This window comes from Pleurodeles waltl, chromosome 1_2 (assembly GCF_031143425.1).
Source record: "Pleurodeles waltl isolate 20211129_DDA chromosome 1_2, aPleWal1.hap1.20221129, whole genome shotgun sequence".
NCBI lineage: Eukaryota > Metazoa > Chordata > Amphibia > Caudata > Salamandridae > Pleurodeles > Pleurodeles waltl.
The window spans coordinates 1,325,632,344-1,325,704,432 of NC_090437.1; the positions used below are offsets into that span (position 1 = coordinate 1,325,632,344).

General features: G+C 47.7%; 1 protein-coding gene across 1 annotated transcript; it reads right to left on the minus strand.

The window, feature by feature from the left end:
• Positions 1–7,200: 7,200 nt before the first annotated feature.
• On the minus strand, positions 7,201–31,147 carry LOC138296281 (uncharacterized). Its single transcript, XM_069235275.1, has 4 exons — positions 31,077–31,147; positions 26,686–26,771; positions 21,019–21,507; positions 7,201–8,108 (listed from the first exon to the last, which is right to left on the minus strand). Exons 2-4 carry the CDS (start codon positions 26,729–26,731, stop codon positions 7,543–7,545), a joined length of 1,101 nt encoding a protein of 366 aa, XP_069091376.1. The 5' UTR covers positions 26,732–26,771; positions 31,077–31,147; the 3' UTR covers positions 7,201–7,542.
• Positions 31,148–72,089: the final 40,942 nt, after the last annotated feature.

The window sequence follows — 72,089 nt, forward strand, 5'->3', positions numbered from 1 at the left end:
GTCTCTGTTGTCCTGGGAGCCGTTGAAGTGGCTAACAGGAGCAGCTCTAGAAACTCTGAAAAATTGAGACTTAGAAAATGTTTGAACTTCTAAGAAATTCAGAGCTTTGGCGGTACATCACAACATGTCAAACCTGCTGAAATTAATCAGGACAAGAGGCCTGGAAAAAGAGCAAAACATTTGGAATTTGGTACGCTAAGCTGATTTTCCTTTAGGAAACTCAGAATAGTAGGTACTTATTTCAGCAATTTATGTTAAAAAAATTGTGGACACAAACCTTTGATACATACCTTAGGGAATCGCAAACTGAAAGGTGTGTACAAAACACGTCCCTTCCAATTTGCAATTTGGCAACTTGTTACCGGATCACAATGTGAGTTTTGGACATACACAACAGCTCTTTTGCAGTCACAAATGCTCCAATTTTGTGAATCAAATGAAAGCCTTTGTAATCATAAAATAGCTTTGTAAATAGGGCCCTTAGGGGCTCATTACGAGTTTGGTGGTCCCAACACCCCCAACACCCCTGCCCTATTACAAGATTTCTGCTGACCTGTCTCACCGGCAGAAACCTTGAAATAGATCGTCGGGGGGAACAGTGCTACGAGATAACACTCGGCTCCCTTAGAGGAGCACAGATGGAACCATCCAGCACACTTGGAATGAGCACTGTCTGAAAAGCAGACAGTGCGCATTCCAATGGTGCTGGGCAATGTCCCTTCCTGCACAAAAAAAACCTGCACTAGTACAGGGAAAAAAATGGAATGCACTACATTCTTTTAAGCACAGTGCATTCCCACACTTTCCCTGTCATGCAGTGTAGAAAGGTGACTTGCGCTGCATGACTTGGCCATATATATGGCCCTAAGTCTATTACTGAGTTCTCTGATGTCTGACCCGACATGTTCTTAGTCGAGCATTTGGCTACCTGATATCAGACAGAACATGCACTTAGGGACAAATTTATGAGGTGGTTTGCACCACGCATTGTGGTATTTGCGCAATGCAAACCACAAATTTGATTTGCGAAGCAATACAAGGCCACTTTGCACTGCCCTGAGTGGTTTCATTAATTAGGAGCAAAGCAACGCAGCACACATTGTTACATTGCCTTACACTGCCCTAGGAAGCCACCACCTGGACTTTGACACATTCACAGATTTACCAGAACTTGGGAATCGGCTAAAATGCTACGCATTCCCAGGAAGGCATAACGTTTAGAAATATATTAATTTCTACTTGTTACTTCCTCTCTCTATGCATTCTACAGCACAGATAGATCAAGGAGTATACCTTAAGAGATTGTTTTTGTGCAGGAAGGTGCCCTTTCCTGCACAAAAAACAACCCTGCATCCAACAGAGGTACCCAGACACCATAGTGCAAGCGAGCCTGCATTGGCGCCAGGCAGCCACAAGAAGGCCAGCCCAGGGAAAAGGCAGGAATACCTCACATTGTTTTCAATATGGTGCCCTCCTGCCCTTTCCCTCCTCCACAGCACATATGGCCCTCAGTCCAGCACTTAGAGGTCAAGATTAAAAATATGTGTGATACAATGCGTGGCTTCTGTTTCTGTGTCAGCTCTGTAGTGGATGCGCTCAGGGTTTTCTGCTGTAGAAGCCTACTTAGGCTTTCTCACCAGTAGAGACACCATTTGATCGACCTTCCTTTCAGAAGGGACTTTTAAAAAGGGATTTGTGGCCTTTGTTAAAGGGACATCAGGAGGTGGAGCATTTACAATGGCCACTGCTGGTACTTCCAACTAGACAAAATTATATTATTTAAGTGAATGAACTCTTCTTTTGATGCAAGTACAATATGCTTAGATCAGGATTAGTGTTCCAGGAGGCCATACACATCCCTATTCTGAACTGATAATTAAAAAGTCTCAAAGAATCACCTGGGAAGGGATTAAGGTTCGAAATATCTTGATGAAATGAAGAATATGATATTCCTAAAGCAAAAGTATTCTGAAAAGCGGAAAAAGTCTGTCTCCATCCTGTCAGCCCAGTTACAGCTGCCTTAGAAGAAATGGGAAGTCTTCACTATAGTAATCAGGGTCAGACCCTGGAATTTCTGATGTGTCTTCGCAGCCTGATCAAGACACAAATCAGTAGAAGAAGCCATACCATAGTCACCAGTCCTATACAAAAGATAAGCCAGAGGTTTGGGGAGAACCAGGCTGATGGAGAGGCCTGAGTCAAGACGTTAATACTCACCACAGGATCTGCTGAGCTTTAAACCCTTTATTGCAGGCTCGTGCCTTTGCTTCCCTGAAGCATCGCAATAGCGCCAAAGATGCTGATAGCGACTCAGTCTGCTGATCCAAGGTGAGGTCTCTCCACACCACTCTGAGTAATGCAGCCCCCATGAAATGCAGACCCTGCCTGCCCTAGTCAATGACTGAACTGACAAAAGGGACTGTGGAACCAGAGGGAGCCTAAAAGGGAGGAGTGAAGTCCACACTAAGAGAAAGATGAGAATTGCCAGAACTTCTCATCCACAATCAAGGTGGTCGCTGTCCAAAGACTTCCCAAGACTCTGCTGTCTCCCTCAGAACCACTGAAGAAATATGCAATGTCCAGCTTAATGTTCTGATCCTCAAATATGTACAGTGTAAGATTGTGTATGATTTAAGTAAAGTACTTTTTTTACCGATCAAGCAGAAGTTGGACATTGGCTTACTGACCTCTATTAGTCAGTTTGTTGAGTTCTGAGTCTTTACCCATTCACCATCTCCCAGGGTAATACTTAGACTGCTCGTCTTAGCTGCCCTCAGAGTGAAGAGTTACAGGGGAAACTTGATACTCTATTTTTGGGCCTAAAGTAAGGTTAAACAACAGGTCATTAATAGTAAAAGGTTAGTTGTGTCTTATGTGGCAGGGCCTGCCCATACAATTTGTTACATAAATGCTAGACCTGATTGTCTGACAAGTGACCCCAGGGGGGACCCAGACTCTGGCCAAAAGAAGCATAATGCAGATAACCGTGATTTGTTTACAGCAGAAAACAGGTTTTTTGCATTTTTAAAAAGGTAACAGAACTTAACTGCAATTTTAAATAAGTTTAGACATGTTTAAACATTGTCAACTTAAAAGAATAATTGTGAAAAATTCTCAGGGGTGGCCCAAAGATTTTTTGTTCCCACTAGGGAGATGCAGCATTAAAAAGTTTGAAAACCACTGCACTGGAGTATGTGTGCATCAGGTATGGGGTCTGGACAGTGAACTAACTGAGTGACGTCAACTTCCATGTTTTTATTTTAAATTCCATTACAGCTTGAGCTCTCTCCAAAATGGTAGAGAAGCTACTCATCCTCTGATTTCCATGTTGTAATCACAGCTACAGAAACAGGTACATTGCCTGCTCTCTATGGACTTTTGCAAAAAGTAATTGCTTGTGTCCTGAAATGGGAACATGAGAGAGGTGCAGGGATGCCACTCCCATCTCGTCCACATTCCTTGCTAACTAAGGTATGAGGAGAGGCTAGAATTGGGGGGGCTAAACACATTGACCAAATGCCGAGGGGGCTTGCGGACTCATTCAATTCCTACTGCAGATACAGCAGCAAAGTAAGGTATGCATGGATACTGGCATGAGTTGGTGTAACAGAGCTTAGTTAGATATTATAACCAGACAACTATAGGCTTGATATCCCTGGCGGAACACTGCATCACCAGAGCATTTACGATCCGGCAGCACATTGTGCCAGATCATATTTACAAGTCCATGCACAGCCACCTTGAGTGGCTTTTCATGGCCTTGTAAATATGGTCCCCTTTGACTCATAACTCAAAGGGGCGTTCCATGGGTGTTGCTAGGGATGTTTCCACGCAACACCCATGGAACCCGAAAGAATCTGACCCATTCCCACATTTACAAGTCTGGGAATGCGTGAGATTCCTACGCCACCTCAGGGGTGGTGTAAGGATGAAACAACGGGGAGAAAATTATTTATTTATCCCCATTTTAGAAAGAGGGAACCACCTCTTGTGATCATCCATGGTTCAAGGGTGCCTGGGTTGGCGCTGGGCAGAAATTTATGCCTGCCTAATTAACAATCATTAAGCAGGTTGCAATTTGTGACCATTTCACCTACAATCACAGTGATGGTTGCCCTCAAGGAACAGAAGACCACCATCCCTGTGATTTCATTTTTTTAAATGTAAAAATTTTTTTTTAAAGCAGCCTGATTTCCTTGGAGCTTCATTTAGAAAAAAAAAAAGTTTGTAATTTTGAAAAAACTTCTCTGAGAGTTGGCATTGGCTACACCCAAAGTCGCAACCCTGATTCCCAAAGAGAATCCCTTTCCTTTGTGAAACAGTTACTACCTCAACTTGGGAGTCTGTCACTGATGAATGGTTTGCAACTGGAATTATGGCCACATCCTATTAATAGATACTTTACCATGGCGCAGTTTGGAAGGAATGGCCAAAACATGCACTATTCAATTTGAAATTCAAGAGGCGGTGGGAAATCTCATTTTGTGATTCAGAAAAACATTTCTAAATCGCAAACTGGGGATAATAGCTTGGGAAATGTATTTTGCAGCTACAAACCCCATGATTTTGCACATTGCATGTTTTGCAACTGGAAAATCCACTAGTATTCCTGACTCTATATGGCAATGAAGTCTTATGGAAATTAGGCAGGGTTTAAACAAAGAGTAGGGATGTTTTATGAAATATTTTTAGGGCATTTTTAGAGTTTGCTCTAATTTATGACCGGAGATTTCAATATTAATTAACATCATTCTGATATATATGATCTTTGCATGAGTTATGCATACTTATAGCCTGATTTAGAGCTTAGAGGACAAGGTACTCTATTGTAAATGTGAAGAAGTAACCTGCATGACAAAGCCTTAGTCCACCCACCTCATTTAGAGATGGATGGACTATAAGTAGTCCATCATGGAAGCCAACTGGACTAGCGTTCATCTTTAAATTTGGTGGGTGCACCATCTGGGAGGCAGATGTAATGCCCTCCACCCTTCCACCATACCTATACGCCCTAAATAACCAATCATTGTAAAATAACAACTATTGTGTGTGTTATCTGTTTGCGGGAAACAGGGTGGTACTCCACAAAAGATATACCCTGTAGATGAGTCTGCATCTGACAGGCTTTCTCTGACTCCTACCATTCCCTATGTAATAGAGCATTACTCATTTGAAAGGTGTTTGATAGACACCTTCCATTTATACTTTTCTCCAAAAAGGGTACAGCAAGCATTATTTTCTTTTGGGGCGAAGGGGATCTACAGAGAGTGCCCCCCCCCCCCCCCCACACACACACACAATGGGGAATTGGCACAATCTGAGCCGAGTAACAACTGACTTCCCTTGGACTCCTGAAAAAGGTGACAACAGTTGCCCATTCTGTAGGTGGCTGAAACTCAGCCACAAATCCCATACCACGGTAACCGCAACTAACCCCATTCCACTTGTGCGGGGTGGAACTTGGGAATGAAGAAATGTTGTGTTTGTGCATTTATTCTTCTGCTTGTGCTGGGTATTGCAGGGTAAGTGTTCACACCTACTGTGTGGATAGCCATTGACCTGGTATGGGAGTGCAGGGAGGGTGGGTGACCACTTACTGCGATGCAGTCCTAAAAAAAACAAGGAGTATTGACAGAAACTGGTATGCTGCTACCTACCCATTCACATCAACCACTGGGGCATCTTCAGTCAATATCTGATTTTCAATATTTTGGAAAGTTGACATCAAGAGTCCAAGCACATGGAGAATGCTCAATTAGGCACAACATTTATAACATAACAATGGCAGCTGAATGTGTGGCTGTTCTCCAAGGTCTGTGCCATGCCTTCTCTCCTAAAGAGATCAGTAATTTTAATGCCCCATTGAAGAGCCAATTATTTGCCCATTTAGGCAACAATTTGACCAATAGGGTTTCAAATATGTTAATGCAGCTCCAAAAATGCAGATATGTACATTTACAATGGCCACTACTAGATCAATAACTTGTTTTCCAATGCTATAACAAACCAACATTCAGACAAAACGGTTGGTTACAAATACTCCGTAATTCGATCTGAAAATATCCCACAACAGGCAAAAATAAGTCTTAATTGCATTCATGAAGCCTCTCACTAGCTAACACAGTTTGCTACAACTGGACGTAGTTTTCAAACTTAAACAGTGTTCTGCTTCTGCTTTTAGAAACGTCTTTACTTCCCCCAAAATCTGCCCTAAGCAACACGACGTAACATATGGCGCTGCATTGTCTCCACTGATTTCAGAAACTGTTTACCCCAAAATGCCCTGTTCGGTTCTTTTTGCGGACTTTTGAACTGCGACGTCTACTCCTACACTGGAGTATGTTCCTAAAATGCTGTAAGTTACTGCATTTTTCATTGTGTGTAAATGTGTACGGAACATTTTATTATACTATATTTGCAGAACATAATGCACTTAAAGCAATCAGATGAATCCCTATAAGCACCCCCTACATATAGAGCGCGAAGGCAGGAATTACTGCCTGGATGACGTACAGATGATCCCATTGTGAGCCTCCAGGCAGTGTGGGACAGGGAGCTGGGCAGTAGGTGTAATGACTGCCACTTGGTCCACAAGTAGTACAGTCCCAGTAAAGTGGTGCAAAACATTGAGGTTGTATTACCATTCTGCACACATATAGACTCCGTGCATCGAAGCACACCTATATATGCTTCCCTTGACAATATGGCAATAGTCGATACTGTTGAGTCGATAAATGCACAGGTCTATATTATTGATATACAACCATCCTGGTCAGCCAAGGGCACCTTTGCAATTAATGAGTTTCCCTGCAAGGGGTGTAAGCCCCACTGTGCCACAGCCAAAAGGATTAGAAATCTGACAAGGGAGAAACAGAACTACATAGTAGGATGCACATGGTTCTTATGCATTGTCATTATTTTAAAGATAGGTGGCGCTGCTAGAACGTTGCTGCTAGTCCATTATTAGGTTATAAGTAATTGATTTTTCTGATGACCATGAACTAATTAGGTCCCTTTCTGAATGATGAGACCAGTTTGAACGATTAAGGGTTAAAATAACAGTTATGGTGATTATAATTTTTGCATGTAAAATTGAAATACCAGTGTGGAATGTTTCCTCTTTTAATGTTTATATGGTTGAAAGGATAACTGTAACATGCTTATTTTCAGTTTATGTAAATATTGTTTATATGTTCTTGAATTATTTAGTTTAGGATGGTTTCATGTTTTGTTTCCTTTTGAAACCCTTATTTCTATTATCTGGTAATTGCTTAGAATTTAGAATGTGCTGGACACATGTTTTGCTTGGATTCCTGGGCTGCCAGTTGATATATACGGTGCTGCTGAAATACATTATTTGTATTCCCTTCTCTTGACTGGAAGCGTTTATTTTCAACAATAACTCATATTAAATTATTAAAATGGTAGGTAGGTAGATAGACAGACAGACAGAGAGATAGATAGATAGAGATAGATAGATAGATAGATAGATAGATAGATAGATAGATAGATAGATAGATAATCAAAGAAAAGAGGAACATGTTATATGACTGATAAAGGCTGATAAATGGTTCCTGACTTCCTAACTAAGGCCTCCCTAGCTGCTGAAGTTTCTTTCATCTTTTGGTTGGCCTGCTCGAGCTTGTCTATGATAGTATACAATCTAAGAGCGATTAAGAGTTGGTAAGTGCTATCGTTTCGAACTAGAGGACGTACAGCCTTCACCAGGTCATCCAAAACTGGGACTAAGGCATGAAGAAGCTGACTGACATTTTTCAAGTGGGCCTTCTGTTTGCCCCCAGAGATCTGGCCAACCATTGTGCGAAGGAAACTATTGCACTGACTCATCGGGAGGAGAAAGTTGGTGAACTGTTTCTGCACCAAGATATCCCGCTTGTTGTAAGGATGGAGAGCCATGATTTTCCCTTTGATATCAGCAATGGAGCGTAGAGTGTCATCGACTGACTGACTGCATGACTGCCTTTGTGCCACGTACATGTTCATGGTGTTCAGCTGAGCGTTCAGACTTCGTCGTGCTTCATTCACTCGGTTCTTACCGGAGCTAATGGCTCCATTGTCACTGATCATGAAACTAATCCTGAACAGATCTAAGAGGAGAGACAAAAAGAAGTTACAGTATTGGTAGAATCTTTTTATATGATTGATCTACTTAAAAAACACATGCATCCTTCTGTAGCTTTGAGGTTTCCTTCCCATTGAAGGTGCCTGGAGTGAAAGTGTCCTGCCTTTAAAGAGGCCATTCAGTCAATGATGTCACAACTTCTCTTCAAACCTCAGCTGATGCCACCAACAAACCAGCATGTTAAGATTCCTGCTGTTGGTGATTGCTAGGGATGCAGGACTGGACAAAGAGTGTTTGTATTACATTGGATGGCTATTTTAAAAGGCTTGTCCCAGGGGAAGGGGGATATTGCAGATAAAGGAGTTACATGATGACCTGAGTCATACTCATCAAGGATATGTCAGATAAAAAGAATGAACAACCACTTGCACTGATTCAATACCATACAACACTGATCCATGTCTATGTTTGTGATGGAATCTTGAATGACCATCAAAGCAGAGTTCTGGTCTCAGGGTGAACAATCCCTTCTGTCCCTCAATCAAGGCCACAGAACAAAGGCTCATTTCCCCTGCTTTCCTTGCCCACTCCTCATACATAGATCCATGCTTCTCCTACCCCAGCTTACCATCCTGCATCTTAACATCTTTCACCCACTCACCCAAGAAGCACCTATCCCATATGTCACTAGGATTGCCCTTCCTAAAACTCAAACACACATACCTGCTCATTTACACTCAATGATGCGAGCAACACAGCTTCAAAGACCACAAAGATGGATCAGCACAAGCATGCCATTACTATTTAAAGGTGCCTGTTTCAGACACAGATATACAGATGTCAAAAATTGTCAGGCACAGACACGTTTTGGCCACAAAGCTGTTTGCATTGTTTATGTGTGAATCCCAGGACAATTTTGGTTAATCATTTCAATAAATGTTGCTGAATTCTCATGCTATCCCCTATAATATGTGATGTACCTTTGAATAAAATATAATTATATTAACTTGAATAAACACAAAGGCCCTCGTTTAGAGTTTGTTGGACAGGAAAGCCCGTCCACCAAATTCCCAACAGGGTGGCTGCCGCCAAAGTGCCGACCACCCCGCTGGACCTATTAGGAGTTTCCCGCTAGGCCCGCGGGCAGAATCCTCAGTTTCCGCACACCAGCCTAGTGGGAAACAGGCTACAGCATTGTCTTTGGCTCTTAATCGAGCTGGTGGCAATGCTGTAGCCAGCAGGGTGCGAGTGTGCTGGGCAGGGCAACCCCTTCACTGCCCATGCCCCCCTGTGGCCCCTGCACCTGTTCTCCGCCAGCCTTTTCATGGCAGTGAAACCACCATGAAAATGCTGACAGAAAACGAGGTCGTAATCCGCAGCGCTGCCCTGGCAGATCATGATCATGGATCCCGGTGGTGCTGGCAGAACCCTGGTGGTCTGACTGTCAGGGTCTTTATGTGGCAGTCAGACCACCACAGCAGCCCCAGCCTCGTAATGAGCCCCAAAGTGTTATGAAATACAAAGAACCTTAATAAAAATTGCATGCCATAACCTGCCATCCTATTGTTTATCTTAACATTTTCAGAAGTGATGCACCTTCTCTATGATTCCATTTGAATTTCTAACTACGTTTTGTTATAGTGAGGTGAGCTGCCTTCAGAAGCCCTGTGGAATGCAAACCAAAATACATATAAGGTACTTTGCATTTCTGATTCAACATGGTAACACAAACTCTTGCACTGCAGCTTTCTCTTTTAGCGAATCCGATAACATATATTATTAGGCTTGGATTGCCTACTGGTTATCTTCATTACTCTGACACCCCTTCCTCATCCCAATACTTAGATCTATCAGGTGATTTTACTTCCTATAGACAGGCTTGTAACTCTAGCTAAAAGGAAAACTAATGTATACCCTTCACCTCTTGTGTTGTACCACTTAGGCCCCAACCTCATACTTAGAGTCTTACCGAGGAGTACCCCAGTCCCACATCCAGGTTTTATCAAGCACTAGCTATCACAGACATGATAATGGGCTGAAATCTGGGTTGTCAGTACCAGGAGGAGGAAGGCAATGAAGATTATGAGTAAGTAATCTGTCCATTATCTCATCAACCCTTCCCTCATCCCAATCCTTACTTCTAAGAGGATATACCAAACCAGATGATTCGCAACGTGACACTCCAGCAAAAGAATTACACACTAAAGTAGTGCCACACATATATGTTTTTATTTACCTAAAGCACTATAAAAGAGGAGTCATCATGTTGTACTGCCACAAGGAATTCGGTCTCAAAATCCAAAGATAACAAATCATCCACATTCAGGCAGTAATCGGAAAGAAGGGTTTAGGGACCTGCCCTCGTGGCTCATTCATAAATCTCCAGAATGGAACCCCTGGTCACCTCTGATCAAGAGGAACCCATAACACAAGTCCTTGTACAAACCGTGGTGAAGAAGAGTCCTTTTGGTTATGGGCTAGAGAGACCATAATCTTTATCTGCGTCCGATATCCTCACCCAGAGAAAATGAGAAAAGAAAGACGGAAGAGTATTTCCCTGCCCTAAATGAAAGGAAGACTGAACCTTATCTTAAAATGAGAAGGGGAATGGCAAAGAGAAGAATTCACTCGTAACCTACCTCTATATATTTTATATCGGCCCTTTCTTGGAACAGCGGAACATATAATTTAGAAATTAGAGGAAATGGTGTAAAGCAGAAGTGGAGCCCAAAGAAAGATTACAGAATCCAGAACCCAAAATCCTTATGGAAAATGAATAGAAATATATTTTTCATTCTAGAGAAAGGTCTACCTTCAGAATCTGACCATTTTGCAAAGATTGAGAAATATGACAGAAGCTAGAGTGAAGCTGTGAGATCTAGGAGGCACAATGCTCAAATGATCTGTAAACACATTGTGCATCCCTTGAACATGGGAGGCTTTTAGCTCAGGTCCTGATCTCAATGGCTAATGAATCTACAGCTGAAAAGCATGTACCGGGTTGTCTGTTTAAATCCAAATCTGTCATTGTGTTGTTGTTCCATATCAAATCTACATATTTCCAGACCTTCCAGAAACCACTGCTCATCTAGACTCCTACTTGCACAAATTCCACACATATGGAAAACCAGAGCCTCCTCCCCATTTCTTAAATTCCGCAGGAAGCTAAAGACCTAGCTTTTTGAGTAGTCCCACTAGGCCATAGGTGGGCCAGACTCACACCTGCTCTGCATCAGGATACCCCTCCCGGTGTAGAGTGTACTCCACAAATTTACATAACATAATATTTCTGTGGGAAAGGAGCATACCAAGTGAGAGCTCAAAGAACTTAAGGCAACTTTCTCCAGTTTGATGTTAGAAGGGAATTACTGCCCCTGAGTATGCAGGTTCACAATAATAGATAACTTCCAAATGTATTTTGGGATTTGGATCAGGCTGGTTATGTTTTCGGCCAAAGGAAGCCAATGACAGACTAATTGCCACAAGGGGGCCAACCCATGGATCCAGAAAGACTGAGGAAGCTGCAGAAAAAATATAGAACTACAAGATGATTGCACCCTGATCCCTGGTGTTGTTTCAAAATGTCCCCTTGGATCTCACTCACCATGCTGTCTTAAACATGAAATCAATTTGCTGACCTCAGCAAATTTCCAGTTCAGCAGTACAGAAAGGCGATGTCATATTCTGGTTGAACTCAGAAAAAAAGAGGAACGAAGCTTCAATCTAAGGTTGGAACTTGCTCCTGCGCGTTCTAAGCCTTTTGCTAGAGTTAGGTTGGACATTTTGAGATTGATCAGGAACCCATTTTGCTATAGGAGATGGCAAAACTTTGCTGGATCCTTCAAGGTATCTACTGTATAAGGACAAACACCAGCCAATCATCCACATAGAGACCGGCAAAGATTGTGACACTCTGGAGCACAACAATCAATTGAGTCAACAACTTTGTGAATATTTCAATAGTAGCACATTGAAACCTTTGTTGATCTGGAGGGACAGGAACATCCAGGCAAGCATTAGGGGTGGGTGTAACTGATGTTATTCTTTCTAGCGTAATTCCTTGCAAAATTGCTCATAGATATCCATTATTACGTTAGAAGAGTAATCCAACATTTAACACTATTTTTTGTACCCTTGTATCAAAACTGGGCCAGAGGATACATTTTGCACAAAGAAAATGTGACTAAATGGTATGGGACATGAACAGCAGTAGCCAGCAGCTGCTCGTTTTCTCTTAGTTTGTTGTTTCTGTGTCCTGTGGTAGGATTTTTGCCCCAGATTACTCTTCAGTTTCTCAAGCTGATAAAATTGTGTAATTGTGCTCATTTTACATCACAATTGTAATGCGTAATCAGGACAACTACTCCTATTAATCCAGTGTAAGTATAATTTTGCCCAAGTCTATTAAGCATTCTGACGGTGTATGGCAGCCAACCATTCCTGAAGAGATACCATTAGGATGAATGTTTGAAGTGGGTTATTTTATGATTTGACTCAGTTTTGAGATTTGTGAGTAATTTGCAATCCTTTCAGAACAAGGACACAGAACAATATATTCTCCTAGTAGCTCCTGCTGTGGGTACTGTGATCCCAGCTTCTTTTTGGACTAAATCTAGCATTCCATGAATCAAGAATGTTTTTAAACTGGATCTTTGGAGCAGAAAGTGGAAACAACCCCCTAATCTTGATGGCTGTCTGGAAAATACAGTTGACATTCAGGGTGAGTCACATCCAGGATCGAATCATCAGTTAATAATTTGGCAACACCTAAAAGAAGAAGGAAATACAATCTCACGCTTGATGATTTGGCAGCTAATCATCACAGTCAGGACCACCTGCTTGCTGGAATAAGTGGTGACACATGGTTATCTTGGCCCCAAAAGGAAGAGGACTGGATCAATGGAACACTGGGCTTGATGCATGAGAGAGAAACAATGAAATTACCCAATAACGTTATGTGTCACAATGACTGAATTTTTCCAAGCTAAAATTGTCACATTTGTGGATAACTTTACCATTTCATACTCCATCTTGCTCTGTCAATTGGCGGAGTTTTATATTGAAGGCAGGGTTTTGAAAATGGTTTGGTTCCCAAACAGTGAGGTTCAGTGAATATCACTCACCTTCTAAACCCATTACTTTGGGTGCTACCACACGGCTTGATGTTGGATTGCTGGTCTATTTCACCTGTATGTGGCCCCTCTGGCCTCCATGATCATTTCTTTTGTCATCTCTTTCTACACCTATGCAAAAGATATCCAGTGAAAGGTCAGAGTGTGTGGGGATTAAGTTAAGGCAGCAACTAATTTTAGAACTGCTTGCAAGAGGTGTCCTACTGAATGGGAGATAATTCACTGGCAGTAATGGGCAAAAGATTGAGGTGTGGTCCTTCTCTTTGATACAGCCTGGTCCTCAGACTGGGTGCTGGAGAGCATGGGAACGCCTCATATACCTGTTCTTCACGCACAAACTCTTGGTATTAACATTGATAAGCAGCTAAACTTTGCATAGCATGTGAAGGGAAGCTCATGATCATAAAGAAGGCTCAGATGAGCAGAAGATGGGATGAAAGGGGCCCCAGCTAGATCATTTCAGATGGCATAAAGATGGGTTCTGAGTAACAAAGGGCTGTGATCGCCAGCTGTGATAGCATTGGAAACCAAGGCCATCAGTGGTTGCTTCAGCAACAGACTAGTGGTCTGTAAAAACTCTTAAGGGCTAGATGAAGGGCAGTAGAGACACATATATAGCAGAAGTGTTAGGAAGGACTGCAAAGAGGTTGTGAGTGCCAAGACTGGTAGAATGCTCTATGTGACTCCCAGACTTTTGAGTTAACAATCCATATGCATGAATGTGTGTTGGGTATCTAAGAAGTGTATAGTAGTAAGATTCTATGTGTGTGAAAGTCTAAGTGCATGGACAACTGGAATGCATTTTGCATGATGTGATAGAGAGTATATACAGTTTACATAGGCAATGGAAGTCTTGACTGCATCCCTGTGGCTGGAGGGTAGAGACTCAAACATTGAGATGAGGAAGGATGGATTAAAGGCTACCCACAAACGTTCTATGAGCATCTTATTAGCAAAGGGCTGCTGATTGGTTGTTCTTGAGTGATTATATGGGGTGGATGATAGGAATAAGGGTAGTTTAGACATTTCTCTTGCTAAAGGTGAGAACGTTTCTAAGAAGGGCAGCCCTTTTGTCTGTGCCTGAGGAGTGCTCAAGAAGGCTGAAGACATTCAGGTGCTGAGATCTCACACTTCATTGTGTCTGGTTTTGAAAACTCCTGCTAGGAGTCAGCACTATCGCGACTTCTGTGAGAACCATCACCTAGTCTACAGGCTGTGTCTGAGCCACAGCCAGAAAATTATATATAGTCTAAAAAAAAAAGGTTATAGGGAAGTTATAGTTAGCAAATAGAATTACAAAAATGAAATTTACTTAAAAAGCAAAAGTTACAGGGACATTATAGTTAAATTCACATTTTAATTGCACAAAACCATAGAAATTCAGCAGTTATAGTTAGCTCAAGTAACTAGAACTTGTGCCCTAAGGTAACTATAACTCGCAACCCCACCATGCACAGTTCTCTCCTCAATAATTTTACCGCAAATATTACATTGACATGATCAATGATGTTATCAAAGATGTCATTAGTGTTCTAATATGTGGAGTAATCAGCAGTTCATGGCAGGGGTGCGAATTATAGTTACTTTAGGGCATGAGTAATAATTACTTGAGCTAACCATAACTATAACTGATGAATTTCTATGATTTTGCTAAATTAAAATGTGAACATAACTATAACATCCCTGTAACCTTTGGTTTGCTAAATTAATTTCTGTGTTTTTTAAAATTCTATTTCCGAACAATAACGTCCCAGTAACATTTGTTTTTTTCAGTGCATTTCTAGTTTTTTTTAACTGTAAGTAATTTTAATTACTTCACATTAATCCAACCACCACCAAATAATGCCTTTTGCCATGCACAGTGTCAGTTGGACGCAGTGCCTGTGGCCAACCCCCCGCAAGTGACAAATACTACTCCATGCATTGCGCGGTGGGGGTTGGCCTCAGGGCCTGTCTTGGGGCTGGATAGGGGGCAGGATAGAACTATCCTGATTCCCTAACCTTGGTGCTGGGGTCTCCATTGGACCCAGCCAAGGCAAAGAAAGATTCTTTTAAACTTTTGCAGCAAATTCGGTTGTTTTCAACAAAGGCCTAACTCGATTGGGGTCTTTGAGCCCCGTGGAACACCACCTCCACTGTACTTTTATTTAAAAAAAGGAGAAGGCCTGTGCGGACCCCCCTCCTGGGCTTATCTATGCCACGGAGACCACCACCTCCCTGGGGCCAAATGTATTATCTAAAAAGTGGAAGTGGCTGCGTAGCCCCCTCTCACTGGGCCAATTTCAGCCCTGGGGACCCCACACCCCCAAGGCCTGGCCACTAGCATCTGGGTCAGTGAGCATGGTTGGGGACTATGGGGGAGCAATCTTTTTCTCTGCTTCCCTGCCCGCATGACCATAGGCAGGGAAAAAGATTAAAACTATGGTTCCAGCAAGCAGGGGCAGCTTGGCAGCTCCCACTTGCTGGAAGCGGAGTTATGTCTGCTCTTGCTTGGTGAGCTGTCAACTCCCACCAAGTGAAAGCAAACAGCTATCTCGCAGGAGATAGCATAAGCCGCCCTGGGGTGGCAGTCCCCAGGGTCACTAATGGCTCCAGGAGAGGGGCTGCACACCTTCCTCTTTTAAATAGCACAGGTCGACCCCAGGAGGTGGTGGTCCCGGGGCTGTATATGGCTCAGGGGGGGTCACATTGCCCCCTCCTATTTTCGAATATTTATTTGGCCCTTGGAAGGTGGTGGTCACTGGGGCCTGGGTGTCTGTGGGACCACCATTAGCATTTATTTAGCTCTGGGGACGTGGTGGTCCCCAGGGCATGTAAAAGCCCCATCCTTTATTACACAAAGCCCCGAAGCGGTACTGATCTACGGGGCTCTTGTAGTCTAATAGAGGGGGGTCTGCGCAGCCCCCTCCCATTTCTTTTTATAAAACCTCAAAGAAGTGGGGGTCCCACTGGCTGAAAAGAACCCTAGGAGGAGGGTCCCATGCACCCCCATCCTTTTTTTCAATATATGGCTATGCCCCAAGGACTTGGCCCACCGGGGGCTTTTTCATGAAAACAAGTGTGGAAGCCTGTTCCTGTTTTTTTTAAAACTTTTTGCCACAAATTTGTAAAATTGCTGCAAATTCACAGCAAAAATAATAAGAAATGTTTTTTTGCCTTGGCAGGGTCCTTGGGGGACCCCAGGAACAAAGCTATGGGGACAGGGTATTTATACCCTCCCCCCCGTTTTACTTTTTATCTTTATGTTTGCAACTCTGAGTCCGAGTCCCAAAATGGCTGCCAACACTTCTTGGTTGAAGTGTTGGAGCCAATCAGATCCCCGCACAAGATCAGGAGAATTTGCAAATTATTTGCATAATTAGATATACAAATTTGGATTTTCTTTAAAATTGCGAAAACCACTAAACCGATTTATTTAAAAAAGTGTACCTTCTGAACGAAAAGCTACCTTTCTGCCAAATTTGGTGTAATTGGATCCAGCAGTTGATGCTGTATGCATGTCTAAAATCAATATGAGAAATAACAAGGGAAAAACACTTTTTTTTAACCCCCTTTATCTCAACCCTATGCTTGATCGATCACCCTGAAACTTTCCATGCACAGCAAGACCAAACTTGAAACTTTTTGGGGAGAATTTCATGAACATTCGTCAAACGGCGTCCAAGATATAGTCAAGTCAAATAAAACACTTTTCCAATGAAAATCACTGGATTTGCAGCTGATGCTGAAAGTCAAACCTGGTTTCCCGGCTGCAAAGTCTGCCGTTCTGGCCGTAACGCCACATACTCTTCCCTAACAAATAATCAAGTGATCAACTGGCGAATAAACATAAAGATAGCAAATAATTTAAAAGTGCTTTGTCGCTATTTAAAAACTCAGAAAATATGTCCTCATTTTAGTTTTTTAGAGCACTAAACATAATTTCTAAGGGAATAAGACTCTCATTTTTATAATTTCTAAAGAAAATCCTTTAGGTATCACAGTTTCGATTATATATCAAGATGGTGTCAGGCGTGCCACACTTTTGTAATAAATATATTATGTTAGCAATCCATTTGTTCATTTAAAAACTGGTGAGGCAGAGGTCAGGTACACGGACTTGGATAATTGAGGGCAGAGAGGGGGTGTAGAAGCAACACGTTCACCACTCTGGGCAGGCGGGATGAGCAGCAGCAGAACACGAAGGGTAGGGAAAATGGGTGTGGGGCAACAAACCAACCATGCAGGACAGGCAGGAGATGTTGTGACAATATTACAGATAATTGAGGGCAGAAGGAAGAGGCAGTGTCAGTACAACTATACTTGCCAGCAGACCCGAGTCAGGCAGGAGAATCCAGATGTATTTAAGCCCAAAAGGGCTTTATTTTATCTGCCTCCTACCTAAAATCTTTTTCAATGTAAGTCAATGGGGAAAATCAATTTCCCACATTTTTGATCAAAATATTCCTCTTACCAAGTTCAAACTCTAGGCAAGAATGGCACATTGGACCTTACAGGGCAGGTGTCAGGGCTTGCAGCAGCACAGTACACCACACAGGGTAAGTGGGACGGCAGTGCAGCACAACGGACCATGGAAAACAATAGGGAGGGGCCAGGACCATGCACATGGACAACAGATAGCACAGGGGAAAGAGCGCAAGGGCAGCAAGCTTCCCATACCAGAAACACAGGAGGGACAGTTGCAGCATAACAGGCCAGCAAATGCAGGAAGCAGGGGGCAGGGGCATGACTACGGACCAGACATGGCAGGAGGGAGGTGATAAGGGGCTGCACGTCGAAGGTGGGGCAGGGGGAATGGGGTAAGGGTAGCAACAGCAAGCTGACCATGGAGGAGAGGCAGGATGTACACTGGAAGCACAACACAGCATGGAGGGCAACAGTGAGACTATAATGGAATACACACAGACAATGGAGGGAAAGTAGGAGGGGGTCAGGGCAGCAAGCTGACCTCACAGGGAAGGTTGGAGGAGATGTGGCAAGAAGGAAGGGGCAGGGGCATGCACAAAGGACCAAGGATGACAGAAGGGAGGGGTAGGGGTTTGACACAGACAAGACAGGGCAGGGGAAGGGGCTTCACAACAGACCATGCAGGGCAGGCAGGAGGAGCAGTTGCACTGCAAAAGAGCATGGAGGGCAGAAGGGAGTGGCATCAAATAGACCATGGGGGACAGGAGAGAGGGGATGGGGCATGGAACTCAGACAGGCAGAGTGGGGGTGGTAGGGACAGGTGGCATCCATCTAGCAATGTTGGGCAGGTGGGGGGGCAGTGGCAGCTCAACAGAACACTCAAAGTAGGTAGGAGGGCAGTGGCAGACATCGGAGGGCATGGGGAAGGTGGATAGGGGCAGCAAGCTGAGCACAGAGGCTAAGCAGGAGGGCAAGGATGGGGCATAGAATTGGGCAACAGAGGGCAGGAGGAGTGGGCAGGGACATCAAGCTAAATGTAGGGCAGTGGCAGCACATCGGACAATGCAGTGCAGGAGGGGGTGCTGGTAAATGGACTCAGACAACAGAGGGTAGAGAGGAGGAGGATGGGGCAGCAAGATAACTGTTCAGGGTTTACGGGAAGGGCAGTGGTCACAAAGGGCTGTAATGAGGGAGCAGAGACATGGATTTGGACAATGGATGGCAAGGAGGAGGGGTGGCAGGAGCATCAAGCTTGGGTGGGGGCAGCACAAAGCCAGGATAGGTCCTGCGTCCAACACCCCCATCATGCATTGCGATGGGCATCTTACCTAACATTTAAAAAAAACTAGGAATTTTACTGAAAAAACAAAGGCTAGAGCTAAGTTATATAGTTAGGAAATTGAATGAAAAAAACTAGAGATTCACTAAAAAACAAAAGTTACAGGGACGTTATATTTAGGCTCAGATTTTACATGCACAAAACCATAGAAATTCAGCTGTTATATTTAGAGTTATTTCAAGTAACTATAACTCGTTCCCTAGGGTAAGTATAACTTGTACCCTGGCCATGCACTGCTAATTATACTAGATATTACATCACTAATGCATTTACTAACACATCATTGATAATATCATTGTAAAATTTGCAGTAAAATTATTGATGAGAAAACAGTGCATGGCGAGGGCACGAGTTTTAGTTACCTTAGGGCACGAGTTATCATTGATGGCACCGCTAGCGATCGGATGCTGACTGGCAACGCCGCCTCAAGAGTAGGATATATATTAAGAGGGAGACAAATGTATTGTCTGTATGTCTTTGAAGGTACTTAATGGATTAAAAGTGTCTCATGCAAATGTGTGAAGCTATTTATTTGTTTAGGAAAGTGTGTTTGTGAGTGTGTGCACTAGTTTTTGTCCATGCTATGTGTGTGTATCTCTATGTGTGCTCTGAGGATCAGGCAAGGAGAGAAGATAGGCCCGTGCGCCAATTGTGAATCAGACAGCTAAAAAGTGGTTCACATTTGCAAATGTTGGCAGTTTTGAACTTGTAAAGACATGCTGGGGAGGTGTTTTGCACTTATAGGAAAGCAGGGATTTGTGCTTGCCGCAGGCAGTTTGTTGTAATATCAGAAAGATTTACAGTAAAATCCGGTCCACCAGAGAATAAACTAGATCCACAAGTAGCCAAAGGCTAGAGCTATAGCTAGTCTAGAGCGGTGCGACTGGCGCCACTTCACCAGGCACTGCTTTGGGGGGGCACAGTGTGGGTGCTGTGTTTTCAAGTATAGTATGGTATTAAAAGCACCTGATGCTGTGTTCCTTGTCCACAGTAAGTCTCAGGGAGCAATTAAAATGTTAAGATAGCTCAGGAGATTAATGGGCCTGCTGGAGAGAGATTGGAGTATTGTATACTGGCAGTTTTGACTCATCATAAAGTAGATCGGAGGGTTAAGACACCTGCTGTAAAGCATGTGTAACATGCAGATCGCAGAAGTGCATATTATGTAAATTGTTCAGTGGGTTGCTGCGAGATCGTGTTGTTACTTGCAGTTTATAGGTTAAAATCCGAATATAGCACAGTGAGCTATTAAATTTTATCAAAGAACTGCATGCAAACTGCAAGGCATAGGTTAGAGTATAATGAGTTTTCCCCTAGTCTTTCATTATCCTAATGATGCAAAAAAGGTTAATTTGGGTAGAATTCAGTTCCTATTAATAAAGACAATCCCCAACCATGGTGTTACACTTTAAATTATCAGACCAAAGACTCTTAAACTATACTGTCTTCCAGTATGGATGACATGTGACTCCTACAACGTGTACCCCTCTCTCTTATGTAACATTTCCTGTACAGTGATTCACACGTGTAACTTGTTGCCTCTGTGTAATGTGTAAGTGCTCTGTCACCCTACACTAGTATGCATGGCACTATAAAACAAATGAAAAGCACGAGAGAGAGAGGTTATGGAGACTTGAGGGGCACTCTTGAAGGGTGGTGGTGAGGGAATCCACAGAGAAGGTCATCATTGGTTGGGGTGCCAACACACATTGTAGCATGGGACACCACCAGCGCTAAAACCATCCCTGCACACAATGACCTATCATACCACCCCTTCTGGTATTGCAAGACTTCCCTACAGGCCAGTCCAATCATGTGTGCTGTGCGCATGTGTCTAGGTGTTTTTCTGTGAACGTCTGCTCATGTGTCCTGTTTGGTCATGTTTTTTGTGCTGTCTTTATATGCATTTTTGTATCTGTTCTTGTGTGTGTGCGTGTGTGTAGCTAGTTCCTCAGTTGTGCACATGTGTTCAAGGATGTGCATGGCTGTCTGTGTCTGTATATCTGTCTCTTTCTGAGTTTCCTTAAAGTTTACAGAGATTAAAGAGAAATGCATACTTAAGTGGAGCAGATTGAAGAGGTGTAAATTAAACAATTGCTGGGCGTTGTTTGCTTGTTGAGTTATTTGATCCAAGGCGCTTTGTGCTGCATCCAGGGCTCGGCGCGCCATTGCCACTCCATGTCTGCTGCTCGCCTCCAGCGCCTGGAGTCCAGAGAGCTGCTGCTTCAGGCCATTGAGACGCGCTTCTAGAAGACTCAGCTGATCTTTCAGAGCCTTGATCCTGTTCAGGTGCTCTTCTTGATTGGATCTCAGGGTGTTCACCTGGACCTGGCACACCTCTTGTGCCCTGCTCATGCTCTGCAAGGTGGCTCTCAGGCCTGGCAGAAGATCCCTCTCAAGGTCAAGCTGGCGATCACCACAGGTCTGCAGGGAGTCTGCGAAGCACTGTAAGGATTTCAGCCCATCCAGGAAGGCATGCACAATGTTCCGCTTAGATGTCACTTCCAAGATGGCCGGGGTCTGAGCAGGAACAAGAACCACTGGCCCTTAAAGGAGGAGAGAAAAAAGTGAAGTGAACTGAGCAGTATGAGAGCCATTAGGGTGTGTTCTTCACATTTTAAAGTTCAAAGGATCACTCCAGTACAACCCGGTGCCTATGACAGAAACAAACACGCCAACATTTGTATGAATGCCTGAGAAAAAATAAACAGGGAATTTATTTTACCCATTGATTTCTAATGCAGCAGAGGCAATTTTAACCAAGAGAAAGCTAAAATAAAACCACTTTTGACTTTACAAATCAGGAGTCTGCTGCCTGGTTAATGACTGCTGGTGTGTATGCATTAAGTGGAATTTGTGCCTAGCCTTTCCTCCCTGGGACACTTTGGTATTAAGGAAGGGGTCACAGAAGCATCTATTATAGTGGCAGGAGAAGAGGCAAAGAGGCAGTTACGAGATGCACTCAGTTGTTGTGCACAACCATTGCAGCCCCTGAGGGTCCCACTTGGAAGGGAGAAAAACAGGTCCAATATACCTCCCAGACATTTCCATTCAGGTGGGTGCAGCCACTCAATGCACCCTCCTGCAGAGGGACCGCTGCCTCCCTTTTTTAAATGCAGGCCTGGTTGACACCTGCACAATGAAATGTGGGCTGGTTGGTCCGAACAGCTTGTTCCGATTCCTCTTTCTCTGATGCTCAGTTTTGTGTCTTGACTAGGTATATCCCATTCATTGAAATGGGCTCATTGACCTGTTTTGCACTCAGCGCATGGTGTGGCAGTGAGCCCCGTCTGTAACTTGGGCACTGGTCTGACTGATCTTGTGTGCTGGCCACTGAAGGAGCTGGTTGCAGCCATTTTCCTTACAACTAACAATGTAATATCATTCAGTGCAGTGGTATATTGCACTGTCCATCCTGGAAGGGTTCGGGTGCTTGTAGCGTTGGCTACAGTAGGACACTTGATAAAATCTACAAGAATGAGGGCCTTATTTAGATACTGGAGGATGGATTACTCCATCACAACAGTGAAAAATATCCCGTCTGCCGCTATATAAATACCATTATTTCCTATGGGATTTAGATTTCAGCAGATGGAGGCCAATATCTAAATCAGGCCCTTCCTCTTTTACCTTCTCATCTACAAACATGTAGTACATGTCGAGTAGGCTGCGTATGAGGCTAGGAGGTGTGCTGTGGGTTCTCCTCTGAAGGGTCACTTCCACCTCCCCAGGGGTTATGGTGGATCATTGGTAATGCATATCACAGTAATATTCCCTTCAACCACAGTCTTAGATGGGGGGGTTACTGGAAATCATATCTCACAAAAGCCTGACAAGCAGCCCCACTGTACAGAAGGCGTAATCTCTGATCACAGCAACATTATGTCTAAATATCAAAGAAAACAACGAGCCATGGAAGAGGTACCCTGGCTAGGGCACGTAAGGCCTTTAATGAATCTGCAAATAACATAAGAGTACTTGTGTTAGGGGTGTTTGAAAGTTTAGCAAATAGGATACCTGGATGAAATATGCTACTTTGTGATCTCTTGAAAAGGCACCTCTTTCAAAGTTTTCTAGTTTTTTGTGGTAAAATTGTGTTCCAAAAATTAAGGTTTGCTGATTTTAGTTTCAGAAATGAATTTGGGAGGACATTTCTTCTTGAAATGAAAAGAAACCTCTAGAAATTTCATAAAATATTCTTGTAAACAAACTACTGCAATTTCACAGACTGCTACACACTGTTACATTCAATTCCGCAATACAGTTTAACACATTATTTCACATCTTTAACCCACATCTTTACAAACTTCCTTCTAGATCATGTTTAATGTAGACAACCATTCATAAGAGACTGGAATCTCAGTGTAATATTCATATAAAAGCCACTTCTTATTAAGACACGTTTTAATGTCAGAAACAAACATTGGTGAAGCCAATAGTTCTCGCAGTGCCTATGTAGTGCCTTTGATAATGTTTGTTTGCCACTCCATGCATTTTTTTGTTTATTGCTAAAGCATAGCCATCATCTTTGCTGCAAAAGTAGAGAGAAAAATAGCCAAAATGTATGCCATGACACATGCATGTGCATGATTGCACATGGTGATCAACTTGCTTACCATTCATATATGCCTCCTGCTTATGCATGGGCGTGTATTGGGACACATGCACACTTAAGCATGGCGAAGGGTGGTGGACATTTAGTGGTGGTCGTTTGTCTGATCCATGTATGAGTATGGAGCTCTACATTGAATCTCAGGAAGAAAGCTAAATATCCGACTATCTGAGATCCAAGTCTATACCTACTTGAGCAATAATGGCAAAATTGGTCCCAGAATCTAGGAATGATTTGTGGATGTGACCTCTACCTAAGCTATTCTAGTGTGATCTCTAAAAAGGTGTTGTGGAAGTGGCTTATCCGCCATCTGTTTTTGTATTTTGGAGTTTAAAAACTTTGGGGCATATTTAAGAGCCCAAAGCACTGCTCTATATTTACAAGGAGGTGTAACACTACTTTTTTGTGGCGTTACACCTCCTTGTAAATATGGGCCCCTCCGACACAGTTTTCTGGTCAGAGTGGCGTGCAATGGGTGTTGCTGTGGGCGTTCCACTTCAACACCCATTGCTTTTGACGCTGCCTCAGATTTATGAGTTGTCGTAAACCTGAGGCAGCGACAAAAATGAACACCACCCCAGGGGTGGCGTTAGCATGGCAAAACGAGGAGAAATGCTTTTATTTCTCCTTGTTTTTTGCTTTTTCTATAGAAGAAGCAAAATGTCATGGACGATTGTTTACGTGCAGGAAGGGACACTTTCCTGCACATACACAATCATTCAAAATTACGCTTTGGTACTTCTATGTGTGCTGCATTTTGCAGGACACATAGAAGTGCCAAATCACCATTATGGATTGTTTATGTGCAGGAAGGGACACCTTCCTGCACATAAATAATCTATCTCCTCAATGCAGACACCCTTGCAGTATGGTGCAAGGATGCCTGAATTGGCACTAGACAGCTCAATTCAGTGCCAGCGCAGGGGGAAACACAGGGGTGCTCTGTATTCCTCTAAATGTGGCTCATCCCTGCATTTTAAAAGTGGTGCGGTGCTGCTATTTTTGGTGCAGCAGCGTGCTGCCCCACTTCTGAATAAATCTGGGCCCAAATAGCTCTTACATCCTTATAATGTCTATACTTTTATACCCTTCTAACAGGCACAGGACATCTATGATATTTGGAAGGTTCCCCCACTTCAAAACTTTAGTAGCCCCACTGTGGCTTCTGGTAGTCTCTTAACCATTTCCGATGATTGATCTTGGCTTCTGGCCTGGAGATTTAGGGGCATTGCTATAACATTTAGGAGTGTCTTCAGGTCTGGCATTTGTAGGTAAGCATGCATTAATTAATGACACTTGCGCTCCATGAGGAGGGACCTTGGCCACAACTGGCTCTGTTATGTTTTCCAGGGCAAAGAATTTCAAATAGATCCCTTAAGCTGTGAGGCTATAAATTACTTTATAGAGTCTTTGTGTCATGACTGGAAGTAACCATGCTCGGTGTACTAGTGGCGGGATTCTTTGGTGTGGGTCCTTAACCCAGGTTTGTTTTGGGATGTAGTGTTAGTCCTGACAGCACTAAATAATCCCCCTTTTGCACCCTGTCTGAAGATGGCATGAAGTGCCGGACTCTTCTTTATGCCATTCATAGCAGCCAGGAGGTTAGGGGAGTAAGACGCATTAACCATCTCATATGATAGTGTTTACTGATAGGTGAGTACTTTACAGAGGTCATTTTGTTTACGCCAAGGAGTCTCTTTGGTTCATTAGTAACTCTTCTTTCTCTTTTATCTTACCCAGTCATGTGACTGTATACAGTGCAACAATGTGTCCATCAGCTGCAGCCCTTTCACTAAGAAGTTAAGACTGTTACTAACCTCCCCAGTCATGCGACTATACACAGTGCAACAATGTGTTCTTTGTCTCCAGACGGTTGTCTTACCTGTAAGTCCCTAGTTTCGTCGGCTTTAAACCACTGGTGACTGCTCTACCTGGTGCTCTGTAGGACTTCACCTTATGGATGTTTTCAGGGGACTGACTTGAGCTACTGCTCTCCTGCTCTCCTCCGGGTAGAGCTTGGGATTGGCTGATAAGCAATTTTTGGAATTGGGGACCAGGATGTTTCCATCTGGTTCCCTTAAACAATGTGCTGCAGTAAGAATTGTTGATCTGTTTGGAATAGATGGGTGGCACTGTACCTACAGTGGGTATTCTGTTTTTCTTCTTGGCCCCTGAGGTCAGGTTCCATAGGATTACAAGGGACCAAGAAGGGATGGTGAGGTTCTGATCGGACTCCGATTCCCTCTTCCTTGTTAGAGGATTTGATATCTATTCCTTTAGTCCCAAGGAAGAAAGCAATATCAGAAGACTCCCATTTAGCTGATCCCTACAAAATCAGGGTGTTTGGGATTTGGAAAGAACATAATGTAAAACGCAAAATGATATGTCCTTGTATCACGTGATCTGAGAGACAGTTCTAGCAATGGAATCAATTCTTATTGATGTTGTTAGTAAGACTTTCTATAGCGCTGAACAGATTCAAAGACCCGAGTGCTATCCAATTGTTATAGAACAAGGTCATGTTCTAACAGTACTTATATAAAGGAGGGATTTCACATTTAAGAAAGGCAAACTGACTATTTAGGACTGCAGCTTCATAAAGGGGGTCACTTAGTGTAGAGAAGCACAATTCTCCTTCCCCAGCAGTGCACCCTACTAATCACTAACCTCAGGCCTTCTTGAATGTTGCTCTGTTTGATGACGTCTACTGGGGTTTTGAGATGTTTTGTGACATAATTTACTAGACGGTCCCATTGATTTGGAAACGTAGATGTACGAATAGATGGATGAAGTGCTGAGGACACTCATGCATAACGCGCATGTTTCTATCCAGCTTCTGTATGCTGCAACATTGCACAATGCACAAGTGGTGCCATGCAATGGTGCACCCACATTTGCACTAAGAGGGCAAATCGGAAATGACATTAGAAGTAGGCTGGTGTCCTTCTAGAACTGGTTGGTGGGTGATCGGTGCAAATGTTAGTGCAAAAATCCTTTGCACCAGATATTACACTGTGTAACCTGACCATGTTATATATACCATGGCGTGCAGCTGGATGCGCTTACATGCTGTTACCAGGCACATGCATATGCCCTGTGTGATGTCTCTTACCTGCAAGCAGTATAATTAGGAAGCTGTAGAGCAGGGTGTCTTCCATGGCCGAGCTGTGGCTCCCTGAGCTGCAGCAATCCTGATCCCTGCAAAACATTAAGACAAGTTCCTGGCAGTTGTGTCTGGAAGTCAGAACGTCATGTTGGACCAAAGATGCGTTAGATCCTCCATTGTTGGGAAAAACTGGTGCTCACATCTAAGGACTTTCTTCCCCCATCGACAACATCCATTGACATCCTTCAGAAACACCCTTAGTACAAGTACAATTAAGTTTGCTGAAATACATAGCACAGAATCACCTTCCTATCCCCTCACCTTTATGATATCACCATGAACAATACCTTAAGGAGGTTAGGTCCTGTGGAGTCACCTCAGTGTCTGTGTGATCTCATGCTTGTGATTGCATTAATATGTATCAGGTTATAGGTTTATGTGCAATATTTGTGTGTGTCAGTGTGTGTCTGTGTGAGAGGAGGGGGTGAGTCTATCTGTCTCAGTGTCTTACAATTACTTCCAAATCATTTCTTAGTTCCATCATTGTTTCCCTCCATCACTTCGACCGAAGCATTTGTACTTCAACCTTTATAATGTGTAATTTAGATTTAGGGTTAGGTTACAGATATTTGTCTTAATTTCAATTGAGATGAGTGCTAGCCTTAATGTTAGGGATGGTATTGATTTCATTTAAATTTAAATGGTGTCATGTGACTACTTTTAAAAAAAGAGAATATAAATTAATTTAGGCATATCGGAGCTACTCAACAAATGTAATGTTATTTTATGTGGGTTAAAGATCATTACACATGATTTTATGCTAATCTGGCATTGTAAGGCCAAAAACATAGCGCCACATTTACAATGAATGCATTGCACCACATTGTAACCCTTTGCTCTACATTATGCCTGTGCCAGGCACAATGTATGCAAAGAGGATGTTCCCCCATTGGCGGAGGGGCAAAAACATGGCGTAAGGAAATCTAAGCACTTTTAACGCCTGCTCAGAGCAGACTTTAAAATGAGGCTTCCATTGGTTACAATGGGCCTCTAGGTGCTTTGCAGGATTAGCGTCAGAATTTTGGCAAATCCTGCAAAGTGCTGGACTAGCATCAAAAATTCGGATGCTAGTCCCCTAACTACTGCCATGGTGTGTCTTATTTTATATACGGCGCACACGTGGTGGCGTTAGGGGGCGCTAAGGGGCACAAGAAAAGTGTCACTTTTCTCAATTATACCCCTTTATGTTTATCTCTGTTTTGCTTTGGGTTAAAATATAATGAGAAAAGTAAGTGCTGATCTCCCCAAAAATGTGTGTTTGGGGGGGTCTCACTTGCAGTCCTCGTTCAAATTAATAGTTTAACCAATGTTCATGTTATTTCAAACTCAGTAAGGATAATTCTCCTATGTAAATATGCAAGAGCCACAAATCCTGTCTAAAGGTCGGTCCCAGATGTACTGTTAATCAGCTCCTCCAAAATGGTGAGGGGGTTCAGAAACCCGGTCACCACCATACAATGATCTCGATCACTTCATTCAAAGGAGCCAGGCTGAGTGGTCCTTGTGAACCGATTGAGGCCCCAGTGTCTCAGGGTCATCAGAAGGGTTTATAGAGTCCAGGATAGACATATTTTTGGGCCCCCTGTTCTTCACACAATAGAGCTGAAATATGTCTTCCCACGAGCCCCAAAATCATTAAAATGACAGAGAGAGATAGAGTCGGAGGTAGAGGCAGAAGGAGAGAGAGGTTCTGAGGAAGAAATCAATGAAAGTGAGAGGGCGCGGGATAAACTGAGAAACATCACTTTCCTGAGGGCCCCCTAGAAGGTGGAGACCCCGGTCAATGGACCACTTTGCCCATGACTTGAAACGAATATGCAGCATCTCACTTCGTCCCAATACGTGGACTAGTGATGGAGATAACAGCCACTCAAGAAGCTTCCACCAATGGACATGGCTAGCTTTCTCTATTCCTTTCCAGATGCCACCATGCCTAGTGCAAGGAAAATGTAAATAAGTAATCAAGGTCAGATTCAGAATACTTTTCTTACCCTTGAGGTTGGCTGCAGGCAGGAAAGGTGGACCTTGGACTTACAATTCACACATTCTGATTCACAGAAAAAGGAAATTCTGTATGTGGTGCTAAGCACCATTAACAGAGATTTGCAATGAATTGTCCATGTTCAATGCAAATAGGTAACTCAAGAAAGGAGTCGGCTATGTATACAGTTTGTGGCAGATTTACAAATATTTGCATCAGGCTGTTTAACGCAGCCTGGTGCAAAATATTTTTCGGTATTTAGTAGGGGTGGGTGGATCTCATGGAGTTTCACTCTACATACTTCCATTGAGATATCTAAAAACTGCGAAATTCTGCGGAGTTCCCCGAGCATCGAAATTCTGTTCTGTTGCGCTGCTTGTGCTGATTTTTAGCACCGGGACCATTTCCTGTGCCATAAGATCAACGTGAACCACATCACACAGCTCCCCCGTTCCTTCTGCCGCTCAAGTAGATTGAGCGGCAGCTTTCGAAACGTGAGCGGCAACCTTCTCAGCGCATTGCAGTGTCTTGCGTTACTTTGAGTCAGGTGGGCATTCTATAGGTTGTGCATTGGCGTTCCTGTGCATCCTTCTATGGATTTTGACACACATACTTAGAAAGAGATGTGGACATGGGTTGGCGCCTAAATAGCGTGCCTTCCATAAAGAAGAGGAATACCCTTAGTTCTCCTCCTTACATCCTCTTTGCATTTACGCCGCATTCTGCCGCAAACATACAGAGCGGAAATAGCCTCAAAGATAGTTTTTGTGCAGAAAGGTACTCCTTGAAAACGGTCCTGACCACAACGCTGGCATCCTTGTACTGTGGCACAAGGATGCCAGCGTTGGTACGAGGCAGCCCAAAGTGTGCTAATGCATGGAGAGAGCTGAACTTTGCTTGCTGTGTTGCACCACTTCTTTGTAAATATGCCCCTAGGAGTGGGAAGGTGCATCAAAGGTCCATATTTTGCAACATTTGGCCTCATGAAAAAATGTTTACTGTGAGAAGGAAAACCACAAAAAAGGAAACCGTGCCATTACAATTTCTCCTACTTATTTAAAGGCAAATGTGAGAAAGATCTGCAAGAATAGCGCGAGGTGCTACAAAAGCGCTCATGGAATTCTATGACTCATAGGGGCATATTTACAAGCCTCTAGCGCCGCCCCTTGCCACATTAGTGTCATTTTCTTTTACCCTAATGTAGCGTTAGGAAGGCATTTTTTCCGCACCCGATTTACATAGTGGTGCAATGCATGCATTGCGCCACTTGTGCCGCCTTACACCACATTATGCCTGTGCCAGGCATAATGTATGCGAAGGGGAAGTTCCTGAGCAGGTAGGCCCAAAAAACGGTGCAGTGAAATTTACAAGATTTCACTGCGCCATTTTTTCCATCATTTTTAGCGTCTGCTAACAGCAGGCATTAAAATGATGCACCCATTGAAATCTTTCGGCCTTCCTGCACTTTGCTGCACTAGCATCAACATTTTTGATGCTAGTGCGGCAAAGCTCCAAAATAGCCTAAAAAATGTTGACACTATTGGCCTAACGACCTCCATGGTGTACCATATTCTAAATACGGCGCACCATGGTGTCGTTAGGTGGGGGAGGGGCGACACAAGAAAACTGGTGCATCAGTGCTGATGCGCTAGTTTCTTGTAAATCTGCCTCTTAGATTCTTCGAAGGTCACCTTTAGGTTCCTCCCCTTAGTTCAGAATGTACCTGGTTACTGTCAATAATTCCTAGGGCACCTTGATAGTCCTATTTCAAGGTTCCATGTGAGGGATACAACCTCTATATCCTACATTAATCCGAATTCCTCTGGACCAGTTACCCATCATAACTAGTTAGTTTAAAAAATCATTATGCATGACTACTGAAACAAACATGTCAGTGATAAAGAACAAATCATTATTTTTCTTGTTTTAAAATACTGTTTAACAGTGCAAGGTTTGTCTCTCCTGCTGCCGACACAAACACTGGCCCCCCTTCTATTAATTGTGGATGTTAAGACCATTTTGGTAAAGGGTGGATCTTTAACTCTCAAGCAAGCTCGACTAACTCCTGAAAATTACCTGGTGCTGTATTGCACCCCGTGTGCAGTGTGTACATTTTGATGTGTTGAGTATATACGAAATATTGCTCTTTTTGAATCAAATCTGCAAATCATGCAACAAACGAGTGATGTGTTTCAAGCAGAGAGAATCGATAATTACAAAAAAATCTCTGCAGGCCTGAATGATTCAATGCCAGTCTTGCATTTTTTTCTAAATTATTTTTGATTCACTTCCGTCCTCTTGGATTACTTTTCTTATTCTGTTTTTTGGCAGCACATCAATACGAGTTACCCCTTACCTTATATCTGAAGAGAGTTCTGCAGGTGCCTTTGAGCAGAGGTGTATTCAGTCTATTGCGAAAGGATCTATCTTCACGGTGCACTGCTCTGAACACAAGACTTACTCATATGAAGAGTCAGGGATGCAAATTAGGAGGAAGGAATGGGAGGTGTGCACCATCAGAAGGGAGCCACACCCCCACACTTGTAGAAAATGGCTTCATCTGTGACAAACAAAATGGCAATTACATCTTAGCAAGAATCCTACAAGTGACATCAATCCATATAGCTTATAAAAATGTAGCACTCAAACAAGTCTACTTCTGTAATACTAGTGGGGTTGTGATGCTCCTTACTCACTATAATTTCACTTTTAGTGGTAGCCCTGCCACACCATACATTAGAATAGTATTTTGTGCATTACGAGCCTGTGCTGCCCTTCTGAGGACATGCCACCTACCCGACCACAGGCCAGTGCAGCTCTGGACTTCAGAACAAGACACTTAGCACTTCCCTCTAATGAGAACATGGGCATCTGCAGAACTTTTTTCAGGGGGGCATTTTTTCAGGGAGGGCATCATTTTAACGGGGTCAAAGCCGTACTAGTGCACGCTGCAGTGTGAGGCAGTACCTAAATACAGGGGGGCAAATGGCCCACCTTGATCCCCCCTGCGGATGCCCATGAATGAGACCTACAACGGTCCTATACTCCAGGTTATGGCAGAATGAAAATTAGAGTTTTCCTGTATTGTGGCCTCCAGCAAAGCTCTCTCGGCTCCCCGTGGCACACCATATCTCCTTCAGGATCTCCATCCCACCATCCACCAGTCAGACCTAAGCACACTTCTGCTGAGCTGTCCATGAGGCCGCAGTTATTCCCTTTGTAGCATCGCTCATCAGTTCCTCCTGAGCTGGTGCCAGGTAGATGACAACTGAGACTGCAGAAGTGGTCACATCTGGTGTACTTCATCTCAGCTACGTGGGCTCCAGAGCTCTAGGCACTCAACCTTAAAGACCAGACTCATGTGCCAACCTAGAGGAGCTCTTGACCCAGGGGTGCACTCACGTCTGTGCTGTCGGTTTGATCAGTGATATCCTGAGTTTTATTTGTGTTATTAATTTCAGGACAAGGGTCCTGGGCCAAAGCATGATACATCAGGATGGCATTGTCCTCACCATGTCACCCTGACTCATCCCTCATTCTTATATCTTTGTAGCATTAAAGCTTACTTCTGATCCTTCTTACTGAAATGTCTCTTACTTGCTTTCATTACATTTCTTCAGTCAGCACTCATTTACAGAAGGTGTTTCGGTCTTTGGTCCTCGTTTACAAAGCATTTATACTAACAGACAATTGGCTGAAAAATTTCCTATCCATAATGAAGATGGCAATGTTGATATATGATGTAGTTTTGCAGATTGCAGGTTCTACTGGAATAATTGGGATTAAGAATGCATGATGATAATGGGGTTCGGATGGCGGACTGGTGACTGGTGACTGGTTACTAGAGAAAGCTGCAGCCACTATTTTCAAAGGTGAAATATAAATACAATAAAGATAAAACAGACAATGTTAATTTAGAATATGAGAGTGAAACGAAACCAGGAACAATTCCGCTGGCATAGTTTTAATGCTGTCATATTTTGAGTTGAAGGTAGTAACAATTAGGGCCAGTTTGGTGGGGAGGATACTCCATACAAGGTACCCTCTCCACCAAAATGAAGGTCTTCTCAGTTGATATAGAGGGTGGAGACTACTCCGTGGCCACACGCCCTTCCAATGGCCCGACAAAGGGCCGGCCGAGGAATGCATTGTGTCCGCCTGACCACCACCCAAATTATTATTCGAAGAAAACTTCCAAGGCAGGGGGGACATTGACTTTTTTTTATTTTCAAAAAACAAACATTGTTTGCGATTTTGCTTTTAAAAAATAAATGTAAAAAAATGAAAGTGTGGAGACATTATGTGGATGGAGCATGGTAATGCACTTTCAGTGCATTTGCAGGAACCACTGTCACAGCCGTAAATATAAGATATGTCAGCTGGGTCGGGGGACATCTCTAAGTTGGGCAGGCAGAGTAGCCTCGCTATGCTGGGGGTTAGTATCGTAAGCATAGTTTATGTACTGTATCTATAAGAGACTAGCAACACCCCGATGTATCAGTAAATAGATGCAGCAAAACAACGCTGTGCCACTTGTGGTCAGAGCAATAACTACGGAAGAAACAATACAAATAAATTAAACTGCCACGTGGTTCTTACAGCTAAACAGGGAGTTTGTTCTCAGCTGAGCAACTAAAGCAAAATTCAGAAAGGCATCCATTGAGGTGGGGACAGCATTGGTTGTGCCAGTACCTCCAAAGATACTCAACAGAACCTCTATACAACAATGTCAAACACATATAACCCAAAATGTATGCCTTTCCTTAATTAGCACAACATAAATCAAGACACAAAGAATAAACAAACCATTCTAGAAAGCTGTTGGCTTAGTGCATTCTTATTTTAAGGAGACATCAGCTATACCCCCTCTTAGAATTGTATGCTGTCATTGGGTCAAAACTGATTTGTATGGAGATCTTTCCCCTTTAAAATAAAAATATAATTTAGTTTTGTTTGTTGAATCTCTTAGCACCAAAAACGACCAGCAAGTGTGATACTATGAATATATAAAGATAGTGACCTTGAACACCAGGGTGCTACTTCTGTAAACACCCATTCCCTCGAACAGGTATGCTGGCAGAACTTAGATTTATGAAAATCAAAGGACTTTAACAAGTTCATGCAGCATGCATTTGCATGCACATCAGTGGTACATCATGTGTGTCCTTTATAAGGATCTTCCACATATGGGCTTCCTCAAATGATCTTCCCCATCAGACTTCCTCATATCTTCAGCAGAAAGAAGATAGACAAATGAGAAGCACTGGATGTTGATGGAGTTAATAGAACTTTGCTGCAGTAGAATGCTTACCTTCAGGCCTGAGGTAAGGTTCCTTGGAAGGCAGATTCTGCTGCAATGGCCTCCTGGGAGCACTACAGAGGTCCTGTGCGAATAAACCGTTGAAAAGAAGCGGTACATCTTACTTTTATTACAACACTCCTCTGTGTCACCTCTACTGAAATATATCCACTGGGGATGTCTTTGTTCTTAAAAAAATTATATCTGTATTTCAGTAGCATAACAGTGCGTTATTGGTATTATTTTTCTATTATTTAGATTTTTGCAGTTTCATATAGGGAAATCAGAAACTATTGGGCAGCATTATACTGAATATAGAACCTAAAATAAATATGGGTATACAAAGGGAAGGTACACATCAGATAACCAACAAATAAAAAGACATAGGCCCTCATCATGACATTGGCTGTAAATCCCGCTTACCGCTGGGGTGATGGCCGTCAACATACCACTGCGGAGGCGAACATCAGTTCGCCAAATTATGACACACACACCTATCCAACAGAATACTGCCACATGCACAACTACGCCAGCCCAAAGGTCAGTGCTAAAGTGGCGGTACAAACACCCATACCGTTACGCCAACAAAACAACACCCACCACATCATGACCCACGAATCACCATGGGGGACATTCAATGGCGGTAAACCACTGGCGGTACACACGGGCGCGCTCAAAATGCATACCCATATACTAAACTACACAACATTGGCCAATACCAAAAACACACACCTGGTACTGATACACACACCACACACACCCATAGCACTATAAAACACAAACCCACATTACCCACAATTCTTTACAAGTAAAAATCATTGGCACCAGAATGACACCAAGAGCACTGCGACAACTAGACACACACACCACATACATCCCTCATGCACCCCACTTCACACACCCAACCACAGTACGCAACAGCAACACACTTGCACACACCACACAACACCCATGTCCCCACAAAGGCCCCTCCGTTTCACAGATGAGGAGTTGCGGGTCATGGTGGAGGAAATAGTCAGGGTAGAGCCACAGTTGTTTGGTACAGCAAATATTCATTGCCAGGACGATGGAGTTATGGTAGAGAATTGTGGACAGGGTGAACGCCGTGAAACAGCATCCAAGAACAACGAACGACATCAGGAAGAGGTGGAACGACCTGCGGGGGAAGGTACGTTCCATGGCAGCAAGGTACCCGCTCGCCATACAGAGGACTGGCAGTGGACCCCTACCTCCTCCTCCACAGCTCACAGCATGGGAGGAGCAAGTCTTGGCAATCTTGCATCCTGAGGGACTCACTGGAGTTGCCGGAGGACTGGACACTGGTGAGTCAACATTTACTATTTATCACCCCCATACCTGCATGCCATCTCACCCCCTCACCCTCACTCCCATCACTCCACTCCATCTCACACACTGCACCTACACATATGACTAACCCCAATGCCAAGCCCTGCATGCAATACCAATGCATGGACAGCCCTCCCAGCCCTGCATGGACACCCATCACAAAAGGATGCACAGCATAGGGGAACTAACAATCCCAAAATACATCACCATACACAAAGAAAGGTGGCAGGGCAACAGCAATGATAGAGAGGAAGGTAGGGATGTACAATATATCACAGACATGAAGCATAATACATCAGTTACATACCCCCCATAGGTGCCCCAGCCAATCTCAGGGGAGAGGAGGTGCCACGACAAACCAGGCCCCCAACAGAAGATACCCCTAGTGATGACAGTAACTCTGGACTTCTGGATTTCGATGAACTACCTGGCCCATCAGGGACCACTGTTCAGTCGGTCACCCCAGCCCACTCCCAGTCAACCACAGAGCCTCCCCCATCAGTATCCAACACCACAGCACCCACCCAGTGTCCCTACACCTTTGTCACCAGGACACATCAATCAGCAGTGTGCCCACCTGTACAGGGACCCCAGTCCACACCTTGCCCCAAGACAATCAGGGCCCTGGGCCCTGTGGCAGTGGGCACACCATTCAGGGGACACAGGCACAGGATATCAGGCACACTGGGAGGACCGCTGTGCGCCAGGGGGAGGACAGGCCCAGGGAACCGACTCTCCAGGAGGCACTCACCAAGATCCTGGGGGCCTACCAACAATCCCGGGATACGATGGGCCAGGAGAACAAGCGGCTGCAGAAGGAACACCATCAGGAGATCAGGGAGGACTTGCAGGCTCTCAACACCACCATGATCTCCATAGCAGGGGTGCTGGTAGACATGGCCAACATCATGAGGGAATCAACAGCACACCAGCGGACCCCTACCACTAGCCAGTCTATTGACCAGCCCTCCACTTCTGCTGCAGCTAGTGGGTAGGAAGCCCTTGTAGGAGGCTGGCCTGGCGAGTAGTGGGTACTAGAGGTACTTACACCTTGTGCCAAGTCCAGTTATCCCTTATTAGTGTAGAAGAGGTGTTCTAGCAGCTTTAGGCTGATAGAAGGTAGCTTATGGCAAAGCAGCTTAGGCTGAACTAGGAGACATGTAAAGCTCCTACTATACCACTGGTGTCACATGCACAATATCATAAGAAAAGACAATACACAGAAGTACTAAAAATAAAGGTACTTTATTTTTATGACAATATGCCAAAAGTAACTCAGTGAGTACCCTCAGTATGAGGATAAGTTATATACACAAGATATACGTACACTGTAATGCAAACAGTATAGAATTACAGTAGATTGCAATAGGAGCACATAGGTATAGGGGCAACACAAACCATATACTCCAAAAGTGGAATGCGAACCACGAAGTGACCCCAAACCTATGTTAGCTTGTAGAGGGTCGCTGGGACTGTAAGAAAACAGTGGGGGTTAGAAAAATAGCCCACCCCAAGACCCTGAAAGGTAGGTGTAAAGTGCACCTACTACCCCCAGAGAGCACAGAAGTCGTGATAGGGGGATTCTGCAGGAAGAACAAACACCAGCAATGCAACAACAGTGGATTTCCGGACCTGAGTACCTGTAAGAGAAGGGGGCAAAGTCCAATAGTCGGGACAGTGTCGAGAGTGGGCAGGAGCCCAGGAAATGCCAGCTGAGGGTGCAAGGAAGCTGCCACTGGATGGAAGAAGCTTGGAGTTCTGCAAGAAAGAAGAGAGCTAGGGACTTCTCCTTTGGAAGACGGATGTCACACGTCGCGATGAAGCTTGCAGAGGTATTCCCACGCAGAAAGACCACAAACAAGCCTTGCTAGCTGCAAGGGTTGCTGTAGAGGTTTTTGGGTGCTGCTGTGGCCCAGGAGGTACCAGGATGTCGCCACTTGGAGGAGGAGACAGAGGGGGCGCCCAGCAACTCAGGGAACCCTCACAGAAGCAGGCAGCACCCACAAAATTACCTGAACAGGCACTTGGAAGAAGAGTAAACCGGACTCCATGTGAAGTCACAAAAGGGAGTCCCAGGATGCCGGAGGACAACTCAGAAGGTTGTACACTGCAGGTTAGAGTGTCGGGGACCCAGGCTTGGCTGTGCATGAAGGAAATCCTGGAAGAGTGCAAAGGAGCCGGAGCAGCTGCAAATCACGCGGTACCCAGCAATGCAGTCTAGCGTGGGAAGGCAAGGACTTACCTCCACCAAACTTGGACTGAAGAGTCAGTGGACTGTGGAAGTCACTTGGACAGAGCTGCTGAGTTCCAGGGTCCACGCTCGTCATGCTAAGAGGGGACCCAGAGGACCAGTGATGTAGTCTTTTGGTGCCTGCGGTTGCAGGGGGAAGATTCCGTCGACCCACTGGAGATTTCTTCAGAGCTCCTGGTGCAGGGAGGAGGCAAGTTACCCCCAGAGCATGCACCACCTGGAAACAGTTGACGCTGTACATAGGTAGTGACCTATGTACAGTGCACGCATGGAATGGTGTCTCCGCACTCACAAAGTCTGGGAAATTTGCCCTGAACGATGTGGGGGCACCTAGGCTAGTTACTAAGTGTGAGGGCACCCTTGCACTAGCCAAGATGCCCCCACATCATTCAGGGCAATTTCCCCAGACTTTGTGAGTGTGGGGACACCATTATACGCGTGCACTACACATAGGTCAATACCTATGTGTAGCTTCACAATGGTAACTCCGAACATGGCCATGTAACATGTCTAGGATCATGGAATTGTCCACTCAATACAATACTGGTATTGGGGGGACAATCCCATGCATCCCCGGGGCTCCAGCATGGACCACAAGTTCTGCCAAACTAGCTCTCTGGGGTTTTCTCTGTAGCTACTGCTGTTGCCAACCATCGGATAGGTTTCTGCCCCCCTGGCACCTGGGCAGTCCAGTCCCAGGAAGGCAGAACAAAGGATTTCCTCTGAGAGAGGGTGTTACACCCTCCCCCTTTAGAAATAGGTGTTAAGGGCCTCAGAGGAGTAGCCTCTCCTGGCCTCTGGAAATGCTTTGAAGGGCACAGATGGTGCCCTCCTTGCATAAGCCAGTCTACACGGGTTCAGGGATCCCCCCAGCCCTGCTCTGGCACCAAACTGGACAAAGGAAAGGGGAGTGATCACTCCCCTGACCAGCACCTCCACAGGGGAGGTGCCCAGAGCTCCTCCAGTGTGTCCCCGACATCTGCCGTCTTGAATGCAGAGGTGTGAGGGCACAATGGAGACCTCTGAGTGGTCAGTGGCAGCAGGTGATGTCAGAGACCCCTCCTGATAGGTGTTTACCTCTCTCTGTAGCCAATCCTCCTCTCAGGGCTATTTAGGGTCTCTCCTGCGGGTTTCTCTTCAGATAACGAATGCAAGAGCTCACCAGAGTTCCTCTGCATCTTCCTCTTCAACTTCTGCCAAGGATCGACCAATGACTGCTCCAGAATGCCTGCAAAACTGCAACAAAGTAACCAGAAGACTACCAGCGACATTGTAGCGCCTACTCCTGCCGACTTTCTCGACTGTTTCCTGGTGGTGCATGCTCTGAGGGTCGTCTGCCTTCACCCTGCACTGGAAGCCAAGAAGAAATCTCCTGTGGGTTGACGGAGTCTTCCCCCTGCTACCGCAGACACCAAATTTCTGCTTCACTGGTCCTCAGGGTCCCCTCTCATCTCAATGAGCGTGGTCCCTGGAACACAGGAGCTGGATCCAAGTGACCTCCAAAGTCCAGTGGTCCATCTGTCCAAATTTGGTGGAGGTAAGTCCTTGCCTCCCGACGCTACACAGTAATCCTGTGTACTGCATGCACTGCAGCTGGTAGGGCTTCTGTGCACTCTTCAAGGATTCCTTCATGCACAGCCCAGCCCAGGTCCCCATCACTCCGTTCTACATTGCCCAACTCGCTGAGTTGACCTCCGGCTTTGTGGGACCCTCTTTTGTGTTGCTGAGTCGACTGTCGTGCTCAGATTTCTTGAACGCCTGTTCAAGTGCTTCTGTGGGTGCTGCCTGCTTCTGCATGGGCTCCCTGTATTGCTGCGTGCCCCCTCTGTCTCCTCATCCTAGTGGCAACCTCCTGGTCCTTCTTGGGCCCGGGCAGCACCCTTTATCTTCAACCACGACTCTTGCAGCTAGCAAGGCTTGTTTGCGGTATTTCTCTGTGGAAGCAGCTCTGCATCCTCCAGCACGCCGTGGGACATCTTCTGACCAAAGGAGAAGTTCCTGGCACCTTCCGTTGTTGCAGAATCTTTGGCTTCTTCCACCCTGAGGCAGCCATTTTGCACCTTCATTCGGGGTTTAGTGGGCTCCTGCCCCCCCGGACACTTGCGTGACTCTTGGACTTGGTCCCCTTCCTTTGCAGGTCCTCAGGTCCAGGAATCCATCTTCAGTGCTTTGCAGTCAGTTGTTGTCTTTGCAGAATCCCCTATCTCGACTTTACTGTCTTTCTGGGGTAGTAGGGTAACCTTACTCCTACTTTTTCAGGGTCTTGGGGAGGAGTATCTTGGACACCCTTAGTGTTTTCTTACACTTCCAGCTACTCTCTACACACTACACTAGGCCTGGGGTCTCTTCGTGGTTCGCATTCCACTTTTAGAGGGTTGTGTTGCCCCTAGGCCTATTGCAACTGATTGTGTTCTATAGTGTTTGCACTATTTTTCTAACTGTTTACTTACCTGATTTTGGTCTGTGTGTGTATTTTGTGTATTTTACTTACCTTCTAAGGGAGTATAACCTCTGAGATACTTTTGGCATATTGTCACTAAAATAAAGTACCTTATTTTTAATAACTCTGAGTATTGTGTTTCTTGTGATATAGTGCTAAATGATATAAGTGGTATAGTAGGAGCTTTGCATGTCTCCTAGTTCAGCCTAAGCTGCTCTTCTATAGCTACCTCTATCAGCCTAAGCAGCTAGAACACTACTAGTCTACTAATAATGGATAACTGGACCTGGCACAGGGTGTAAGTACCACTAGGTACCCACTATAAGCCAGGCCAGCCTCCTACAGGGGGGGAAACAAACGGAATATGTGTACCGTCAATCGCCCCAATATTATTTGGTATATGTTCCATTGCATAGAATCTCACTTTCTCAGTGGCCAAATCTTCCACCTGGGGGAAAGAAATGTAGCTGCACATGTGTTTCACCAAAGCAGACAATACCCTTGCCAGCGCGGTTGAGAACATTTGCTGTGACATTCCTGCTGCCAATCCCACTGTCACTTGGAAAGAACCAGTTGCCAGGAAATGGAGCCTGCAGAAGGGGGATCCCAGTGGGATGACGGATAGCTGATATCAGGTCAGGCTCCAATTGGGCACACAGATCTGTGATTGTGGCCCTGTTCAGTCTATAGGTGAGTATTATGTGCCTCCAGTGTAGCCAAGTCCACAAGGGGTCTGTACATGGGGTTTGTCTCCTCCTCCTATTCATCTGCAGCGGTAGGTATCTAAGGTACACAAGAGTGAGTAGGCTGTCACAATTTGAACAATGGATCCACCACCTCAGTGTGCATGCAGCATTAATGTGATGGGACAGTGGGAATGGCAATATAGGTGCAATTTTCGGCAATGATGCAGTTATGGAAGATCTGTATGCAGTCCACCACCATGAAATGGCGACCACCTGTCCTGTATCTAGGGATAGGTGGAAGTGAGGTAACTCTGCCAACATTGGGCGTTGTGGCGGAAGGCAGTCTTGCACCGCCGTGCAATTCCTCATTGGCTAATATGGCGCTCTATGGAGTACAGTGGCCAATGGGATCAGTGGCAGCAGTGACAGTATACACCGTGCGGACGTGACCGCCATTTTCTGTCTATCACTTGATTCCTGACTTTCCATAGGACAACACCTACACTTCGTGTGCTGCTGTGTGTGGAACCTACCATGGCCCATGTGACCGGGTAAAGGGCCCCTGCCTTCACTTTGATGGAGTTGGAGCGCTTGGTGGATGGGGTCCTGCCTCTGTATGGATAGCTGTATTGGCCTACAGACCAACAGTTAAGTACACCTTGGGCACGATGCATGTGGGAAGGTCACATGGAGATGTGTGTGCAGGCATTGTGTCATACGTGGGGGGGGGGGGGTCTGCTGTTAGTGTATATGGTGGGCGCCGGGCGATGTGTGTGCCAATGGAGTTGGAAACTGGATTTGTGGGCCATATATGTGAAGGCTGGATTGTATGTATAATGTCCTCCTGGCTGTATTACCTCTGCAGGTCAGCACCGATCAAAAGAACGGATTGTGGTGTGCCATTGCCAAGGATGTGCAGACACTGGGGGTCTACAGCAGGCGGAGCACCCACTGCAGGAAACAGTGGGAGGACCTGAGACGCTGGGCACGGAAGACTGCGGAGGCCCAGCTGGGGATGGTCTCCCAACAAGGAAGGGGTGCCCGTCTGAATCTGACCTCCCTGGTGGCCCGCATACTGGCGGTGGCCTACCCAGAGCTGGATAGGCGCATGAGGGCATCACAGCAGCCACAAGGGGGTGAGTACAGTGGGCATTACTACAATAATTGGTAGGTGGCATGGATTTCGGGAAGTGGGTGTGAGTTAGTAGATGCCCCTTGATGCCAGGACAGACATTGCAGCGTGATCCATCTCAAGGGGAATGGGTGTATGGCAAATGCAGGTAACCTGGCTTGTTTGCATTCCATGTCAGTCAGGGCTTTGTGGGTCCCAGGAGGTGTGCAGTTGGCAGTGTTTGTTTCTTATTCTGCTGTGGCATCTAGCCATTTCAATGCCAGTGCAATGCATAGTGCTCAATCCTGTTCCCTGTGTGTGACTGTGCTGTGTATGCCAACTGTGGTGTTGGTGCTGTAATTGACCCAGTGCTCCCTTTTTCTCCCTCCCCCCCTTTTTTCTTCTGTCATCCTGTCCATGTGTGCATTAGCATCATATGGCAGAGGAGCAGAGACACTGGCGACAGAGTGCGAGCTGCATCCCTCAGGACCTAGGAGGTAGAGTCCACCGACACTGAGGGAACCAGTGGGACAGAGGGCGAGGGGAGCACCATGGTGGAGACAGGATGTGACAACACAGACTCTGATTCCTCTTCCGATGGAAGCTCCCTGGTTGTGGCGGACACCTCTGTGACCACCCCAGCTGCAGGTACAGCTGCCACCCACGTACCAACACCGCCCTCCCAGAAGCCCCTCAGCGAGTTGCCTGTGCCCACTCACCCAGGAGGGTGGGCATCTCCTTCGCCCTAAGGCGCCTCAAGCGCTGCCCCAGTGAGCCCTGCTGCCCTGAGTGAGGAGACTATTGACCTCCTGAGATCCATCTCTGTAGGGCACTCAACCATTCTGAATGCCATCCAGGGGCTGGCATCCTAGATGCAGCAATGCAGTGCATTCCTGGAGGGCAACCATGGTGGAATGGCGGGCCAACAGAGATTGATTCAGGCTCTGGCCTCCTCTCTGATGGCAGCCATTGTCCCTTTTCCTACCGTTCCCCCTCCAGCTACCACTTCTCAGTCCCAGTGTCCTCAACCCCAAACCATGCACACATACAGATGATCATGCATACAAGACATCACACAAGAGTGGCACTGTCAAACACAGGCACCACACTTCAGTCCACAAGCACTCACAGAAACAACAGACAGTTGCACACACATCCACATCCACTGCCTCCACTGTCTCCCCCCTCCTCCTCCTCCTCCACCTCCTTCACAATCACTTCCACACTCACACATGCATGCACTGCTTCAGCAGCCACCAAGCAGCACACACCTCACTAGCAGACACCTCCACAACATCCATGCACACGTCCCCTGTGTCCTCTCCCACCCTGTCTGTCCCACCCAAAGTACATAAAAGCAAGCACTCAGACACCCAATAGCCATCCACCTCACATCAGCACACTGCCCATGCACCTGCACCCAAGTCCAGCAGACGTACCCCTCCAACAACCACTCCCTTAACCTCTACCCCATCCCTCCTCCCTCATCCTGCCCCACCATCCCTAAGAAGCATTTCCTTGCCCAACTTGCCCTTCTCCCCCCGTCTTGCCCATAAGAGCTGGGTCCCAATGACCCAGCCCAGCAGCTCAGCCAAACAGTCCACGGGGACAGTGGAGGCACCTCCTAGTCGTGAAGGCAAGACAGTGAGGGATCCCACTCCACTAGCCAGGAAAGGGAAGGATCCCACTCGACCAGCCAGGAGGGGTAAGCTTCCCACTCAACCACCAATGACAGAAGAGGTTTACACTCAACCACCAATAACAGAAAAGGTTCCCACTCAAAGACCAATGACAGAAAAAGTTCCCACTCAACCATCAATGACAGCAGCGTGTTCCACTCGACCACCAATGACAGAAGATGTTCCCACTCAACCACCAATGACAGAAGAGGTTCCCACTCAATCACCAATAACAGAAGAGGTTCCCACTCAACCCCCAATGACAGAAGAGGTTCCCACTCAACTACCAATGACATGCAAGAAGCCCTGACCTCCAGCTGGGACACATCAGCCCCTACCTCCAGCAGAGGCTGCCCAGGAGACACGTCCCCCAGCAGAGACAATGCAGCCCTCACCTCCACCAGAGGCTGCCCAGGAGACACCTTCCCCAGCAGAGACAATGCAGCCCTCACCTCCAGCAGAGGGCATGTAGGCCACCCTCCAGAGATTGTTTTACTATGAGCCCACTCCACAAGAAGTGGGCAAGTTTTCCACCTCAGAGACAGTTACCTTGCACTCCTTAGCATTGGGAAATGGACATGGAGCCTCCTCCAGAAGCAGTGGGCAAGATTCCAAATTCTTAACTCTTACTTTGCACGTTTGTTTTCACTGAACATTCTATATTGCATTTACATTAATCTACAGGCTTTTAGGATCTTCAACTCACACAGACGTTAACATCCTTCTTAGAAGATTTATTTTTCATAAGTTATTGCTTTAGATGAGCATATGGTTGCCTAGGCAACTAATATGATACTATTACAGTTCGCAAACCAGTTGCACTGAATGTAATTAGAAACTCAGGGTGTTACTACATATCTCTTCAGCAAACAATACAAAATAGCTCAGAGTTGTGTTTGCATTTATTATGCACATTCTAATTGTGCTTCATCTCTAGGAAAACATTGAGTTTCATTTAACTATAGAATTGATAAAACAGAGATTGTCAAAATATGCATTATATATATTAGACATATTCCTATCATTAAAGACATTTTAGGAAACTGGGTGCAACACCCTGTAAAGCAAACAAGAATCTGATGTGTGCGTTAATTTTCATCCCTAAATCTTTTATACATTAATTTCTCACGACCAAATCCGTTGAAGTAATCCTTTGCAAAATGATATAAGCCCCAGTACGCCTTTGGATCTATTCATATTTGGAATAAATATGGTAACAAATACTGATGACTTCAAGAGCAGAATATTATTAAAACATTTTATTTTGTTTATATAGATGCTAAAATCAATTTCAGTTAACTATAAAACAAATGAATTAAAATATTATTTGTGAAACTGTTGTCACTGTGATCTAATTCTTAAGTATGGAAACAAACTAATGACATTTTTCAAGGTAACATTCCTCCTAAATTTCAGAATATATTTCTTGTCAGTAAATCTGATGATTGGTCCAACAATTTGAAACAAAATTGGTTAACCTACACATTTTCAACAAATACTAAGCAACTGGGAAGCTTCCTCATGTATTTCTTTTAAATAGAGTGGTAAGCATTGATTAGGTACAACAGGTTCTATCCTCTGTTTGTTATTAACTAAGAAATGTATTATGGTCATTGATTACTGAATATCTGAATAATTGTTGGTTAACTTCAGATCTCAAATGTTTCAAGGAACATTTTAAACCTCTAAATAATATTCTCCTTGTTTTTGTTGTTACATTTTGATAGGTTTTGCATTGTTGCCAAATCCTATATTCAAATAGGGTCTACAATATATAGGTGGTCATTCCAACCCTGGCGGTCGGTGATAAAGCGGCGGCCAACCCGCCAACAGGCAGGCGGTCGAAAAAATGGAATTCTGACCCTGGCGGGAACCGCCAACACAGCCCGCCACTTTAACACTCCGACTGCCACGGCGGGACAAACAAACAGCGCAGCGGTCACCGCCAACAGGCAGGCGGCAGACAATGTACCGCCCACCCTATCACAACTCACCAATCCGCCACCTTTTCCGGGGCGGGAGCCCCGCCGATAAAAACACGGCGGAAACAGACTACGAACGGGAAATCGTTCACCTCTATACACTCCACGAGGAATCTGGACAGCATGGAACCCGAATTAAACATCCTACCAGCTATTGTCTACCTGCTCCTCTACCAGGAGCACGAACGCCGGATCAGACGACAACGGTGAGTACTGCACCTACGACACAGGGGAGGGGGGAGGAGGAAAGGTTACGGGCACACACATACGCGATACACCCACCCCCCCACCCCCCCAAATACCCACACACCAATGCAGAGTAACAAGTCAGAGTGACACCCCCCAAACCCCACGGAATAATGCAAAGACAAAATAAAATGATCATCAAAATTGAAGTATATTATAGCAAATTTTGAGTAATGTGAATAATGAAATATTTAAATAAAATAAATAACATCATTTACAATATATACATCGGGCAAAAGTCCGGCACATTTTGGCAACCTTCCATTGTTCGTGGGCCAATGTGCATAAACACATGGGCAAAGCCCACACACGAGACCAGATTCCATTGGAGAGAACACTGCTGGGGCATCAGATAAAAAAACTACAGGCACCTCAGGGGGAAGGGAAGGGGGGGCACCTCAGCCACATGAGTCCACGACGCCAGATCCACGAGGGGCCTCCATGCCCACTGTACCATCCTGGGGAGTGCAATCACAAGTCTCTACAGTGGGTGGATTGCCCACTGCATGGTCCTGGGGAGTGCAAAGTCACAGTCTCTCAAGTCTCTACAGTGGGTGGATTGCCCACTGCATGGTCCTGGGGAGTGCAAAGCCACAGTCTCTCAAGTCTCTACAGTGGGTGGATTGCCCACTGCATGGTCCTGGGGAGTGCAAAGCCACAGTCTCTCAAGTCTCTACAGTGGGTGGATTGCCCACTGTGCCATCCTGGGGAGTGCAAAGCCACAGTCTCTCAAGTCTCTACAGTGGGTGGATTGCCCACTGCATGGTCCTGGGAAGTGCCAAGCCACAGTCTCTCAAGTCTAAACCGTGGGTGGGTTGACCACTGTTACATCCTGGGAAGTGCAAAGCCTCAGTCCATCAGGTGGATAACAGACTCCACTGGTCATGGAGGAGGCATGGTGGCCAGAGTGCTTCGTGAAGCCCTGCCCGACACAGATCCGGCCCTGCCAATGGGCCAGCGGTGCTTGACAGGAAGGGCCCAGCGGAGCGGTGCTTGACAGGAAGGGCCCAGCAGAGCAGTTCAGAGACGGCGGTGCCCAGCGGAGCGGTGCTTGAGATGAAGGGCCCAGCAGAGCGGTGCTTGACAGGAAGGGCCCAGCGGAGCGGTGCTTGAGATGAAGGGCCAAGCATAGCGGTGCTTGACAGGAAGGGCCCAGCAGAGCAGTTCAGAGACGGCGGTGCCCAGCGGAGCGGTGCTTGAGATGAAGGGCCCAGCAGAGCGGTGCTTGACAGGAAGGGCCCAGCGGAGCGGTGCTTGACAGGAAGGGCCCAGCGGAGCGGTGCTTGACAGGAAGTGCCCAGCGGAGCGGTGCTTGAGATGAAGGGCCCAGCGGAGCGGTGCTTGAGATGAAGGGCCCAGCAGAGCGGTGCTTGACAGGAAGGGCCCAGCGGAGCGGTGCTTTTCACGGCGAGGCACTGTTCAGCGGTGCTTGTCTTGGCGGGCCCTGTTCAGCGGTGCTTGTCTTGGCGGGGCCCTGTTCAGCGGTGCTGCTTACGGCGGGCCCTGTTCAGCAGTGCTTGTCTTGGCGGGGCCCTGTTCAGCGGTGCTTGTCTTGGCGGGGCCCTGTTCAGCGGTGCTTGTCTTGGCGGGGCCCTGTTCAGCGGTGCTTCTCACGGCGGGCCCTGTTCAGCGGTACTTGTCTTGGCGGGGCCCTGTTCAGCGGTGCTTGTCTTGGCGGGGCCCTGTTCAGCGGTGCTTCTCACGGCGGGCCCTGTTCAGCGGTGCTGCTCACGGCGGACCCTGTTCAGCGGTGCTTGTCTTGGCGGGGCCCTGTTCAGTGGTGCTTGTCTTGGCGGGCCCTGTTCAGCGGTGCTTGTCTTGGCGGGGCCCTGTTCAGCGGTGCTGCTTGTCTTGGCGGGGCCCTGTTCAGCGGTGCTTCTCACGGCGGGCCCTGTTCAGCTGTGCTGCTCACGGCGGGCCCTGTTCAGCGGTGCTTGTCTTGGCAGGGCCCTGTTCAGCGGTGCTTCTCACGGCGGGCCCTGTTCAGCGGTGCTGCTCACGGCGGGCCCTGTTCAGCGGTACTTGTCTTGGCGGGGCCCTGTTCAGCGGTGCTTGTCTTGGCGGGGCCCTGTTCAGCGGTGCTTCTCACGGCGGGCCCTGTTCAGCGGTGCTGCTCACGGCGGGCCCTGTTCAGCAGTGCTTGTCTTGGCGGGGCCCTGTTCAGCGGTGCTTGTCTTGGCGGGGCCCTGTTCAGCGGTGCTTCTCACGGCGGGCCCTGTTCAGCGGTGCTTGTCTTGTCTTCCTAGGGAACCAGACCTGGCCAATATTTCCCGCTCAGTCGCCATCCGACCTTTCGCTTGCGGGGCCCTCCTGTGCTGGAGTCCTGGGCCTGTGGGTGTCCTCCGTCACACCCGGAATGGGGCTGGTGGGGCCCTCCTGGTCAGCTCCCCTGCTGCCGGACTTGTCCGCCCTGCTGCCCTTGCCCTCCTTCGCAGAATCTCTGGGGCCCTTGCCTCCCTTTGTGGATGTGCCAGGTGACGGGGCAAGGCTAGTGTCCTTGGGGGCAGCCGTCTCAGGCCTGTCGCGCCGGGCCTTCAATTTTTTGGTCCTCTTCCCAGGGGGTGGGCTGGCTGTCCCCTTGCTGCTGGCCGATGTTCCTGCCCTAGGAGCTGGTGGACTCCAATAGCCCTGAACTATGGTCCGAGTAGATGCAGGGCTGGTGGTGGCTGAGGTGCTCTTTGGACTCTTACGAGATGGAGGGGGTGGGTCAGTTGTTGGAAAGAGGTCAAGGTTGGAAAGGAAAAGCAATTTTGAAAGAGAGGGACAGGTAGGTGTAGTGGGTATGGGAGTGGAGGAAGAGGATGTGGTTGTAGGAGAGTCAAGTGTGCTGTCTTTGGGTGCAGGTGCTTGTGACGGAGGCTGTCGTGAGGTGGATGGCTGGTGGGTGGGTGGCTGCCTGCGTTTGTGTGGTTTGGAAGAGGGGGTGACAGACACACTGGGAGAGGACACAGGGGACGTGTAAATGGCGGTGGGGGTGGTGACTGCACGTGTGCGGACTGTTCTGGAGGGTGTGCTGGTGATGGACGTACTGGCTGATGGTGGTGTGCATGCAGGTGTGAGTGGAGACGTCACAGGGAGGGAGGAGGGAGACGAGGAGGAGGGGGACACAGAGGAGGCAGTGGCTGTTGGCATGTCTGCATGTGGATGTTGCTTGGGTGAATGCTTGTGTGATCTGTGGTGCTTATGTCTGGATGAGCTGCCCTTGGGTGTTGAGGTGTGTGCAGGCTGGTCTGCAGGTGTGTCTGGGATAGGCAGAGGAACAGGGGAGTGGGACTGGGTGGAGGGAGTTGGAGGAGGGAGGCTGGAGACAGGGACAATGGCTGCCATCAGTGCTGAGGCTAGAGCGTTGAACGATCGCTGATGGGCAGCCTGACCCAAATGAATGCCCTCCAGGTATGCATTGCTCCGATGCACCTCCCTTTCTACACCCTGGATGGCATTCAAAAGGGTAGACTGCCCAACAATGATGGTCCTCAGGAGGTCAATGACCTCCTCACTGAGGGCAGCAGGGGTAACTGGGGCAGGGCCTGAGGTGCCTGGGGCGAAGGAGATGGCCGGCTTCCTGGCCGAGCGGGCACGGGGCGAACGCTGAGGGGCTGCTGGGAGGGCAGAGCTGGTGCGCTGGGTGGCGGCTGTACCTGTTGTAGCGGTGGGCACGGATGTTGCCGCCACCCCAAGGGAGCTCCCTTCCGAGGACGTGTCGGTGTCGCTGACGTCTCCACGGGTCCCCGTTGTGGAGCTCCCCTCTCCCTCCGTCTCACTGGTGAACTCGGAGTCGGTTGCATGGCCCTCCGGGGCCATGTGAGATGCAGCTCCCTCGAAGACCAAAAAAAAGGGGGGTGCGAAGAAATAAAGACATGTTAAGTGCATGCATTGGCGACACCGTTGGCGGAGAGGACAGACACAGAAGCCCACTTCACTACGCCGCGCACTTGGGGTACACTACTCAATCACTGGGACATGGCCTACAAGCCTATGGACGACAACTGCCCACATAGATGACACAGGGCCATGAATAGCTGTACTAGGCACCCTACAGAGGTGGGGGGCGGGTGCACAGGGCCATGCCTCACGGAGGGGCCTAGCCTACAGAAATCGCCCTGGCCTAGGGAAACCCACAGCCCTCCTCCCCCACCCAGGCACCTCCACTGCGTGCAAAGATAGCAGAATGTGCTGCTACTCACCCCCTTGTGTCTGCTGTGATGTCCTCACGCGCCCATCCAAATCGGGGTAGGCCACCGCCAGGATCCGGGACATCAGGGGGGGTCAAGGTACGACTGGCACCCCTCCTACGTTGGGAAGCCATCCCCAGCAGAGCCTCGGCGGTCTTTCTGCTCCCGCGGCGGATGTCCTCCCACCTCTTGCGGCAGTGGGTGCCCCGTCTGTTGTGGACCCCCAGGGCCCGGACGTCCTTGGCGATGGCACGCCAAATCTTGATCTGACCTATGTGACATGTACAGGGTGGGAAAAGAAACATCATCACTTTTCGGCATGGTGGATGTGAGTGGCCCCCCCTCCCCAACCTTGCCATGTGGCACATGCTCTCATCTGTCGTGCGATGCATTCCTCATTCGCTCCCCTCACCACCATCGTTCATTCACCCCACTCAACCCAGGCATTGCCCACTAAGCATGGTCCCAGTGTACTCACCTGTTGGTCTGGAGGACCGTAGAGTAGCGCATACTGGGGGAGGACCCCATCCACGAGTGTCTCCAACTCTTCTGAAGTGAAGGCAGGGGCCCTTTCCCCAGTCGCAGCAGCCATTGTCACTTCCAGACCGAGGTCACAGCAGCACTTGCAGTATAGGTCCTCTCCTGTGGATGATCAGGTCTCGAGTGATTAAGCAGATAGAAAATGGCGGTTACGACCGCCGCGGTGCGTACGGCGGCGGTGCGTACCGCGACCGCCGGCGCACATCCTCATTGGCTCCTGAAACCCATAGGGTTCAATGTTAACCAATGCGGCTTTGCACCGCGGTCTTCGACCGCCTACCGCCACGGTGTGCCACGCCAGCGCAATGAGCTCACATCCCATTGTCACACTTCACAGGTCAAAGGCCCACATGGCTTAATTTCTACTGCGTCACACAGGCATAGGCCTTGCATTGCCACTCATACATCCCATTCAATGCATAGAGAATCGTGTACAGTTCAAGCTGTGTGAACGTACCTGTGGGTTGATTGACTCTGTGCTCCATGTTGTCCTTCCTAGGCACTGTCCACAGGGACTTGTGAGGAGATGGAGGGCTGTTCCCGTGTACAGACCACTGGTGGACCTGTCGACAATGGAAGAACGACATGTCATACTCACCTACAGACTTGACCGTGCCACTATACATGAACTGTGTGCCCAGCTGGAGCCAGACCTGATGTCACCCATCCGCCAACCCACAGGGATTCCCCCTCTAGTGCAGGTTCTGTCAGTACTCCATTTTTTGGCTAGTGGATCATTCCAAACAACAGTGGCCATTTCATCTGGGATGTCTCAGCCTCTGTTTTCTAAGGTTTTGTCCAGAGTGTTGTCTGCCCTGATGAAATACATGCGGAGCTACATTGTTTTCCCTGAGGTGGAGGAATTGGCTACAGTGAAGGGTGATTTCTATACCCTTGGACATATTCCCAACATCATTGGTGCCATTGATGGGACCCATGTGGCTTTGGTACCCCCCAGAGGAAGTGAACACGTGTACAGGAACAGAAAAAGTTATCATTTGATGAATGCCCAGGTGGTCTGTTTGGCTGACCAGTACATCTCCCATGTGAATGCCAAGTTCCCTGGGTCAGTGCATGACGTGTATATCATGCGAAATAGCAGCATCCCTTACGTGATGGAACAGCTACAGAGACACCGTGTGTGGCTAATAGGTGACTCTGGTTACCCCAACCTGTCCTGGCTACTGACCCCAGTAAGGAATCCCAGGACCAGGGCAGAGGAACGGTACAATGAGGCCCATGGGCATACTAGGAGGGTGATTGAGCGGACCTTCGGCCTCCTGAAGGCCAGGTTTAGGTGCCTGCATATGACAGGTGGATCCCTAATGTACTCACCAAAGAAGGTGTGTCATATCATTGTGGCCTGCTGTATGCTTCACAACCTGGCTTTGCGATGCCAGGTGCCTTTCCTGCAGAAGGATGGTCCAGATGGTGGTGTTGTGGCAGCGGTGGAACCTGTGGAGAGTGAAGAGGAGGAAGACGACGGGGACGACACAGACAACAGGGACAGAGTGATACTACAGTATTTTCAATAACACAGAGGTAAGATTCAACACCAGCATTTTACTATTACTTACAGTCTCCTGCCTCTCTACTGTCTGGCCTATTCCCCCAATGTATGTTAACTGAGTTGTGACTTTCCCTTCCAATTTCTGCGATGTGGCCCCCACTGCGTGACCTCTGCTTTATTTCCCCAAGGACTACAGCTGTATGACAGTGGTATGTTTTCATCACTGTGTAACTGGACATTTTGGCAGCATTAGGTTCAATACATTTGTTCACAATACAGGCAGACTCCAGATTGTTTTTGTGCAATAAGTGTTTTTATTAAAATGCTGAATTTAGGGACATGGTGGGAAATCGGTGATGGGTGATGGTGGAGGTATGTCCATGGCAGAGTCCAGCTTGTAAGTCTCACAGGTGCATTGTCCATATGCCTGTGGAAGGTGGAGCATGGGCAGTTAAAGGTTGGACAGGGTGACAATGTGGGACAGTGGGATGACATCAGGGGGTATCCTTAGCTGGCGGGGGTCTTGATATCCTACTCTGTCTTCTTACGAGATCTCAGGGCCCGCTTGCGGGGTGGTTCTTCTTCTGCAGCAGGTGGGGTTCTGGTGGCCTGTTGTTGTGTGGGGGCCTCCTGTCCACTAGCGCCGGCGGAGGTGGTTGCCTGTTCTTGGTCCATGCTAGTTTCAGGGGCCCTTTGTGGTGCCACATGGTCCCGCAATGTGGTGACAATCATGTTGAGTGCCCCTACGATGGTGCCCATTGCGGAACTGATGCTTCTAAGTTCTTCCCTGAACCCCATGTACTGTTGCTCCTGCATGACCTGGATCTCCTGGAACCTGGCCAGTACCGTCGCCATCGTCTCCTGGGAGTGATGGTATGCTCCCATGATGGAGGAGAGGGCCTCGTGGAGAGTGGGTTCCCTGGGCCTGTCCCCCCTCTGTCGCACAGCAGCCCTCCCAGTTCCCCTGTTTCCAGGTGCCTCTGTCCCCTGGACCGTGTGCCCACTACCACTGCCCCCAGGTCCCTGTTGTTGTTGGGGTGGTGGGTTAACCTGGGTGCCCTGTAGTGGTGGACACACTGCTGATTGACGTGTCCTGGAGACAGAGGCATGGGTCCGCTGGGTGGGAGCTGTGCTGGTGTTCCCAGAGGGGGTTGGGTCTGCTGTGGCCTGTGGCTGTGTGAGGGGAACCGACTGTCTCGAGGTCCCCGATGGTCCGGGCTGGTCATCTGGGTCCAGGGAGACAGAGCTGCTGTCATCACTGGTGGCCTCTTCCGGGGGTGGGATGGACATTTCTGGACCCTCCTGGGCGGTGTGGTGGCGTTCGGGTCCTGCAGGGGTATAGAGGTATGGTTATTGCTTCATTATGTGCCATGTCGGTCAATGGGTGGGTGCCCGTGTACCCCAGGGCTGGCATTCCTGTGTGTGGGCGTTTGTGAGGGTGGCTTGTGGGGGAGATGTGTATGTGCAGTGGGCATGCTTTGGTGATGGGTGTCCATGCTTTGTGGACGCATGCAGGTCTTGGTGTTGGGATGGGTGGGTTGTGATGGTGCGCCATTTGCAGGGAGTAGGTGTGATGGGGGTGGGGGTATGATTTGGGATGCAGGTGGGGTGGGGGTGGGAAGAAGTAGTTAAGATTTGACTTACCAGAGTCCATTCCTCCAGATACTCCTGCGAGGCCCTCAGGATGCAGGATGTGCAAGACTTCCTGCTCCCATGCTGTAACTTCTGGGGGAGTAGGTGTGGGTCCGCCGCCAGTCTTCTGCACCGCAATGTTGTGCCTTGATACCATGGAACGCACCTTCCCCCGTAGGTCGTTCCAGCGCTTCCTGATGTCATCCCGATTTCGTGGATGCTGTCCCACAGCGTTGACCCTGTCGACTATCCTTTGCCATAGGTCCATCTTCCTGGCAATGGTGGTGTGCTGCACCTGTGTCCCGAAGAGCTGGGGCTCTACCCGAACTATTTCCTCCACCATGACCCGGAGTTCGGCGTCTGAGAACCGGGGGTGTCTTTGGGGTGCCATAGGGTGATGTGGATGGGGTGTGGGGTGGTGTATGTGTTTTAGAGTGTGGTGAGTGTGGTGATGTGTGGTGTTTTATGGGTGGATATTGTGTGGGTGATGGTGTGGTTTGCCTCTGTGTGATGGTGTTGTCTAAGCAGTGCTGTCTATCTCTGGCTTTCTGTCGATTTCTTTTTTCGAAGGGGTTTGTGGGTGATGTGGGTGTGTGTTTTATATTGTATTGGGTGTGTGGGAGTGTTGTTTGTATGTGTATCAGGTGTGTGTGTTTCAAATTGTCCAATGTGGTTGTGTTTTGTAAGGGTGTGTGTATTTTGACCGCGGCGGTGTGTACCGCCAATGGAATACCGCGGTTGAAAGACCGCCGCGTGGATTTGTGGGTCGTAATGGCAGGGGCGTTTTTCTGTTGGCGTGACGGTGGAGGTTTGGTCATCGCCAGTTTTACGCTGACCTTTGGTGTGGCGGACTTCTGTGGATGTCGGGTTTTTGGCGGTTTGCCAGTTGCGGATCAGAATGACCATGGCGGTTTACCGCGGCCGCAGCGGTGTTATGGCGGTCTTCTGACCGGCGGTAAGCGCCTTTTACCGCCGAGGTCAGAATGACCCCCATAGTGTTCAACCAGGGTTGTTTATATTCTTATGTGCTCATCATACTAGAAACCAATACATAGCCCCTACCCCTGTACTATTGCTTTCTTGGAATTCTAAGCTGTGATTTAAAGCTTTAGTAATTATGTATAAGCTGTTATTCTCCAATCAGTTGTACTCAATATCTGAAATATTTAAAAATGTTAAGCTGTGAACTAATTAAAGTTATTTACAGTTGAAGTTACTCAATAAAGCTTTCAAGCTTAAAAAATGAAACGTGCTAGGGCCAGCTCAGTAGCAAAGCCTGAAGCCTCCTCTTGCCTGCAGTGGAGCTCAAGCCCTGCTGCACCAATAGGCTGTGATGATATCCAGTGTCTCTTTCTCTCTCTCCTGCTCTCATACTGTCTGTGTAAGATTGCCAGTGGCCCTAGAGAGGTGTGGAAGCAGTCATCACTGAATATGGCCTACAATGAAACTTAATGCATCCTGACACCAAATTCTCCAAAGAGAATTCCACCAAATATGATTTAAATATCACAGAACAGAGAATAGCGGTGCTGACCCGAATTTATTGGGCAGAATCTCTCATGGAATGCCCAGTGCTGTGAGATTTAATACATTAGTTTGTCACCTACTATAAGCATATGCATGTATGTTGCCTATCTGCACATATTGAGCAGCACGTTAAACTGGACCAATGCGTATAATGGAAGATAGATGGCATCACATTTCATAGATAGGCTTGTTACATCAAATGATGCTTTTGAGAAATAATAAAACTGCACACTTCTAAACATCCATACATTGCATAAGGTAATCTTAACCTGTCTTGTTTTTATTGATCCTGTGAAAATTTGAGTCTCCCTCGTGTCAGGATTAGGGGTGGACAAAACATCTGGGAGAAGTTCCAAATAGTCAATATGTGCCCCATTTTCCAACTTCATAGTAGAAGTAGGTTGGATTCACTGCTCCGTAGGTGAAAAAATTACCAAAACCCAACAGCACATTTACTTCAAGAGCATTCTGACTGTACTTTTTGAAAACACTTTCCCCAGCAGGGGTGTATGTGTGCAGCAACATCATGCAGCTCCTCGAGGCAATTACAGTGTTGCACAGAATGATGAGTTTCTATGCTGCAGGGCATTCCTTAATTTTTAAACCACATGCAGCAGATTAGAAAAAGATAATAATTCTCCTGCCCTTTTCCAGGGTGTGACTTTGAGCTGTAGTAGAAGCAAGAGAACGGTTCCTACAATGAAGTGTTATGTAGTGTGTAGGGAGAGGCCCTGAAGGATTATGGAGTGGTGAATATCCCCACTGAGTATGGCTTCCACCTACTTCCTTTCTCCTCCAATCTTAACTTGTGTGTTACTACATTTGGACCATTTGATAATATGAGTCCTTCTCTGACTACAGTGTGATGGGTACAAGAAAACAGATCAATGTCTTTATGTGTCCTTCTGGCTGCAGAGTTTTGAAGGATTGATCATTCAAGCCCACATTTTGATAATATAAAATATTAATGGTTATGTGTAGACCATATAAGTATCAGTGTCTATATTATCAACATGTCTTAGGGTGTTATCAGTAGATTTGGACATTATACTATCTTCATTGTTTCTATGGCAGATAGTTTGCATCTATTTCCTATATCAATAAAATGTAATGGAAACACTCTATCAATGGTTCACTGATGTGATCCTGCTTTGCTGGTCCACCACTGGAATTAATTCTCTGAAACATATTTGCATTGCAGGAAAGTGTTCATCAGCTCTTCCTTTTTAAGCAAATGTTAGGGGTGACAGTCTTTCTTTTTCCATCCAAGTTTCTCAGATGAAATCTGAGTCTTCTTTATGCAAACTATCTACTTGATGTAATTTCCTGTCACCTGCAAATGTATCTCATGACTTGGTCTAATGCAGATGTGTCTGTGCAGCAATCTTTGATAATCTCTGTGTACACAGAGGATTAAATATTCCTGTCTATAATGTATGATGGGAATAGGGTATTTTGTTTCGGAGAGAGATATTATAAAGTAACCATGGAGCTTGAAGATATCAAGTCACAGTCCCATGTTCACAATCTCATGAGTTGAGGCTGGCAGCTTGTGCATTGATGATCAACACAAAGTGTAGCACCGCATCACACAACAATGCCTGCTCCCAATGTCACAAGGCTACAACACCAATACATTATGCAGCAATAGTTGTTTGCTTTCCAAAAGCCTGTTGACCCGAAGACAACATTGCTGAACTTAAGAAAACATGTCACAAGAATTTAATAGTGCATGTATGTGTGATGTGTTATACATAATATTACATGTTATGTTATGTTATGAGGAGCAGGCTTTTATGTTTAGTGACAGGTCGGTTCCACGAGTTAGGAGTGATGTAGGACAAGGCTTGGTTACCATGCCTGGTTTACCCTTTGTGCTGCATTGCCTTGCACCACATCTACAAGGCCATGAGCGACCCTTGACCCAAGGGTAGGTCGCTCCCCCTGCCGCTGCAGCTCCTCCAGGTTCCTGAGTTCCTGAGACCCCCCCCACAGTAAGTACCCCCCACCTCCCAGCCCCTCGTTCTGCCCCGCGCTACTCACCCTCTCTCCTGCTCCTACTTCTTTTCCTCTTTCCTTCTTCTCTGTTCTTCCTCCTCGCTCCTCGTCTGTATTCTTCTTCTGTACTCCTCTTCTCCCCGTCTTCTCTCCTCTTCTCTTCTTCCTCATCTTCTGCTGTGGTATTCTGCACTCTGTTTCTTCGTTTTTTGTATCTCCCTCCGTGTTCTTCTGTGTTCTTCTGTGTTCCTCTGTCTTCCTCTGTCTTCTTCTGTCTTCCTCTGTGTTTTTCTGTCTTCCTCGGTGTTCTTCTGTCTCCCTCTGTGTTCTTCTGTATTCTTCTCTGTTCTTCTGTCTTCCTCTGTCTTCTTCTGTCTTCCTCTGTGTTCTTCTGTATTCTTCTCTGTTCTTCTGTACTCCTCTCTGTTCTTCTGTGTTCTTCTGTGTTCTTCTGCTCTTCCGGTCTTCTGCTCTTCCGGTCTTCTGCTCTTCCGGTCTTCAGTCCTTCCGGTCTTCTGCTCTTCTGTTCTTCTTTTCTTCTGTTCTTCTTTTCTTCTTGTCTTCTTGTCTTCTGCCTTCGGCTCTTCTGCCTCCTCCGTCCTCTTCTCCACGCGCCTGCCCTCCTGCTCCTGCCTCATCCCCCTCCCCCACTCGCATCCCCCCCTCTATTTCCCCTATCTAACCCGTTCACTTTCTACCTCCCTCACTCCTCCTATCTACCTATCTCTCCATCTCTCTATCCCACTATCCAACTCCCTCACTCTCCACCTCCTCCTATCTTCCTATCTCTCTATCTTTTTCCCTATCTATCGATTTCTCTATCTACCTTTTCTCTCTACCTATTTCTCTATCTCTCCCCCCCTCCCGCCACCCCCTCTATTACCTATCTTCCTATCCCCTCACTCTACCTCTCACCCTCACCCACCTCTACAACCCCCCCTCCCCTATCTTCACAACCCTACACCTATCTTTCTCCCTAATCTCCTAAACCTCCTAACACTCTCCCCCCTCCACCCTTAAACCCCCCTCCCCCAGCTCTTCTCACTCTACCTGTCCCCCCCCTCCCTCGCGCTTTCCCGCCGGACCTCCTGCACGCCCCCGCCCCCCAGCTCCCATTCGCCCCCAGCTGACCCCTCCCCCCCCTCCTACCTCATATGGCGGCCGCTGCGCGACAGAGGTAGCGACCCTTGACCCAAGGGTAGGTCGCTCCCCCTGCCGCTGCAGCTCCTCCAGGTTCCTGAGTTCCTGAGACCCACCCCACAGTAAGTACCCCCCACCTCCCAGCCCCTCGTTCTGCCCCGCGCTACTCACCCTCTCTCCTGCTTCTTTTCCTCTTTCCTTCTTCTCTGTTCTTCCTCCTCGCTCCTCGTCTGTATTCTTCTTCTGTACTCCTCTTCTCCCCGTCTTCTCTCCTCTTCTCTTCTTCCTCATCTTCTGCTGTGGTATTCTGCACTCTGTTTCTTCGTTTTTTGTATCTCCCTCCGTGTTCTTCTCTGTTCTTCTGTGTTCCTCTGTCTTCTTCTGTCTTCTTCTGTCTTCCTCTGTCTTCTTCTGTCTTCCTCTGTGTTTTTCTGTCTTCCTCTGTGTTCTTCTGTATTCTTCTCTGTTCTTCTCTCTTCCTCTGTCTTCTTCTGTCTTCCTCTGTGTTCTTCTGTATTCTTCTCTGTTGTTCTGTACTCCTCTCTGTTCTTCTGTGTTCTTCTGTGTTCTTCTGTGTGTTTTCTGCTCTTCCGGTCTTCTGCTCTTCCGGTCTTCAGTCCTTCCGGTCTTCTGCTCTTCTGTTCTTCTTTTCTTCTGTTCTTCTTTTCTTCTTGTCTTCTTGTCTTCTGCCTCCGGCTCTTCTGCCTCCTCCGTCCTCTTCTCCCCGCGCCTGCCCTCCTGCTCCTGCCTCACCCCCCTCCCCCACTCGCATCCCCCCCTCTATCTCCCCTATCTAACCCGTTCACTTTCTACCTCCCTCACTCCTCCTATCTACCTATCTCTCCATCTCTCTATCCCACTATCCAACTCCCTCACTCTCCACCTCCTCCTATCTTCCTATCTCTCTATCTTTTTCCCTATCTATCGATTTCTCTATCTACCTTTTTCTCTCTACCTATTTCTCTATCTCTCCCCCCCTCCCGCCACCCCCTCTATTATCTATCTTCCTATCCCCTCACTCTACCTCTCACCCTCACCCACCTCTACAACCCCCCCTCCCCTATCTTCACAACCCTACACCTATCTTTCTCCATAATCTCCTAAACCTCCTAACACTCTCCCCCCTCCACCCTTAAACCCCCCTCCCCCAGCTCTTCTCACTCTACCTGTCCCCCCCCCTCGCGCTTTCCCGCTGCGACCTCCTGCACGCCCCCGCCCCCCAGCTCCCATTCGCCCCCAGCTGACCCCTCCCCCCCCTCCTACCTCATATGGCGGCCGCTGCGCGACAGTGGTAGCGACCCTTGACCCAAGGGTAGGTCGCGCCCCCTGCCGCTGCAGCTCCTCCAGGTTCCTGAGTTCCTGAGACCCACCCCACAGTAAGTACCCCCCACCTCCCAGCCCCTCGTTCTGCCCCGCGCTACTCACCCTCTCTCCTGCTCCTGCTTCTTTTCCTCTTTCCTTCTTCTCTGTTCTTCCTTCTCGCTCCTCGTCTGTATTCTTCTTCTGTACTCCTCTTCTCCCCGTCTTCTCTCCTCTTCTCTTCTTCCTCATCTTCTGCTGTGGTATTCTGCACTCTGTTTCTTCGTTTTTTGTATCTCCCTCCGTGTTCTTCTGTGTTCTTCTGTGTTCCTCTGTCTTCTTCTGTCTTCCTCTGTCTTCTTCTGTCTTCCTCTGTGTTTTTCTGTCTTCCTCGGTGTTCTTCTGTCTCCCTCTGTGTTCTTCTGTATTCTTCTCTGTTCTTCTGTCTTCCTCTGTCTTCTTCTGTCTTCCTCTGTGTTCTTTTGTATTCTTCTCTGTTCTTCTGTACTCCTCTCTTTTCTTCTGTGTTCTTCTGTGTTCTTCTGTTTGTCTTCTGCTCTTCCGGTCTTCTGCTCTTCCGGTCTTCAGTCCTTCCGGTCTTCTGCTCTTCTGTTCTTCTTTTCTTCTGTTCTTCTTTTCTTCTTGTCTTCTTGTCTTCTGCCTTCGGATCTCCTGCCTACTCCGTCCTCTTCTCCCCGCGCCTGCCCTCCTGCTCCTGCCTCATCCCCCTCCCCCACTCGCATCCCCCCCTCTATCTCCCCTATCTAACCCGTTCACTTTCTACCTCCCTCACTCCTCCTATCTACCTATCTCTCCATCTCTCTATCCCACTATCCAACTCCCTCACTCTCCACCTCCTCCTATCTTCCTATCTCTCTATCTTTTTCCCTATCTATCGATTTCTCTATCTACCTTTTCTCTCTACCTATTTCTCTATCTCTCCCCCCCTCCCGCCACCCCCTCTATTACCTATCTTCCTATCCCCTCACTCTACCTCTCACCCTCACCCACCTCTACAACCCCCCCTCCCCTATCTTCACAACCCTACACCTATCTTTCTCCCTAATCTCCTAAACCTCCTAACACTCTCCCCCCTCCACCCTTAAAGCCCCCTCCCCCAGCTCTTCTCACTCTACCTGTCCCCCCCCCTCGCGCTTTCCCGCTGCGACCTCCTGCACGCCCCCGCCCCCCAGCTCCCATTCGCCCCCAGCTGACCCCTCCCCCCCCTCCTACCTCATATGGCGGCCGCTGCGCGACAGTGGTAGCGACCCTTGACCCAAGGGTAGGTCGCTCCCCCTGCCGCTGCAGCTCCTCCAGGTTCCTGAGTTCCTGAGACCCACCCCACAGTAAGTACCCCCCACCTCCCAGCCCCTCGTTCTGCCCCGCGCTACTCACCCTCTCTCCTGCTCCTGCTTCTTTTCCTCTTTCCTTCTTCTCTGTTCTTCCTCCTCGCTCCTCGTCTGTATTCTTCTTCTGTACTCCTCTTCTCCCCGTCTTCTCTCCTCTTCTCTTCTTCCTCATCTTCTGCTGTGGTATTCTGCACTCTGTTTCTTCGTTTTTTGTATCTCCCTCCGTGTTCTTCTGTGTTCTTCTGTGTTCCTCTGTCTTCTTCTGTCTTCCTCTGTCTTCTTCTGTCTTCCTCTGTGTTTTTCTGTCTTCCTCGGTGTTCTTCTGTCTCCCTCTGTGTTCTTCTGTATTCTTCTCTGTTCTTCTGTCTTCCTCTGTCTTCTTCTGTCTTCCTCTGTGTTCTTTTGTATTCTTCTCTGTTCTTCTGTACTCCTCTCTTTTCTTCTGTGTTCTTCTGTGTTCTTCTGTTTGTCTTCTGCTCTTCCGGTCTTCTGCTCTTCCGGTCTTCAGTCCTTCCGGTCTTCTGCTCTTCTGTTCTTCTTTTCTTCTGTTCTTCTTTTCTTCTTGTCTTCTTGTCTTCTGCCTTCGGCTCTCCTGCCTACTCCGTCCTCTTCTCCCCGCGCCTTCCCTCCTGCTCCTGCCTCATCCCCCTCCCCCACTCGCATCCCCCCCTCTATCTCCCCTATCTAACCCGTTCACTTTCTACCTCCCTCACTCCTCCTATCTACCTATCTCTCCATCTCTCTATCCCACTATCCAACTCCCTCACTCTCCACCTCCTCCTATCTTCCTATCTCTCTATCTTTTTCCCTATCTATCGATTTCTCTATCTACCTTTTCTCTCTACCTATTTCTCTATCTCTCCCCCCCTCCCGCCACCCCCTCTATTACCTATCTTCCTATCCCCTCACTCTACCTCTCACCCTCACCCACCTCTACAACCCCCCCTCCCCTATCTTCACAACCCTACACCTATCTTTCTCCCTAATCTCCTAAACCTCCTAACACTCTCCCCCCTCCACCCTTAAACCCCCCTCCCCCCGCTCTTCTCACTCTACCTGTCCCCCCCTCCCTCGCGCTTTCCCGCCGCGACCTCCTGCACACCCCCGCCCCCCAGCTCCCATTCGCCCCCAGCTGACCCCTCCCCCCCCTCCTACCTCATATGGCGGCCGCTGCGCGTCCGTGCAGCGGGTGCGCCGCTGGCGCGCCGGAGGCGCGCCAGAGGCAAGCCCGTCTGCGCCCGTCCACGCCTGGCCCGCGCCCAGCGCCATGACCCCTGGTCCCCAGCGCTCCCAAGCCCCGATGATCCGCTATGACCCCAACACCCTCCATGCCCTCAACCCAGGACGCTCCAACACCTGCTTCCAAGCTCACCCCAAACGCACCCATGGACCCTTCGCCTGCAACTCCTGCAAACGCATCTTCCACCACGCAACAACTACGACCACAAGCCCACGCGCCATCAACCACCTCAAGTGCATCCTAGTCAACGCTCGCTCCGTTCACAAACACGCCGTTGAACTCTGGGACCTCCTAGACTCCACAGCACCGGACGTCGCCTTCATCACGGAGACCTGGATGAATGCCTCCTCTGCTCCAGACATCGCCACCGCCATCCCCGAAGGCTACAAGATCTCCAGGAAAGACCGCACCAACCAAGTAGGAGGAGGTATCGCCATCGTCTTCAAAGACTCCATCAGCGTCACCACCTCCACTGAAGACTCCCCTCTTGCCGCTGAACACCTGCATTTTCAGATTCGCACCGACCCGAGGACCACCCTCAGAGGATCCCTCATCTACCGTCCTCCCGGACCTCGCACCCCTTTCAGCGACACCATCGCCGACTTCATCTCCCCGCACGCCCTCGCCTCACCGGACTACATCCTCCTAGGCGACCTCAACTTCCATCTGGAACAAAACAACGACCCCAACACCACCACCCTGCTCGACAACCTCGCCAACCTCGGCCTCAAACAACTGGTGAACACTGCCACCCACATCGCCGGACACACACTCGACCCTATCTTCTCCGCCAGCAAACACGTCTTCTTCAGCCACGCCTCCGCCCTTCATTGGACCGACCACAGCTGCGTCCACTTCACATTCCGACGCGAGACCCACCACCTCCGCACTCAACCCATCCCTCGCCGACAGTGGAACAAGATCCCTGAAGAGCAACTCTTCGCCGCACTCGCCGCCAACCAACCCACCCTCACCACCGACCCCAACGTCGCAGCCCTCAACCTCACAAACTGGATCTCCAACTGCGCAGACAACCTTGCTCCCCTCAAACGCTCGCAGCGACAGAACAACACCAAGAAACCCCTCTGGTTCTCTGACACACTCAAAGAATCAAAGAAAACTTGTCGCGCACTTGAGAAAGCCTGGCGCAAGGACCGCACCGCTGACAACATGACCGCCCTCAAGAACGCTACCCGCAAACACCACCACCTGATCCGCACTGCCAAAAGGAATTTTTTCACCGACAGACTGGACAAAAACAGCCACAACAGCAGAGAACTCTTCAGCATCGTCAAGGAGTTCTCCAACCCCAGCGCCAACGCCAACGCCGTCACGCCGTCACGCCCTCACAGGATCTATGCGAATCCCTCGCCACTTTCTTCCATCGCAAGATCAGCGACCTCCACGACAGCTTCGGACACCAGACCCAACCTAACACCACCGAACCCACATCCCCGACCATCACCCTCAACAACTGGACCCACATCAGCACGGAAGAAACCAAATCCATCATGAACTCTATCCACTCCGGCGCCCCTTCGGACCCCTGCCCGCACTTCATCTTTAACAAAGCCGACAACATCATCGCCCCGCACCTCCAGACTGTCATCAACTCTTCTTTTTCTTCTGCTACCTTCCCGGAATGCTGGAAACACGCCGAAGTCAACGCCCTACTAAAGAAACCTACGGCTGACCCGAGCGACCTGAAAAACTTCCGCCCCATCTCCCTTCTGCCTTTCCCAGCCAAAGTAATAGAGAAGACCGTCAACAAACAGCTGACCACCTTCCTGGAAGACAACAACCTGCTCGACCCCTCACAGACCGGATTCCGAACCAACCACAGCACTGAAACCGCCCTCATCTCAGTCACAGACGACATCAGAACCCTGATGGACAACGGTGAAACAGTCGCCCTCATTCTTCTCGACCTCTCGGCTGCCTTTGACACCGTCTGTCACCGCACCCTAATCACCCGCCTCCGCTCCACCGGGATCCAAGACCAGGCCCTGGACTGGATCGCCTCCTTCCTCGTAAACCGCTCCCAAAGAGTCTACCTCCCTCCGTTTCGCTCAGAACCCACTGAGATCATCTGCGGCGTACCTCAAGGCTCATCACTCAGCCCGACACTCTTCAATGTCTACATGAGCCCCCTCGCTAACATCGTACGCAAGCACGACATCATCATCACCTCCTACGCCGACGACACCCAACTTATACTCTCCCTCACCAAGGACCCCGCCAGCGCCAAGACCAACCTACAAGAGGGTATGAAGGACGTCGCAGATTGGATGAGGCTCAGCCGCCTAAAGCTGAACTCTGAAAAAACTGAAGTCCTCATCCTCGGCAACACCCCGTCCGCCTGGGACGACTCCTGGTGGCCCACGGCCCTCGGCACCGCACCGACCCCCGCAGACCACGCCCGCAACCTCGGCTTCAACTTGGACCCCCTTCTCACCATGACCAAGCAAGTCAACGCCGTGTCCTCCGCCTGCTTCCTCACCCTCCGCATGCTCCGCAAGATCTTCCGCTGGATCCCCGCCGACACCAGAAAAACCGTGACCCACGCCCTCGTCACGAGCCGCCTGGACTACTGCAACACCCTCTACGCTGGGACCACCGCCAAACTCCAAAATCGCCTGCAACGCATTCAAAGCGCCTCAGCCCACCTCATCCTCGACGTACCCCGCAACAGCCACATCTCCGCACACCTGAGACACCTGCATTGGCTCCCAGTCAGCAAAAGGATCACCTTCCGACTTCTCACCCACGCACACAAAGCCCTCCACGACAAGGGACCGGAATACCTCAACAGACGCCTCAACTTCTACGTCCCCACCCGCCCCCTCCGCTCCTCTGGCCTCTCACTCGCCGCCGTCCCTCGCATCCGACGCTCCACAGCGGGTGGGAGATCTTTCTCCTTCCTGGCGGCCAAGACCTGGAACTCCCTCCCCACCAGCCTCAGGACTACCCAGGACCACTCCGCTTTCCGGAGACTCCTAAAGACCTGGCTGTTCGAGCAGCGATAACCACCCCCTTTGTCCTTAGCGCCTTGAGACCCGCACGGGTGAGTAGCGTGCTTTATAAATGCTAATGATTTGATTTGATTTGAATAGCCATGCAAAAGTGGTCTCGTACATATGGGTCTGCACTCTGCACCATTGGAGTGTCAAAAAAAGTGATGCACTGGTGGTCCAAGAGGCTTGTAAGTATGTCCCTTGGTCTTTATCCAGTAGGCAACTTCAGTTATGCAGTGTAGGAAGTTGCCTATCTATGTAGTGCACCAATGTATTTTAACCCCTGTCAGGAGATAAAATAATAACCTTAAAAGCTCTCTTTTGTGGTGGTGTGGACGAGCAGTTAGGCTTATCAGAGGATAGGGTTAAGCACTTATTGTACTCAAAGAGGCAGTAAGCGAGACACACACTGAATAAAGAAGTCCAACACCAATTTATGAAAAATAACACAGATTTTTTATATTAATTTAGACTCCATGATCATCGTAATCAAGTATGTCGTTTTTTAGATAGTGATTTTTCAAGACTTCGAAAATGCACCGTATTGTGTCTTTAAAGTGCATTTGGGCACTTAGCAAAGACTTACAGGACCAGTATTCAGGAGCTGAGGTAAGTAGGGAGCACCAAGAGTTCACTTCGGGAGGCATAGGGAACTCCAGGTGCAGAGGTGCGTTACAGCACCAGATGTCCCATTCACTTTGATGGGAAATGGTCCAGAGAAACAGTGGCTGCAAATGGGGACTGGGTGACCAGTCTGGCTGAACCCAATGGGGTGGCTCAGGTCTTAAGGGTCTACAGCACGCAGGGACTCCCTTGATCCACTCGAACTCGGGCTGTGGGGCTAGTGCGCAGTGGTGCTTTGAGGCATTGGGTCACACTGCTGAAGATCCTTGAGGTTCCTGGTTCCTGCAGACAGAGGCCGCAGGAGGCAATTGGGGGGCCAGTCTGGCCAAACCCAAGGGTAGGCTCAGCTCCAGAGGGTCTCAGGACTCCATGGGCACCGTCACCTCCCTTGGACTTGGGAAGTAGGGCAGGGGTGCAGTGGTAACGAGGCATTGGGTTGCGGTGGTCAGAGGCTTCCTCTGGGTCTTGGTGACTTAGTGAAGAGGGAAAACAGGGCAGTGGGGCCACTCTACTGACTGTGCCTGTGGATCCTGATGTTCCTCAATAGTAGGACTGCTCTGGGGCTGTTAGAATCCAGATTGGACCACCAACAAGCATTGGTTACTGCAAGTGGCCCAGTACCCCAGGTAGAGGTGCAGGGAGCCTCCAGAAAGGGTCATGGTATCAGAACTTCAGTGAAGTGATGGGGTTTTTCCTGGCTCATTGTTCCCTCGGAGGGCCCCCTGGCTAATGGGACAGGGTAACACGCTTTGCAAGTAGTGCCTGCAGTTGCAGGGAAAAAGATCCTCTGCTCCAAGGGAGATCTTGCCCAGTTGTTGAGCTGCTGGGCAGTCCTTTGGGGGTTTTGGGGAGGCTGTCCACCTCTTGGCAAAGTTGGCCCAGAGATTGTCGAAGTGCAAAAAGCCTGTTGGGGTTTTGTGCCAATTTTTGGTGCAGGTCATCAGTTCTTCCTCTCTTCGGTCCGTCTTTTTTCTTCCTCAGTTGCCAGTAGTCGAGTCTTGACTTATTCTGCTTTCCTGGTTTTAAGGGGTCCCCTAAATACTCACTTTAGGGGTGTTAATAGGAGTGAAGGATACTAGCTAATGAGCTACTTACCTTTGGGGAGACTGCACCCCCTGTATGACCACTTCCTGTCACTTGTCAAAGGTAGCAGGGACTTTGAAGTCCCTGTCCTTGGTATGCAGATTTACCTGCCATCCTGCAGGTGGAGGTGAGAACACCTCCTGCCAGAACATGCATTTTTTCTGACCTTCTGGAGTCGAGAGCTCCTACTTGTCTGTGGTAGCAGGCTGGCCACTACCAGTCAGCCAGCACACTAGGGGGCATTTTTACAATAAAGTGGAGCACGGCAGAGCAGCTGCACTGTCCTGCACCACAGGGAAAGGACAGAAATGCACAGTATTTAAAAAATATGGTGCATTTCTGTCCTCTCCTCCCATGCTGGAACCCTTAAGGCTGCCTAGTGCCAATGCAGGCACCCTTGCACCATGGTGGAAGGGTTCCTGTGTTGCAGACAGGATTGTTTTTGCACAGACAGGGACACCTTCCTGCAGAAAAACAATTTATGGATGTGTGTTACTCTTTTTATGTGTGCTGCAGAACGCAGCACACATTAACAAAGAGAGAAAAATGAGGAGAGATAGAGATTTCTCCTGATTATGCCTCCACTGGGAGGCGTACGCTTTTGACGCATTCCCAGGTTTACAGAGCTTTGTACATCTGGGAATGTGTCAAAACCCATGCTGCATGGGAAAATCCACTGCAACACCCATGGAATGCCCCCCTGGCACAAAGTAAGGCAGCGCAGCATCTTGTGCTACGTTGCCTTACACAATATCTACGAGGCCATGAAAAGTCACTCAAAGTGGCTTTGTGTGGCCACATAGATATGGGTCTGCCCACCAGAGCATCAAAAAAAGTGGCATTCTGGCAGTGCATGGGGCTTGAAAATATGCTCCTAAAGGACTAGTAGATTTCAACGGGTACCTCTAAGGTGCCCTCTGGGTGCATATCATAATAAATCCAGTACTGGCATCAGTATTGATTTATTAGGATGAGGTGTTTGATACCAAACACCATTATGTTTTATGCAGCCATCATGTAGCTGGGTCACTCACGATGATCAGTGTCCAGTATATCCTCTAAGATGGCTGCTTGCTCATGATATTGTCTAGTAATATCTAGTAATAGAACTAGACCTCACAGGGGCATATCTACCCATGCAGACATGACTTCACATATATTGTAATGCACCGTTCCTAAGGCAGGCTTAAGGCCTGTTGTACCAATGGCTTACATAAGATACATTCAGTGACTTTGGGATAGGCAAAAGGAACAGATCATGGATGTAATGCTAAGCACTCTCAAACATTCACTCCCAGTCAGAGATCGAGGTTAAAATCCATCCATCTTTTTTGGCACACCATGTCACCCCAGTTTGGACCTAGCCACATGCAATCTTGACCCTGCTCCCACTGGGAACAGTCAGCCTGAATTGCCAAGCCAGGTCCTCGTTAAGACCAGAAACAAACATCCTAGAACCAGTTCCAGGGTATCACACTTCATCAACCAGTCTAGCTTGAACTCAGTGGCACATTGAGCTTGGGATCCACATCTGAACATACCACGCGTACTCCGGGCTACAAATGGTAAAAGAAGAAATGATGGGCAGAATCATGAACAATGTAAAACATTCACTCCTAGTCAGAGAACTAGGCCTTAATCCATTGTTTGCCATTCCCACCATGCCACCCCAGTTTGGACCTAGCATATGCAAATCAGTCTTGACCCTGCTCCCCATGTGAGCAGTCAAGCCCAAACTGCCAGGCCAGGTCTTCCTTGGACCAGAAACAAATATCCTAGAACCACTTTCAGGGTATCACCCCTCATCAGCCAGGCTAGCTTGGATCCAGTAGCACAGTGAGCCTGGGAGCCACGTCTGGGCAAACCCGGTGCACTTAAGGCAACAAATGCAAAAAAAGAAGAGATGATGGACAGAATGCTGAACAATGTCAAACATTCAACCTCATCAGAGATCTGGTCCTAAATCCATTGTTTTGTAAGCTCACCACGCCACCCCAGTTCAAACCTAGCCACATGCAAATCAGTCTTGGTCCTGCTCTCCATGGGAACAGTCCAGCCCGAACCACCATGCCAGGTTCTCCCTGGACTGGAGATTCTCCCTGGACTGGAGACAAGCATCCGGGACCAGTTTCAGGGTATCACCCGTCAGCAGTCAGTCTAGCTTGAATCCAGTGGCACAGTCAGCCCGGGATCCAAGTATGGGCATACCCTGTGCACTTAGGGCGGCAGATGCAAAGCGAACATATTAAGGACGGAATGCTGAACAATGTCAAACATTTACCCCCAGTCAGAGTTCTGGGCCTCAATCCATAATTTGTATTACCCTCCATGCTACCACAGTTTGGACCTACCTATATGTAAATCAGTCTTGACATTAATCCCAATGGGAACAGTCCAGCAAGAACTGCCAGACCAGGTCCTCCCTGGACCAAAAACTAGCACCCTGGGACCAGTTTCAGGGTATTAGTAAGTCTAGCTGGAGTCCAGTGGGACAGTGTTGGACCTTGCCCTTTGTTCAGAGTCATTCCCAAACTTTGTGCTTTCTTCCTCCTATTTTTTCTGGTGTGTTTTATGGTTTTAGTACTCTGGGCACTTTACTAATGCTGAGCAGTGCTAAAGTGCAAGTGCTCTCTATCTAAATTGTACTGGTGATTGGTTTATCCATGACTAGCCTATTTGATTTACTGGTAAGTCCTTAGTAAGGAGCACTGTGTGGGGCCCAGAGCCTGTAAAACAAATTCTACTAGTGGGCCTGCAGCACTGATTGTGCAGCCCACATGAGTAGCCCTGTAAACATGTCTCAGACCTGCACTGCAGTGTCTGTGTGTGCAGTTTGGAACTGCCAGTTTGACCTGGCAAGTGTACCCAGTTGGCAGTCCCAGATTTTCCCTTTTGCTACATGTAAGTCACCCCTACGTGAGGCTCAAGGCAGCCCCAGGGGCAGGGTGCAGTGTGTTTGAAAGGTAGGACATGTATTTTATATGTCCTGATTTATATGTCCTGATAGTGAAATACTGCTAAATTCGTTTTTCACTATTGCAAGGCCTATCTCTTCCATAGGATAACATGGGGATTGCCTTGAAATATCTTTTATGGTCAGTTTCCCATTGGAAGCCGATAGAGATATGGTGTTTGGGGTCTCTGAAATCATAATTTAAAAATACATCTTTTGGTGAAGTTGGCCTTTAGAAAGTGAGAGTTTTCTAACTTAACCATTCTGTGCCTCTGCCTGGTTGCTGAATCCACGTCTAGTTCAGACTGACAGTTGTGTTGTTTGTGAATTCACTCTAGACATTAACACAAAGGGAGCTGAGGTGTGTCCTGCATATCCTGATGGGTATTCCCGGGTGTTAGAGTGAGAGGGGTGAGCTGTCACCTTCACTTGAAAGGGCTGTGTCTGTCCCCTCACAATACAGTATCCAACCCACTAGAGTGTGGCTGGGTCAGGGCAAGGAAGAGGCAGGGTCTTGTGCACTACAAAGAGTTTCCATTGAAGTTTGTCTACTTCAAAGGCAGAAATGAGTATTAGTAGTGGACCCAAAACCGAGGACTTTTAGGACGTCTGGAGCAAGAGGAACCTCTGCCAAGGAGAAAAGCTGAGGAGCTGTGAGGAGAAGTGCTGACCCTTTGCTGTCTGTGCTTTGATGGGTTGGCCTGCAACTGCTGCTTCTGCATTAGAAAGGACAAAGACTGTTTCTCCATGGGCTTGCACTGAGCTTGCCTTCTGTTAAGAAGTCTCAGGGACATTAAACACTTCACCTGCCAGCATCTACGCTCTCTTGCTGAGACCCCTGATTTGCCAAGTGGTGCAAAACCCAGTCCCTGGGCCCCTAGAAGGAGAAGCTGGTAGCAACGCATCCCTTCCCTGAAATGAATCAACACATCGTTTACCTGGCGGGGAAAGAATCAACACACTGCCTCACTTGTGAGTAAGGAATCAATGCATTGCTTGCTTTTCTGATGCGTCCTCGCCCTTGCAGCTGTAGTTTTGATGCATACCAAGTACTTTGTGCTAAAACAAAATACCCATTGATTTATATGGAGGTGTTGGTGCAAATACTTCACACATTGCCTCTGAGATAAGCCTGACTGCCTGTGCCAAGCTACCAAAGGGGTGAGCAGGGGTTATCTGAGCTGTGTATTTCTGTGACACTGACATGAGTGGGGGGTCTCTACTTGGACAAGGTTTAAACTGACTGCCAACTAGAGACCCAATTTCTAACACACATTGAGTCCAGAACCCATGTCTGATCATGCCTGGTACACTTAGGGTGACAAATGCAAAAAGAACAGCTGATGGACGGAATGCTAAACAATGGCAAACATTCACCCCTAGTCAGAGATCTGGGCCTCAGTCCATTGCTTTCTTGCCCACCATGCTGCCCTAGTTTGGACCCAGCCATATGCAAATCAGTCTTGATCCTGCTCTCCATGGGAACAGTTCAGCCCAAACTGCCAGGCCAGGTCCTCCCTCGACCGAAAGCAAGCATCCTGGGACCAGTTTCAGGGTTTTACCCCTCATCAGCCAGTCTAGCTTGAATCCAGTGGCAAGGTGAGCCCAGGATCCACGTCTTGGCATACCTGGTGCACTTAGAGTGTGTGAGTGTGCCATGTCCAGTTTTCACTCAGGGCTTGCACATTGACACGAAGTCTGCGATGAGAGGCTGCGTGCAATTTGCGTGTGTCCCTCAGGGTGGCATAAGATATGCTGCACCGTTAGGGACCCCCTTTAGTACCCATGCCCTAGGTACCGGGGGTATCATTTACTAGGGACTTACATGGGTGCTAAGGTCTTGTGCCAATGGTAGAACAATCAGACATACTTTGTTTAAAGGAAAGAACACTGGCAAGGAGGTCTGATTAGCAGTTCTAAGTGCACTGTCAGAGTCGAAGACCAGCATCTAGTAGTTCTAAAGGGGGCAAATAGTGGGGAGACATTTGTGACGAAGTCCTGGTATGGAGTGGGATCCAGGTACTAGGCATCTTGTCTGTGAGGGTGAGAATGAGTTGTGTGTCATCAATGTGAGAGAGGACAATTAATTCCACATGAGCACATGATTCTGGTTTGGGGGATCATGTATGTCTTGAAGAGGGTCAGGCTGACGGTTGATTTTTTGCGGGACTCCGCTGTTGAGGTTATGTGTGTCCGAGGTGTACAGTGCCAGTCCTTCCAGTCAGGAAGGAGCAGATCCATTGGAGT

Excerpts from the sequence above, each read along its gene's own strand:
- LOC138296281 (XM_069235275.1), bottom strand. The coding sequence starts at position 26,731 with ATGGAAGACACCCTGCTCTACAGCTTCCTAATTATACTGCTTGCAG. Across the intron at positions 21,508-26,685 it reads CCTAATTATACTGCTTGCAG|GGCCAGTGGTTCTTGTTCCT; the intron begins GTAAGAGACATC and ends TCCTCCTTTAAG. Across the intron at positions 8,109-21,018 it reads CTTCAATCTGCTCCACTTAA|ATCTGTTCAGGATTAGTTTC; the intron begins GTATGCATTTCT and ends CTCTCCTCTTAG.